This window comes from Bombina bombina, chromosome 5, assembly GCF_027579735.1.
Source record: "Bombina bombina isolate aBomBom1 chromosome 5, aBomBom1.pri, whole genome shotgun sequence".
Lineage (NCBI taxonomy): Eukaryota > Metazoa > Chordata > Amphibia > Anura > Bombinatoridae > Bombina > Bombina bombina.
The window spans coordinates 313,776,966-313,849,054 of NC_069503.1; positions in this window are offsets into that span (position 1 = coordinate 313,776,966).

A 72,089-nucleotide genomic window follows, 5' to 3' on the forward strand; every position below is an offset into this window, starting at 1 on the left:
ACATTAATTCCAAAAACAAACTTACAAACATCGAACATATCAACCCCAATCAAATTCCAAAAACAAGTATAAAATTCAACAGGCAAACCATCACAACCAGGTACCTTCCCATTCTTAAAACTCCTAACAATAGATAGGAAGGCGGCAGACTCTCAATCCCAAATATACAATAAAAATTGAAAATTTATTGGACAACTTTAAAAAGGTAACAGACATGGCAGTAAAAGCTTCGGCAAAAAATCTTACATGTTTCGCGCCCCCTACAGGCACTTAATCATAGATGAGGGACTCTGTGAGAAACCCCATCTATTTATGCTGTGAGAGTCATAGGTTAACTATTTCCTTACCTCACAGTCATAAAGAGAAAAAAGTTAAAAACAGAGTGCTAAAGCAATTAGATACAAAGGTAGAATCCCAATAGGCAAAAATTTCTAATATAATAGATGGGAACAGACAGTGCATAAGATTACAGACAATGCTTGCATTATAATAACACTAATCAAGTTGTAATGGTACTATAATAATACTCATCAGGTATTTATATCCTTATTATTCTTATAAAAATTGATACCAAAATCTTATTTCATGTACCTATTATTAAAAAAGGGGCAAGAATTTATATAAACTTTGAAGAGTACTCTATACATAGAAAAAATATATCAAAATGAACAATACATTAATACTTTAATTAAATTTCTCATGAATCTACAAAGAGTATATATCTTTTCTAGCAAAGACTACAGAGAACAGCTAAATCAAAAAGTGATAAATTCATATGGTTTAGATGATTTATGTGTATATACTCTGTGATACAAATCAGGGCATGGATAGAGAAGGTGCATAGAAAGAAGAAAGACTAAATTAAATTAAGTTAGATTAATTATCAATACAATAATCTATGTCACATTCTCTATTCATGCCCTGAGGGGCAAGGGTCTTTAATTTGAGGATCCAATAGAGTTCCTTCTTTTCCAAAATCTTGGCTCTATTTCCCCCTCTGATAGGAACCACAGCCATATCTATAACTTGTACTGAAAGGCTGGCTATGTATGTGAGATGGAAATTATTAAAATGATTTGCAACTGCAGAATCCTTATTGTAATACTTAACATCTCTGACATGTTCACTATATCTGGTCCTGAGCATTCTGGTCGTTTTGCCCACGTACTGACAATTACAAAGGTTACATGTCAAGAGATAAACCACAAACTGGGAACCACAATTGGCATAAAACTTTGTCTCATAAGTGTCACTAGTGGAATTACTGACAAAATGTTGTCCTATTTTTACATTAGGGCATGTATAACAAATTTTGTGTCCACATTTAAAGGTACCTAGTTTTTTAAGCCAAGTTCCTCTTTGTTTTTGTGAAGTACCTGTGATCTGGCTAGGAGATAGAATTTGTGACAGGGTCCTGGATTTTGTAGGGACAAATTTACAGTTATTGATAAGAGGACAGAGACTCTCATCTGCCCTTAGTATATGAAGGTGTTTTTTCAAAACCCCTACAATTTCGTCATATTGTTGGCTGTATTCCATTGAAAACACAACAGAGTCAGCAAAATCTGCGTTATTTTTAGACTTATTTTTGTTGGATACTGTTTTATTATCCCTAATTTTTGTTTGACACATTTCAAGGGCATCATTTTTGTAACCACGTTTAACAAGTCTGTCCCTAAGCTCACTTGCCTGTTAGTCATAAACATAATCACTCTTAGTGTTTCTTCTAACACGAAGAAATTGGGACTTAGGGATAGACTTGATAAGATGATATGGATGATGAGAGGTCGCATGTAAAATTGTATTACCCGCCGTGGGTTTACGATATGTTTTGGTAATTATTTGCATGTTCTCAATATTGATGTTGAGATCCAAATAGTTAACCTGCCTTTCACTAAAGGACCCCGTGAATGAGAGTCCTAAATCGTTATGGTTACAAAATGTCAAAAACGTATGAAATTCTGAATCAGTCACAGGGTGTCTCACTATCAAAAGCAGGTCGTCTATGTAGCGAACTAGTAACTCAATACTACTCTGCCATGGGTTCATTGGTGTATATATGTAGGTTAATTCCCACCATGCATCAAAAATATTTGCAAATGAAGGCGCAAATTTTGCGCCCATGGCGGTGCCACAGATTTGAAGAAAAAATTCTTCATTAAATAAAAAATAATTATAAGACAAAAGAAAATTCAAAACACTACAAATATACTCAATGTGTTCAGTAGAGTGTTGAGATTCTTTTTTAAGGAAAAAGGCAACAGCTTGTATACCTAACGATTGTGGGATGGATGTATACAATGAAACAATATCCATTGTGACCCATGAGAAGCCAAGTTCCCAGTCAATTTTTTCAAGAGTCATCAAGAGATGAGAGGTGTCCCGGAGGTATGATAACTGAGACACAGCCAGCGGCTGCAAAATAGTGTCAATCTAAACCTAATCCTAACCTTACTTTCAAAGAACGCCAGGCACTTGACAACTTGGCCAAAAACAAAGATATTGTAATTCGGAATTCAGATAAGGGGGGCAGCATTGTTGTTATGAATAAACAGCTTTATATGGATGAGGCCTATAGGCAATTGTCTGACATTAAAGTGTACAGAAAGCTGGACCATAATCCTACAAAACTCTTTCAAAGTAAACTTATGAAAATAGTTGAAGAAGGTATATGTCTGGGTCTTTTTAAAAGTTCTGATATTGATATATTGGTACCGAAATATCCGATTTGCCCTATATTTCATCATGTTCCAAAAATTCACAAGGATGAGAGGTGTCCCCCGGGTAGGCCCATTGTGGCCGGAATTGGCTTGCTCTTTGAGCCTATGGCAGAGTGGATTGACACTATTTTGCAGCCGCTGGCTGTGTCTCAGTTATCATACCTCCGGGACACCTCTCATCTCTTGATGACTCTTGAAAAAATTGACTGGGAACCTGGCTTCTCATGGGTCACAATGGATATTGTTTCATAAGTTTTTGACATTTTGTAACCATAACGATTTAGGACTCTCATTCACGGGGTCCTTTAGTGAAAGGCAGGTTAACTATTTGGATCTCAACATCAGTATTGAGAACATGCAAATAATTACCAAAACATATCGTAAACCCACGGCGGGTAATACAATTTTACATGCGACCTCTCATCATCCACATCATCTTATCAAGTCTATCCCTAAGTCCCAATTTCTTCGTGTTAGAAGAAACACTAAGAGTGATTATGTTTATGACCAACAGGCAAGTGAGCTTAGGGACAGACTTGTTAAACGTGGTTACAAAAATGATGCCCTTGAAATGTGTCAAACAAAAATTAGGGATAATAAAACAGTATCCAACAAAAATAAGTCTAAAAATAACGCTGATTTTGCTGACTCCGTTGTGTTTTCAACGGAATACAGCTAACAATATGATGAAATTGTATGGGTTTTGAAAAAACACCTTCATATACTAAGGGCAGATGAGAGTCTCTGTCCTCTTATCAATAACTGTAAATTTGTCCCTAAAAAATCCAGGACCCTGTCACAAATTCTATCTCCTAGCCAGATCACAGGTACTTCACAAAAACAAAGAGGAACTTGGCTTAAAAAACTAGGTACCTTTAAATGTGGACACACAATTTGTTATACATGCCCTAATGTAAAAATAGGACAACATTTTGTGAGTAATTCCACTAGTGACACTTATGAGACAAAGTTTTATGCCAATTGTGGTTCCCAGTTTGTGGTTTATCTCTTGACATGTAACCTTTGTAATTGTCAGTACGTGGGCAAAACGACCAGAATGCTCAGGACCAGATATAGTGAACATGTCAGAGATGTTAAGTATTACAATAAGGATTCTGCAGTTGCAAATCATTTTAATAATTTCCATCTCACATACATAGCCAGCCTTTCAGTACAAGTTATAGATATGGCTGTGGTTCCTATCAGAGGGGGAAATAGAGCCAAGATTTTGGAAAAGAAGGAACTCTATTGGATCCTCAAATTAAAGACCCTTGCCCCTCAGGGCATGAATAGAGAATGTGACATAGATTATTTTATTGATAATTAATCTAACTTAATTTAATTTAGTCTTTCTTCTTTCTATGCACCTTCTCTATCCATGCCCTGATTTGTATCACAGAGTATATACACATAAATCATCTAAACCATATGAATTTATCACTTTTTGATTTAGCTGTTCTCTGTAGTCTGTGCTAGAAAAGATATATACTCTTTGTAGATTCATGAGAAATTTAATTAAAGTATTAATGTATTGTTAATTTTGATATATTTTTTCTATGTATAGAGTACTCTTCAAAGTTTATATAAATTTTTTCCCCTTTTTTAATAATAGGTACATGAAATAAGATTTTGGTATCAATTTTTATAAGAATAATAAGGATATAAATACCTGATGAGTATTATTATAGTACCATTACAACTTGATTAGTGTTATTATAATGCAAGCATTGTCTGTAATCTTATGCACTGTCTGTTCCCATCTATTATATTAGAAATTTTTGCCTATTAGGATTCTACCTTTGTATCTAATTGCTTTAGCACTCTGTTTTTAACTTTTTTCTCTTTATGACTGTGAGGTAAGGAAATAGTTAACCTATGACTCTCACAGCATAAATAGATGGGGTTTCTCACAGAGTCCCTCATCTATGATTAAGTGCCTGTAGGGGGCGCGAAACATGTAAGATTTTTTGCCGAAGCTTTTACTGCCATGTCTGTTACCTTTTTAAAGTTGTCCAATAAATTTTCAATTTTTATTGTATATTTGGGATTGAGAGTCTGCCGCCTTCCTATCTATTGTCTCTTACCTGGCATACTGATCCTCTGCCCTCTGGCTACGGCTCTCCGTGCTATGCTGCCTTTAATTAGGAACCTTTTTTCCATACCGCATTGCATAGCGGTTTGTTCTCTGGAACGGACTTCCGGTCTGCGGGGGATTGACAGGCTGCGTTTACTGTTTGCTTCACTCTTAAAACTCCTAACAACTTCTGCAATCTCATCCAAACTTAGATCCCTTTCTAACAAATCATTATCATATTTTTCCAACTTAACCTCAATGTTTTCCAACAACTCATTTTCCAATAAAACATCTCTTGTTTTTTCTTTATACAGCTCACTGTAAAACTCATGAACTTCACGCAAAACACCATCCGTACCATTAACTTCACACTCAACCTTATCAAAAACAGTAACAAAACCAGTCTTTCCTTCAAAAGCTTTCTTAAAAAAATATTTACTACAAGACTCATCCTTTTCCATTTTCTCCAATCTTGCCATAGAAACAATTTTCTTTCCTTTTTCATGCATACACTTTTTAATTATCTTTCTTGCTTCAGCAATTTCCTCATGCACATCAATACCACAATTTCTCAATTCATACAAATACAACAACCTCAGATACCATTTATCATACAACTCCCTTTCCATTCTAGCTTTCTCACAGCATTTCTTAATAAAAAACCTCTTATTTCCACCTTCAACCATTCCCACCACATAAGCACATTACTAAAATCACATTTTCTTTCACGCCACCTTTCATACATCCAAACAAACTGACGCTTAAACTTCTCATCTTCTAACAAATCCACATTCAGTTTCCAAACACCCTTACCATACTTGATCTTCAAATCACAATTCACCTTACACATCAAAAGGGCATGATCCGTAAAGGGCATCCGCTTTAAAGAAAAATCATCAACACATAAAAATTTAGATAAAAAACAAAAATCAATTCGAGATTTTATCCCACCACTATCACTAAAGAAAGTAAAACCCTCCCCTGAAAAAGAAACAGACCCAAAGGCATCCTTCAAACCGAAAGATTTAAGCAAATCAAGTAAAAACTTCCCTGAGCTATCCACCCTACAATCACTCCCACCCTCTCTGTCCCCATTCTTAATAATACAATTAAAATCCCCAACCAAAAAAGTTGTCTCTCGACCTGGCAGAAAAAACTTTAAAGTTTCAAAATCAAGCAAATGTTCTACCCTATTTGGAGAAGCATATACATTAAACAAACGAAAAACAGTCCCACAAAAACTAAAACTAACCAAAAGTACCCGACCTGGGACAATATGAACTACATTAAGGATAGAAAAACTAAACCCCTTAAACAAAACTCCCACCCCCCCCATTCCTATCAGAAGAACAAGACCATACTTTAGGACCATATTCCCAGTCAGCACATTTAGGATGTTCAGAGAGACCACATTCCTGCAAACAAAAAATATTAGCAGAACATACAGATAATAATTTAAAAATTGCAGCTCTCCTTGCTATAGTTGTCATACACCTGACATTAAGGGAAGAAATGGTCAGAAACATCACAAAAATAAATTAAAGAAAAACAAAAAAAGAAATAACATCAGGACTTCTTCTTTCCTTTCTTTTTCTTAGGACTCAAAGGAGATCGTTTAAATCTGCCTCTGTGACGTTCCGACCTCCTAGGCTCCCCCTTGCCAGCCTCATAAACAGTAACTTCAGCAAGTTGGTTCACATCTCTTTTATCTAGATAACCAACAGAAGAGGCATCAGAAAAGTCAACTATACACTGGCTTGAGTCAGAAGGAATGTCTACTGGGAGATTCAAATCAGGACTCTCCCATCCATCAGAATCCGCATCTATTTTTCGCTTGGAGGCAGATTTTTTCCCTTCAGTGTCCATATCCTCCTCAGAACTAGAGGACACAACAGCAGACCAATCAATGTTCTCCCCTTCACCAAGAACAGCATCAGGAGCAGCATCACAAGATGACTCAGTGAAGGAAAAATTCTCTGTCCCAGGAACAGCAACAGTATCATCCACAGAATTGGGCAACAAGGCTTCAAGAACATCTGAAGCAGCTATCACATTAGATGTAGCAAGATCCACTTCCTGAAGATGAGCTTGGGCTTCCTCCACCTTCTCAGCCACAGGAACCACCACAGGAGCATCAGACACCTCTCCGACAGGGACCCCAAATGCAGATTTCTTGCACAAAAGAGGTAATATACAGTTCAATGCCTCATCAGAGACCTCCTCCTCATTCACAGATGGCTCAACTGCAACTGAAGATGTTTTTTTTGCAACATCAGCATAGGAAGGCTTCACTCTATCAAACCCCTGCAACATCATCAAAGGACACATCCTGCACAGATGACTTGAAGAACCACACAGGTCACAGGTCCGGCGTTTACTACAGTGGGCAACAAGATGATCCTCCTCACCACAATTTCGACATCTGGCACCTGGGTAATTTTCAGCAATGTGCCCAAACAGGTTGCAACTACGGCAAAAAAGAGGCATGTCATCATAGTATAGGAAACCTCTATTTCCACCAATGGCGAAAGTCTGTGGAGGGTGTTTCTTTCCACCAATACCTAATTGATCAGGCACAAACCGCACCCAGAACCTGCGCTTTCCATTGAAAGTCCCAAACTGATTCTTCAGCTTGCTACCTCCTTGAACATCATCAAAGTAGCGACAAAGAAACAGACGAATTTCCACATCAGTGACCCAAGGGTTGTACATGTGTACTGTCACCGGGATTCTTCTCTCCCTCTGCACACAGGCAACAAATTTCATGCCAACCAACTCTGGAGCAGCAGCCATATCAATAGTCCGTTGATAGCAGGTCTGTAAATAATGCTCATCTGTGAAAGCCACATCAAAAATCCCTCTTGAAGGGAATGACTGAACACAATGCAAACTTGCTCTTGGCATCTTCAAAACACCCTCCAAAACCACCTGCTGGACATGAGCCAAACCAATCTTCTCTCGAAAGTCCTCAGAAATCAACACCCAAAGTGTATGGGGAACATTTGGCACATTGGTAGCCATATTTGCCCTATTGCCTCTTTAGGCTGGATTTCAGAGCGCCCCCCCAAAAGTCCAGGGACGATGCCACAAGGCCAAGGGGACGGCCCTACTACCCAGTTGCTCTACACCTAAGGAGTAGCCACCCCCCCCAATAGCAGCAGGAGCCCAAACCCCAAAGGTAAAGGACCCCAGGCCGAAGGGGCAGTTCTCAAGGCAGCAAACCAAGACCAAGACCAAGCACAGAAAACTGCACTTGATCCAAGCCAAAGGCCCGAGAAGCAACCTCAGCTGATCATTTTGGCCTATTGTGGGCCTCGTCAGTGAGGTGCAGCCATATCTCTCTAGGCACACTGAGCAACAGGTCCACGTCTGGATTCCCACATCACACTTAGGGAGACTTCCCAAAATGTCCTAATTTGCATAAATAAAATAATAAAAAAGAGAGAAGCGCTCAACCTGGGAACGAACAAAAGCATAATAGCTTGCTCTACGGCTAGTTACCACCCAAGAAGCAGCCTCTAGTTACCACCCAAGAAGCAGCCTCTCCCTAAGTGTGATGCGGGAATCCAGACGTGGACCCGTTGCTCAGTGTGCCTAGAGGGATATGGCTGCACCTCACTGACGAGGCCCACAATAGGCCAAAATGTACGTCTGGGGTTTTTGCCGTTTCTCTCGTTCAGAGAGGGATTGCCTGGTATTTTGGGGCTGGACTGCACTGTTAAGTCAGGATCAGACTGATATGCTACAGGAAAGTTCTTCTCTGTGAAAGGCACATATTGAGCAAAAAGAGGCTGCTTCTAGGGTGGTAACTAGCCATAGAACCAGCTATTATGCTATTGTTCGTTCCCAGGTTGAGCGCTTCTCTCTTTTTATTTATGCAAATTATGACACTTAGGGAAGTCTCCCTAAGTGTGATGCTGGAATCCAGACGTGGACCCGTTGCTCAGTGTGCCTAGAGGGATATGGCTGCACCTCACTGACGAGGCCCACAATAGGCCGAAACGTATGTCTGGGGTTTTTGCCGTTTCTCTCGTTCAGAGAGGGATTGCCTGGTATTTCGGGGCTGGACTGCACTGTTAAGTCAGGATCAGAGTGATATGCTACAGGAAAGTTCTCTGTGAAAGGCACATATTGAGCAAAAAGAGGCTGCTTCTAGGGTGGTAACTAGCCATAGAAAAAGCTATTATGCTATTGTTCGTTCCCAGGTTGAGCGCTTCTCTCTTTTTATTTATATAAGTCTAACAAATGTTAATATTCTAGAATGCAGGGTTTGAAAAATCCTTATTGGGGAAACCTGTATTTGAATATGAATACACAATAATTGGGCTTAATTTCTGTGTAAAGTTGTATATAGAAGAGTATCACACTGTCTTTGACAGCAGATCGAAATACAAATCCAGGTTTGCAATTTAAATTATCCCATGTAACCGTTTTGGTTCTCTGAAGATGATGGGTCACTGGTATTTGGATAAGATCTCCTGCTTCTACACTGTCAATATACAGTAACACATTGTTACGATATAGCCTTTCCGTGTTCTTTTTAATAATAAATAATATTATGTGGTTGTTAGGACAACAACTAATTCCAAGATATTAGTAAATCCATTATAGGATTGATATAAATGACCCGGTATTCTGTGTTATAACTAACCAGTATGTTATTACAAGAGAAACTGATCAGTGGATTATAACCTTTATCGTTTGCACTTTATATATATGATATAATCTGTTTATGTCACTTTCTATGTCACACACTGCTATATGTTTGCACATATGCCGTATATTCTAGGCTTGTATGTAAGGAATTATGGTTTCACTTAAAAAGTTTTTTTGTAGTGGCCCCTATGCTTCTAGAGCGGCATTGGTTTCTATGGCAACCACTTGTAAATTATGGCATATGGCTAAATATATTTATGTTCATCACATATCTTTTTATACACACAGAGTTGATGTTGCTGTGATATATTTGTAAAGTCTTTAGTTGACATTTGTGCTATGTTTGTACAGTGAGCATACTTTGCTATTTTGACATATCGTTCCACACACAGAACATTTGGCGCTACTGGGAATAACCAGGTTTGTTTGATTTGTTAATATTCACACTATAAAAGATGTTTATTTTATCACTTATGCATGCTGACGAAGGGGACTAAATCCCCGAAAACGTTACACAATAAAGTATTGTATACTTGGAGTGAAAAAGACCTGAGAGTGTATCCTTTGTTCCTGTATGTTATTGCATCCTTGCACCCAGGCTGCTGTCGTTAGGAAGGTTGAGCTGAAGTTTGTATTCTATATATATGTACAGGGAGTGCAGAATTATTAGGCAAATGAGTATTTTGACCACATCATCCTCTTTATGCATGTTGTCTTACTCCAAGCTGTATAGGCTCGAAAGCCTACTACCAATTAAGCATATTAGGTGATGTGCATCTCTGTAATGAGAAGGGGTGTGGTCTAATGACATCAACACCCTATATCAGGTGTGCATAATTATTAGGCAACTTCCTTTCCTTTGGCAAAATGGGTCAAAAGAAGGACTTGACAGGCTCAGAAAAGTCAAAAATAGTGAGATATCTTGCAGAGGGATGCAGCACTCTTAAAATTGCAAAGCTTCTGAAGCGTGATCATCGAACAATCAAGCGTTTCATTCAAAATAGTCAACAGGGTCGCAAGAAGCGTGTGGAAAAACCAAGGCGCAAAATAACAGCCCATGAACTGAGAAAAGTCAAGCGTGCAGCTGCCAAGATGCTACTTGCCACCAGTTTGGCCATATTTCAGAGCTACAACTTCACTGGAGTGCCCAAAAGCACAAGGTGTGCAATACTCAGAGACATGGCCAAGGTAAGGAGGGCTGAAAGACGACCACCACTGAACAAGACACACAAGCTGAAACATCAAGACTGGGCCAAGAAATATCTCAAGACTGTGTTTTCTAAGGTTTTATGGACTGATGAAATGAGAGTGAGTCTTGATGGGCCAGATGGATGGGCCCGTGGCTGGATTGGTAAAGGGCAGAGAGCTCCAGTCCGACTCAGACGCCAGCAAGGTGGAGGTGGAGTACTGGTTTGGGCTGGTATCATCAAAGATGAGCTTGTGGGGCCTTTTCGGGTTGAGGATGGAGTCAAGCTCAACTCCCAGTCCTACTGCCAGTTTCTGGAAGACACCTTCTTCAAGCAGTGGTACAGGAAGAAGTCTGCATCCTTCAAGAAAAAACATGATTTTCATGCAGGACAATGCTCCATCACACGCGTCCAAGTACTCCACAGCGTGGCTGGCAAGAAAGGGTATAAAAGAAGAAAATCTAATGACATGGCCTCCTTGTTCACCTGATCTGAACCCCATTGAGAACCTGTGGTCCATCATCAAATGTGAGATTTACAAGGAGGGAAAACAGTACACCTCTCTGAACAGTGTCTGGGAGGCTGTGGTTGCTGCTGCACGCAATGTTGATGGTGAACAGATCAAAACACTGACAGAATCCATGGATGGCAGGCTTTTGAGTGTCCTTGCAAAGAAAGGTGGCTATATTGGTCACTGATTTGTTTTTGTTTTGTTTTTGAATGTCAGAAATGTATATTTGTGAATGTTGAGATGTTATATTGGTTTCACTGGTAAAAATAAATAATTGAAATGGGTATATATTTGTTTTTTGTTAAGTTGCCTAATAATTATGCACAGTAATAGTCACCTGCACACACAGATATCCCCCTAAAATAGCTATAACTAAAAACAAACTAAAAACTACTTCCAAAACTATTCAGCTTTGATATTAATGAGTTTTTTGGGTTCATTGAGAACATGGTTGTTGTTCAATAATAAAATTAATCCTCAAAAATACAACTTGCCTAATAATTCTGCACTCCCTGTATATATATATATATATATATATATATATATATATATATATATGTATATATATACAGAGAGAGAGGTATAGGTATATACAGATAAATATATAGGAACATTTACTTAAAAAAACATAGAACATTTTCTTCTATGTAAAGAACATTAGAAAATAAAATATTTACAGTACAGACAGTAAAGCACATTATAAAATATTAAAATATATTAAAAATGATAATTCATATTTTCAGTTATTTAAGTGGAAAGCCATCCAAAGTATATATACATATGGGTATATATGTGCGTGTATATTTATATATATATATATATATATATATATATATATATATATATATATATATATACATACATACATAAATATGCATGTATACACATTTATACATATGCATATATACATGCATACACATATATACTGTATGTTTGTATAAATATATATATATATATATATATATATATATTCAGTATATATATATATTCAGTATATATATATATACTGTATATATATATTATAACCCTTTCCATTTATATACCATATACATTTTACCCTTATAGCTCTTTTTCAATATCTATGTGAATATTTTTTATTAGATTATTATTTATTATTATTATCGGTTATTTGTAGAGCGCCAACAGATTCCGCAGTGCTAGATAATGTATATATGAGTGAAACTGTTAATTATAATGTATTTATGTGGTGTTTAATGCAAATCTAGTTTGCGTTTGTGCGGTCGTGTTTACTTTCAACTTGCAATACGCACACAAGTTAACTTGTAATACGCACGTAAGTTAAGTGGCAGCACTTTTAAGCTATCCCTTTCATTTTACTGAATTATATGCATCCTGATTAGATGGACACATTTTACCAAAATATTGCACTTTTTTCACAGACTGCAGTTACTAAAATAAAACAAAACCATTATACAGGTTTGTCAGATCAACAGCTAAAACATAAAAACTTATTTATATGAAATATGCAGAAAAACAGACCTGAGGGTTTCTAAAATTAAGTAAAACTTGAAATACTGAAGTATTTGTGCTTATATACAATATAATTTAAATTTAAGAATTTTGTATGGATGTACAATAGCATGTCTTCTTATTATATCACCATATTTAGGTAACATTTTTGTTACATTTTAGATAAGCAAGAAAAAACTTCTTGGACTGAATGGAGAAATTCTAGGACTGAATGAAGAAATACCTTTATCTAATGCTGGCCACCTTGTGTGATCTCAGAATTAAAAGTAAAATGGATCTCCAAACTGATAGCCTGCCAACTTGGAGGGACAAACTGATTTGCAGGGTGTGTGTGGCCCAATAAAAGGGGGCATGCTTTGTGAGAAAGCAGCAGAGGCCGATATCATTATTTCATCTCCTACAAGCAGCTACAGCAGCACACACAACTGAGTGGAGAAGCTGTGTTTTGGATAGAGGCTGCAGACTGTTTGTTGGGACCCACTGAAGCCCCCTCAAGAAAGGAGAGTTCAAGTGCCTCAGACATGGTAAAGGCATATCTTTACTAAATTCCTTTCAGTGATCAAGTATTTTCACTAGCGAAAACATAGCAGAGTTTTTGCATGTGCGTGCATGTGTTCCCTCATAGAAATCAATGATGAAAAAAACTAACACCCTACTTGTAAAAACTAAAAAACCTACCATAAGCCCCTAGCCTAATATCCCTTAAACCACCATCCCCCCACATCCCAAACTATCTAAATAATCTATTAACCCCTAAACCGTGATCCCCCACAACGCAAACTACCTAAATAACCTATTAATCCCTAGACGCAAACACTAAATATTACTATTAACCCCTAAACCACCATCCCCCACAACACAAACTACTTAAATAAATTATTAACTTATAAACCACCATCCCCCCACAATGCAAAGAAATAAACTATCATCTAAATCCCCTAATTTAACCCAAATTAAAATACCCATAAAATAACAAACAAAAAAAATCCTATCTACCTTAAAATAAAAAAAACTTGTAAAATGAATAAAAACCTAATCTTAAAAACTAATATTAGCAAAAATAACAAAACCTATTATTTAGAAAAAAACTACTATTACAAAAAATAACAAATTAAATTTCCAAAAATAAAAAATAATAATCCTATTCTAATACCCCTTAAAAAACTATTCTAAAAATAAACTACCAATACCTCTTAAAAGGGCCTTTCTTTAGGGCATTGCCCCAAAATGATCAGCTCTTTTGTTTAAAAAAAACACTATCCCCCTAACATTACAATCCCCTAACCCCCCAAAATAATAAAACTGACTAAAAAACTCCTAAACTACCCATTGCCCCAAAAAGGGCATTTGAATGGGCATTTCCCTTAAAAGGGCATTTAGCTATTTTATTGGACAAAAAAAAACACTAATTAAATAAAAAAAACACCTCAAAAATCTAAAACAAAAGTCCTCAAAAAACTAAAAAAAAAACCTAACTCCAACCCCAAAGTTAGAACTCACCGATAATGATGGGTAGCGCTCCATCGTGGGTCAATCTTCTTTCATCTTCATCCCAGCGGTGGCGGTCCATCTTCTTTCTATCTTCATCCCAGTGGTCGTGGCAAGTTCAGTGGCGAGGTTGACAACAATGTTGGTGGCCCTCCTTAGAACCTTCAACCAGGAGGTCCTCTTCATGCAGTCTCCAGACACACTGAATATGCAAGGTACCCCTTTTATATAGGGGCACTCTTGCATTCCTATTGGCTGATTTGAATCTTCAAATTCAAATCAGCAAATAGGATGAAAGTTTTTAGATCGCTAGATAGATTGAAGAGGAAAAAGAGCCTTTGCGATTTCTCAGGAAGAAAAATGGATCCCGAAATTTAGATTGCGCTAGTCCAAAGCCATTTGTATCTCAATTATAATTGAGCCCGTAGTTTTGCTGCTGCTAGTCCTGCTTCTACCCCTTCTGCTCTGTGGTAGTCATCATCAGTTAAAGAAAAAAATCTAAGGGTAATCTTACTCACTGTGTCTAACGGCCTCTTGGCACATTTTTGTCCCCCTCTCTTGGAGGTGTATTTTTGAGGTTTGTGTACCCTAGGCCTTCCAAATTCAGTAACTCTGCTGACTGCTGCTGCCATTCCTGTCCCTGCCCTTACTGATCTGTGGTGTTCATTATCAATTAAAGAAAACAATTGTAGCAAACTTCTGACTTCTGTGTCCAGGGGTCCCTAGGCATGTGTTTTTCCTCCTTGGAGGTCTATTTTGAAGGATTTTGTACCAGAGGCTTACCTAGTTCAGTAACTCTTCTGCCTGCAGCTGCCTCTACTTCTTCTGCCCTTCATGCTCTGTGGTGGTCATCATCACTTAAAACAAAAATCATAGCAAACTGCTGGTCTCGGTGTCAAACAAGATCTAATGAAGCTAGCTTTTAATTCAGTTAAAATGCTCACTCAAAGGTGAAAAAGTATGTACAATCTTGGTTTTCTTACTTGCTTATTAGTGCTTAAACCCTCTAAAATGTTATAATAAATAATAATAATTACCATTATATAGTTATATATCTGAATCCCCCTCTCTTTCAACACACATACTGTATATATGTATATACGTCCACAAGCACACACATACTGTATATATGTATATACGTCCACAAGCACACACATACTGTATATATGTATATACGTCCACAAGCACACACATAGAAAGATAAACAGATTGATCATACATTTTTCTACAAATCTAGTGAGTGAGTTTTTTTTATGAATCTAGAAATTTTGACAAACCCATTAGCCTGATTGAAAAATAGATAGATAAATAAATAGATAGATAGATAGATAGATAGATAGATAGATATAATTAAATAAACACATTAAAGATTGGTGTAATGAATATGCACTCTCACCAATTCAATCACAAGACAACAACCAGGACAACAGGTCTGTCAATATTTTTAGATTCAGAAATAGAGACACACTTATTATTATTATTATTATTATTATCAGTGCTAACAGAATTCTGCAGCGCTAACGCTCACTAGATTTGTAGATTAATGTGCAACCAATTTATTTATCTATCTGTGAGCGTATATCCATTATGCCACACTTTAATGTGTTTATGCATTTATATGTATCTCTATCTATTTATCTATCTATCATCTATCTATCTCTCTATTTATCTATATTTATCTATCTATCATCTATCTATCTAAATATCTATGTATCATCTATCACTCATTAGATTTGTAGATTAATGTGTGACCAATCTATTTATCTGTGAGCGTATATCCATTACGCCACACTTTAATGTGTTTATGAATTTATATGTATCTCTATCTATCTATCTATCATCTATCTATCTATCTATCTATCTATCTATCTATCTATCTATGTATCTATATTGTTCTATTATCTATCTATCTGTCTATCAATTTAATTATCTATATTTCTATATCTATCATCTATCTATATATCTATAGTCTATCTATCTATATATCTATCTAGTATAATATAGATAGAAAAAGATATAGAGATACAAATGAATCTGTAAACACATTAAAGTGTAGCGTAATGTTCCAGCCTCAATTCCTTTAACGAATTGTAATGGTTAATAACTATTAATCATGCATTCCAGTCTTTTCACATTTAATAACAGCTTTCTCAGACCAAAAATATAAAAACATAAGAATGGAGAGTGTGTAGGTGTCTTAATGCAAATAGCGGATTAGCTATCCTGCATATTTGCCTTCACTCTATTTCTTTCCAGCAGAGCACTTTTTGATTAGCTCAAGGAAATGAAATTGGAAACATTTCATGTAATTTTAGAAAAGGTCTGACTGGCAAAGTAGTCAATTGCCCCCTTTGCATTTTCCATGTTCAATTGTACTTCTATAATTACAGTTCCTTTGGAAAACTTTGATGTCAATCCTTATTAATTTCTAATCACTAGCAAAAGTAGTTTTAAAATTTAATCTAATACCTTATAAGAAAACTTTAATTTAAGGTAAAATTATACATTTCACACCTTTTAATAGCTTTAAAAACTTTGATAATATGTTATAGAAATAAAGGAGTCTTTACAAAACAACCGTTACTTGTCTTAACACAAAAAGGTTTTATATTTTGACTAGCAAAAATTAAGAAAATTAGTTCATTCATAGAAAAATCATATTTGCAATCTGTACAGTTAATAGATAGATCAATACACGATCAAATATAGGGAAAGATAGATTGATAGATCGTTCATAGCAACAGTTGGATGGCAAAGTATAGTGGATGTGTAATGAGTATGACAACTTTACTTATGCATTAGCTGAAATTGACAAAATCACTTGTCTATGTAATTATTTAATAACTGTTACGAGTCTTAACAAAAAAAGATTTTATATTTTGACTAGCAAAAATGAATACATTTAGATCAAATTTACAGATAAATAGATAGATCATGAGAGAGACAGATATAATAGATTATAGAAAGATAGATAGATAGATAGATAGATAGATAGATAGATAGATATATGGATAGATGATAGCAACATTTTCAGATACAAAGAATTTATTTCAGCCGCAGCCCTTGAGGTTTCCATTACAAACAAAATAATGTAGAATTTCACTAATATGCATACACATTATCTTTCAAGTGAGATTTATTGTCATCATCGTTCTTTTCCACAAAGTGCAGCCTGAATTAGCATTATTAGGTTGAAGTATAAAAGACATTGACTAACTTAGATGTTTAAAGGAAATTTAAAAGATTAACAAAGATCTAAAGCTTGAGTTTTTCTTTAATATTGTATTTCAAGCTTTAGTACACTTTATTGAGCTAGATGTTCTAGAATCCAAGGTTCTCAATGAAGATATTTAAGCAAGTGTCCCTGAGTATGTGTGTGTGTGTCCTTCCTCAGGCCAAACAAATAGCAAATTTATACCCTAAGGCCCTCCCCAAACACAGAAAACCGCCAAGTTTTATAATTGTGACAATCTCAAGATCTTGACTGTATGTCTATGCTCCATAAAATTTCTGCCTACAGGTTGGTCACTTTTGTTATATTTGATAGCTTGTCTGATTGCTGGTCTATGATTAGCCATCCTAGTCCTGATATTATCAAACATTTTACCCACATAAAATAAACCACAGATGCAGCGTAGTAAATGAACTACATAAGTGGTGGTACAGATCAAGTAATGGTTGATTTTACATTTCTTATTGGTGTGAGGGTGTCTGAAATTTTGTTTTGTAATCATAATTTTACTTGTGATACAAGAGTGTCTTTAAACATGACTTGACATGACTCTAGATAAAAATTAAGACCTCTGACTGACTTTGGGATAGATGTATTTGATACTTTGGTATTACTGTCCCCAATATCTAGTTTTACTGGGGTTATTTAATTGCTCACATATCTTTTATTTTCCATTAATGGACACCCTCTTAGTTTAATGCACCTTTCATTTAAATTGTACAATCTTTTTAAGACTTTGCCATTCTGGAGACACCCCTCATGCGTATTGGCTTCTCACCATTTTCCTGGTTGTATCTTGGAGATGCTCCTGCTCAGACATTGGCCCCTCATGACATGACACACCCATACTGGCATGGCTCTTCTGTATGATTGGTGATGATGTCTCACAGACACAATCCCCATTTTGAGATGCAGATTTTTTTCTTTGCAACACTATCTGACTCGAATTTATAAACACTCATATGTCCATGGGGTTTCATATATTCTCAATTGTTACATTTTACACACTTCTCTTGCTACAGGACATAATTTACAATTGCACACTCCGTACCAGATGGAATTTGAAGTATGATTATGATATGGATTTACTGTGACACAAATCTGAGGGAATAGCAGCTCCTATACATGTTTGTGCTTAGGGTAATACATTTATATATCTCAATAATATGAATTGTGATCCTAGGATTAAAAAGAGGTGTAACAGACAGTATCTGGATGGTTAGGTCCAGGGTTGATTCTACAAATATTTGTCACTGTTTTTGTCACTGTTTTATAACAGGGTACCCCATGACTGAATATCACCATGGTAACACTTTGTAGTTTTCTGTGAGGAGGAGCTTAGGGTATAAATTAATTCTGTTTTTAACTATTTGGTTGGTCTGAAGAAGGGGAGTTTTGTTCACCAAAACATCACCACAATAAAAAAAGATTTAAAAAATCCAGAGAGTGCAGACTACTTTGAATGTGTATATATTTTTCCAGAAACCCTATTAAATTATATATATGAGATGAGAGTGTATAAATCCACAATATTTGAAGATATACAGTATATATATATATATATATATAGCCACATTATCCAGCTATGCAACCCTTTACCTTTTATTACCAATGCACGTGTTAGATGATGCTAGTGATACATATGATATATTTGGATAAATATGGGCAAATGTGTATTCCTATTTATTTATTTATTTTTGTTTTGCAAAATAACTACAATATTTGTAAGTGAATTTGAGGATTGACATATTGGAGAAAAAAAAATTCTAACATGACTACATATATAGACTATATTGAACTAAAGTGTTATTGACACCTCTTTATAATATATATTATTTATTAAACCTGTGCATTTGGCATTCTTTTGTATATGGCCATGGGTAGCAATATTCAGCTCCTTTAGGAGCTGGAATTTTTTGTATATTAGTGAAAATCCAGATTTTTGTGTGTTGCACTATTAAACAAATAAATATGGCTCTGAAAAGGGCAGAATAACACGACCTGTGGCCATATTCAGCCTTCCTTTATACAAATGAATACTGAATGCACAGGTCTATTGTTTACATTGTTTTGTCTATTACTACTACTATTGCCATTTAAAACAGTTGTACGTTAAATGTTTTATCTCAATGGTTTTATTCTGATAACAGGGAACTTGTATTTCAAGAGAGCAGTTCATTTTTTCAACAATATGAGTGGAATCTGTCCATCAGCATTAATTTGACAGAACTCACAGAACCCATTACATAGCAAGAAATTCAGAAAAGTATATTTCAATATAGACTTATAGGACAGCACCAATAATTGTCAATCCTATTAAAGTGTTGATGATTAAGAGCTCTGTGTGGCTCAAACATTGCTGTTTGTTGAGCTATACCCTAATAAAGAAATCCTGTTTGGATGTTTTACAAGTGGTGTTGTGCATGTGTTGTAGAAATTCAAAAAAGTGTAGCCAGAGGGGAATTTGTGAAGCAAAATGGAATCCAAATCTGCTGCCATAGGAACATTAATTCCCGGAAAACTGTCCTCAGGACCCTTAACAGGCCAGATATATTATATCTTAACTAGAGCACAGGTGAAATAATCAGCTCCCTCATCAGTCCTGAGGACTTGAGTTGGGAAACACTGGTCTAGAGAATTTGTAGTTCCAAAATATAAAAAAAAAACTACAATCCTTGCTCTCAATAGATCCATTTCTTTTACTGAAGCCAAGAAAGCAGCAGAAAACCAATGATTTCATACATATCACGCTTTATCATAGTTTTTACCAAAAGGCAATTTAGCTAGTAGAATATTAGCTAGGATTTTAAAATTCTGTCATATGAAGGAATATATATTTATATATATAAAGAAACAAGTAGAATATATATATATATATATATATATATATGTATATATACTGTATATATACAGTATATATATATATATATATATATATATATATATATATATATATATATATATATACACATATATAATTATACCAGGGATCATGGAGATTTTTCATACTCCTTCTTTGGGTACCAATAGTTTTGGATTGATTCTAAAAAACAAAAAAAATGTGTTGACACTGTTTTTCTTATTCATAAATGTTTTAATAAAGTTAATATCACTTAGTGCTACTTTGATATAAAAGTCTACAAAAATAAAAAGCAAGAGAAAGAAAAACCTGATCCTACATCTATCCAGGAGGAGAATAAAAATAACCCATTATACTCGGGAAACTATGCCCTGGGGTCTAAAAAATAACCTCAAACAAGGAAAGTTTCACTTTTTAATATGCAAACATTTTTATAGACCCCAGGGCATAGTTTACTCTGAGCGTAGTGATTGTTGAAGGGTTTTTATCTTCCCCTGGATAGATGTAGGATCAAAGTGAATTAGAGCTCTTTCTTGAAACATTTTTCTTTGGAATTTTAATTGATGGGATTTTAGGTTTTTATATACCAGTAATTCCCATTTTCTTTCCCTTATTTTTTCAATACAAAAACTAAGATGAAAATGAAAAAAAATCAGAGCCATAGAGTTGCTGTTCCAAATGTCACTACTTTATAATTTTACTATAACTATAAAGGACCTTTTCTCTGCAGGATTCAGGTAGATATTCCCAAATCCGGAATTCGAAAATCCAAACATTTTAACTAAAACATTTTCAAAAATAAACTTTCAAAAAAATTACTATTTCCCCTGCCTGTAAGTCACAAAAATATTACAAATTATATAAAGCTACCTTTTAATTGCATCTATAAGCTTTATTATGGCATTTTAATATTTGCTAAATGACATAGGCTATTGCTGTTTACACTTGGTCCCTTCACCCAACTGTCCCATTTTAAAGATGTAAATATTCCAATATTCAAATTCTTCCTAAATATAAACCTTTTCCAGTCCAAAGCAGTTTGGATAAAGGTTTTCGACCTGTAATAGCAATGCTTCTAGAAATTCCTGCTAATTTGAAAACAATGTCACTTAATACAGGTAACAAATATTATCTAATTAAAATAATAAAATATTATCTAAGCTAGACAACAAGGGGAAGCTTTGTTATGTGCCAGAAGCTCTAGATAATAATATAAAATTGGAAATATATCAGCACTGCATCACAAACGCTCTGTATAGAAAATAAACATTTGGATTATATTTTGTTATGATTGCAAATTCATGAAAAAACAGGGATATTCATTTAGTTTATACTAAATGAATATCCGAACGAATGCACCCCGAAATTTAATGACAAATGAATAAATAATTATGAAATTCATCAGTATTCGTTAATTTCCTTTAAGTGTTAAAAATACTTATCTTTTATGCTCTGGATAGCTGCACTTACCTGGCCCTCATTTTTTCAGTGCCCTGATTGCGCTGATAGGAGGCTTAACAAGGTGGCTCCCAGGGCCTGCACTAAAAAGAAGTGCGGCACTCAAGCATGTTAAAGGTAAGTATAAAGCTACAAGTGAACTTTTTTCACCTGTAGCTTTGGAACATTTACATTCTTTTAACAAAAACAATGTAAATGTTCTACGGATAGTGAAGCCAACAAATAATCAGGGAAGTGAACTTCCCTGAATATTTGCTCTGAAAGATCCAGCTGAACTGATTTTTTTCATGGCTGCACAAGTCTAATGCAAAATACCTATATTTCTAATTTGTGCTACTACAATTTACAGAATTTAACATTTTAAGAGCAGATAAGATATGTCTATTAAAAACATTGTGTGTATATTCTTTCATCCCATTTGATTATGGCCATTTAAGGTCAAATATAAAGGAGTTTCTGTGCTGATTTTACCAATATGAACTGCAAGATTAGAAGCAGTGATCATAAGATCTCTGAAACTTCATCCTAAACTGGTCCATTCAGATAATTCACAAGCCCAGCTCTTGTGCAATTGGTTGTGTGAGAGTAGGATGCAAGGCTGCAGAAGATGATTCTTGTAAAATAATTACTTTTGTTGATGAATGCAAACTCACTTGTCCTATGTGTGTAGAAGACAGGTTCACTAGCTTTATAGAAAATGCGTACTTATTTATGAGTTTTTGAGAGCGGAACATGAATATAATTATCTAACAGTAAAACATGCAAATTGATGTTAAAAGCATTTTTTATATTTTCTTCGTATAACTATTTTTAATTGCATGGTTTCTTTATCTGCTTATATGTGTATGATGAGCTATTCTCATCATGCACATAACAAACAAAATACACAGTACCATATAAGTAAAGCAATTTAATAAAACATCTTCTCACATGTAGGTACAAGATACACAAACAACTTTTCAAGGTTATCCCTTAATCATGCTTATTGGCCTGATCTGTGTAACACTTTTTATAGGCCTTCACATTAACCTATTAATTACCTATACAATACAATATACAAACAATACAGTGCCATCTAGTGGTCACATATAAAAAATGTTACTAAGTATCAAAACATTTATATATATATATATATATATATATATATATATATATATATATACACACACACACATTGTGCAGCAGTATTTATCTCAATATCTTACAGATTATCACATTTATGCATTTATTCATCCTATAGAAACACATGCATATCTAGCTCCATATTTAGCAGATATTTGCTGTAATGTTTGTATATAGTAGTGTATAGGTAATTAATAGGTTAATGTGAAGGCCTATAAAGAGTGTTACACAGATAAGGCCAATAAGCAAGTTTAAGGGATGACTTCCAGAAATGTTGTTTGTGTATTTTGTACCTACATGTGAGAAGGTGTTTTATTAAATTGCTATACTTATATGGTGCTGTGGATTTTGTTTGGGGGTTGGTTAAGGGTTTGCAGTCACCCTTTTTCTATGTGCATCAGATTAATCCTTGGTGCTGTACACTTTACTTGGGTTATTCATCATGCACATCACGGTCTGTGAAATATTAAATATTAAAAAGGTATTAATAATAACTAATACAAATTATTAAAGATAATGTAAAAAAATATGTATATATATATATATATATATATATATTCTAGTTAGAATATTTTACAGTATCTATAACACATTTTAATAATTATTATTATATCTTATATAATATTATTATATATTATTTAATATATCAAGAACTCGCCTTAAGATAATTAATGTTTCATTTGTGCTACCCCGAATATATATATATATATATATATATATATATTTAAAATAAAAATAAAAATAACATTGTCCTGTATGTGAACAACACTGAAATGGGAAATATGTACAGTAAAAACATTAAAACACATGAAAAAGTATTATTTTCATGTTTTCAGGTATTTGACTGCAATATGTGTGTGTGTGTGTGTGTGTATACTTATGTACACACATCTATATATACATACATACACATATTTAGACATGTATATTCATGTATATAAAATATAGCCATTTGCAGTCAAATACCTTGTCATATACCATATACCTTTGAGCCCTTATAACTTTTTCTTAAATATTTCTATTAATAATTTTATCAGATAGTGTTTATATGAGTGTAACTGAAATTTTAAATCTATTTATGTTGTGTTTGGTGCAACTTTTTTTAACTCACTACCCTTTACATATGGTTTTTGGTTGCACTAAACCGATGAGCGTAAATTGTGTTTGCACTCTTGCGTTCGCATTTACTTTCGCACACAATAAGCCCCCAAAAAAGATATTACTTGCGTGCAAAACTTAGCTTGCCACATGTACTCTAGCCCTATTTGTTTTCATACTCCAAATAAACTAAATACATTCCTCATTTCATTGAGTACTGTATTGTATTCAGTGGGGGTAGAATTAATACTTTATATATAAAGAACCATAAAACCACCTTATAATGAAAATACTTTTCTGCTGTTTTGCAATAGATTAAACAAGAACGCTTTGTTTGCTGTAATTATTTTTTAATAGCTAAACCCCCACCACCAGTAGAGTTATTTGGAGTAGATAATGTTTGTCACTTAATTTATTAGCAAACAATGGTTATAAGGGATATATGTGGCAGTTAGAATTAGAATTAGACTTTTAAAGTCTACAGTAAACATTTTCCAATATTTAAACTGGAAAAACCAAATGTTACTGAAAAAGGTGCAAAATAATTATTAATTTTATAATATAATATTAATATTATATATGTTTTTTTGGGGGGGTTGTATGTGTGTTAAACATTTTATACTACAATCTCATTTTTTTAAGTTCATTCAACAATACAAATTTAAATACAGGTGTTTTTAATTTATTTGTGTTGCATGCTATGTAGAATAACCTTCATAGTGCAAAAGCATGGGCTGGACTGTGTTTCCTGAATGGGTTTGAAGGGATATATTATAAATAAATTTTATTTCATCATTTCAGCTTTGTATTTTATAAAAATGCTTCTGTAAATGTAACTAATGTGAGGCTGTTGCATTATCTCTACAGAAATATTAATATTTTGCTATTTTCCCATCTCTTTGTGTTATTAGTATAATAATTGAAAAGTTTCACCACAGCACAGTATTCATATTTTTTTTCTTTAAAAGGAGCTCAGTATTTAATTTTAATGAAACAGGAAAGAAAAATGTTTACTCAATTAAAAAACAAAAGTTAACCTATATTATAAAAATATTCATGAATAATATTATTGTGTCTAATTAAAATAACTCAAAATACACACTCAATAAAATAAAATAAAAGCTAAATTAAAAAACAAGCATTAATTTCCTGATTAATGAACGCTTTCATATGTAAATACTAATATATAATATTAGGTTAATTAGTGTACAGAACTAGCTCAACCTTACAAAATTATATATTTATGCATATCTATCTATCTATCTGTCTGTCTGTCTGCCTGTCTATCCATTGTCAATTCCTATTAATTAGAATAGCAATGCAAAGTTTTCCTCACAAGATAGCCCATGTTTTTCAAATCCAAGGCAATTGTAATTTACAAGAAGATACAATTTTATGTACACCAGTATTACTCAACCGCGGTCCTCAAGTACCCCTAACAGGCCAGATTTTCATTGTAAGTAAAATAGAGCACATGTGATATAATTAGCTGATGGTGAGATCAGGTTAGTAACCATGGTTACTGATCAACTAATTCTTTCACCTGTGCTCTAATTCAGCTATAATAAAAACCTGGCCTGTTGGGGGTACTTAAGGGCCACATTTGGGAAACACTCTGTAAACCATGATTTTTTTTTTTAGCTCATTTGCATCAATACCCCTTGTCACCTATATTCAAATGCATCAGAAAATACTTTTTATGCCAGTTTTCAAATTATTGGGACATAATTCAAGGGACTGTGTATAATGGAATATATGTATAATATGTGTCTAATTATAAATTATTCTTGACTGTTTTGAAACATGTACCAATTATTTCTCTTTTATGGACCATAATTCCATTTCCAGAGTTTGGATATGGCAGATAATTGCAGATGAGGAATCAAGTCCAAGTTTTACCCACAGTCTAAACATCATTAACCTGGAGCTTATAAATAGTAATTATTACCTGTTAAATAGTGTGTGCTGGGGCTGGGAGACAATCAAACATTTTGATTCTTTACTGTTTGAATGGTTTGCTTTGACGTTTACAGTTGGTGATTGGATCAGTCACCCAGTTTGGTTTTCTTCATACTGTTTAGTAAGCACTGCCAATCAAGGTTCTATTTTTGCTTTATTTTTGTTTAAATAATGCTGCTGCAAATTGTCTGGAAATAAAAAGGCCAGTTTGTGAAGTACTTTTCTGCTGCATGTCTATGTTGATCCCAGAACAACCTACCAAAGAAAGGGGTATTTCTGTCACACAATATACTATACTACAATATATATATATATATATATATATATATCAAGAAATAAATACGGGAGAGAAGCATTTGCTATAGGCTAGTATTACAAAGGATGCCGTAATCGGCTCTACCTTGGCTTATAAATAGATGCGGTGCAGACCCTTATAGAGTAATGTAATGTAAAACACAACAAGAGAACTCATCCGGGAAAGTAACCAGGATGAAAAAAGACAGGGATTTCAGCACTCTTTTAGAAAATAATCAATACTTTACTAGCACAATTTATATACATAGATTACAAAGGAGATGGCATATGGGGCCCTCCCTCTACCCACGCACTATGAAGGAAGGCAACATTCACAGTGTACAAAAAAACCAAAGTCAATTTGCAACAAAAATATATTACAGAAAAATATTGGACCTATCAAATCCAATAGATTAAACCTGACCGGTCAGGGGATGTGCGGTACAATTTGCCCAGAAACATTGATACAGCAAAATGCAGAGTTGGCCATAGTGAGAATAATCAAACTTTCTACACCCTGCTGCACACAACACCCTTGTAGAGAGGTTCCCGCTGGACAGGTTAAACAGAATGTGGGATCTAAGAAAGTGGTGACAGCCTTACAATAGACGGTATAAAAGTATTAGGCATACCTTGCAAGATGTACAATATATTGAGTATATACAGAGGGAAAGTGTGTTTCAAAGATCAACTACACCCTGCTGCATCCGACACCTCACTCAGGAGGTATGCACTGTCGGGCAGGTAATAGAAGTGGGATCTAAGTGATCAATGGCGACACGCCCTCAGGATATGTACATAAATTCATGAGCCAAACATTAAATCATCATATGAAATGGCATTTGTAGACTTAATATCAAGGTATAGATGGTTAATGCCTAGAATCAAAGTGGACACATTGAAGCAATAGCGTAGGCACATGCTATGCAGGTAAGCAAAGAAATATGTTAGTGCTAAGCATGCATCCATCCATTATTATTAGATAAGCTGTGATCCTTGAAAGTTCCTAAGGAAAGCTGTACGCCCTCTCGACAGAGCAGCGTTTGCCAAAGTGCAAAGTTAATGCACAATATCCAGAGCTGATTAGTACAGTTAGTTGCAAGGAATCAAATAACAATATGGAACCATACGACCTGATTGATTCAATAAATTGTAGGCCGTGCCAGGCAGCCGTAAATCCATAACAGGTATTGCCAAATGTTGATCCGAACTTTGCATTAGGATGTATGTAAAGTAACCGCGAAGGCTTGCTGAGAGTTACTTTCTCCGAGATCCACACACGCACATCACGTGATCTGGTCGGCTGGACCTATGCCGACGCGCGTTTCACCCGTGCGTCCAGGTTGCTTAACAGGCTTCGTCAGGGCGTAATATCCAAGGTATCATTGTCTCCATATTTATACAGAGTGTAATTAGCGCCTCTACTGACGGGTGAAAATGTTGCAAGTAGATACAAAATGTCAAAACTTATAAACAAAATGTCTATACTTATATTTAGGTAACATGAAAGCTTATTTTACTATGTGTTACATATTTACAAGCACAAGTGTGAATTAGCTATATTGATGTTGCAACCTTAAATCTGACGTTATTTTACTTAGTTTAATTTTGTAATAAACAAGACCCTAATCTAATTTTTGATTCACCGACCTTATCCTTGGGCACCAGGAGCCTGTCTCTATTCGAATGAGCCGCACCATTCAGAGCTTGGTTAACTGTTCTTTTCGAGTATCCTCTACTTAGAAATCGTTTTTCCATTTCAGCCGCGTGCTGATAATATTTCCCTTTTGTGGAACAATTCTGGCGTAGCCTGAGAAATAGGCCCTTGGGAATACCTCTTTTGAGGTGGCTCGGATGATGGCTTGAGGCGTGAAGTAAGCTGTTGGTGGCAGTACTTTTGCGAAAGTTCTCTGTCACCAAACAGCCATTGTTAATCTTCACATTGATATCCAGAAAGGATATTTCTTCCTTACTAGACTGTAAGGTAAGTGAGATGTTACTCTTATTATTGTTTAAAGAATTTACAAATTCTTTCAAGTCATGCTCCGAGCCTTCCCAGACAAGGAAGACATCATCCACATACCGTAACCATATGTGGATGTTCTCCTCAAAGAGCACTAACATATTTCTTTGCTTACCTGCATAGCATGTGCCTACGCTATTGCTTCAATGTGTCCACTTTGATTCTAGGCATTAACCATCTCTACCTTGATATTAAGTCTACAAATGCCATTTCATATGATGATTTAATGTTTGGCTCATGAATCTATGTACATATCCTGAGGGCGTGTCGCCATTGATCACTTAGATCCCACTTCTATTACCTGCCCGACAGTGCATACCTCCTGAGTGAGGTGTCGGATGCAGCAGGGTGTAGTTGATATTTGAAACACACTTTCTCTCTGTATATACTCAATATATTGTACATCTTGCAAGGTATGCCTAATACTTTTATACCGTCTATTGTAAGGCTGTCACCACTTTCTTAGATCCCACATTCTGTTTAACCTGCCCAGCGGGAACCTCTCTACAGGGGTGTTGTGTGCAGCAGGGTGTAGAAAGTGTGATTAGTCTCACTATGGCCAACTCTGCATTTTGCTGTATCGATGTTTCTGGGCAAATTGTACCGCACATCCCCTGACCGGTCAGGTTTAATCTATTGGATTTGATAGGTCCAATATTTTTCTGTAATATATTTTTGTTGCAAATTGACTTTGGTATTTTCTACACTGTGAATGTTGCCTTCCTTCATAGTGCGTGGGTAGAGGGAGGGCCCCATATGCCATCTCCTTTGTAATCTATGTATATAAATTGTGCTAGTAAAGTATTGATTATTTTCTAAAAGAGTGCTGAAATCCCTGTCTTTTTTCATCCTGGTTACTTTCCCGGATGAGTTCTCTTGTTGTGTTTTACATTATATATATATATATATATATATATATATATCAAAATAACAAGAGTGTTGCATTGAGCAATAATACTTTTTTATTCAACTAACTATACATTTATAAGTAGACAAGCTTTTGGAAGAGTTCCTTCCTTTCTCAAGTCTGAAGCAATACTGACTAATTCAATGGAATTTACAGATTATATCTTAAAACACAGGATAGCTAAAAAGACAGAAAGTATTACAGAGGTCTGAGTGCAGGGAGAGGAGGAGGTGTCGTAAAAATCATGAGGGGGGTTAGGTAACAGACAGACAGTGTCCAGTGTAGGAGAACAGACAGGGAAAATATGTAGCTTTACATAGAGCATATACTGACATAAAGTTAAATATCAACATGGAATCAATATCTATAAAGTTGTGAAATTATATATACAGGGGGAAAACAAAAGTAAAAAATAAATAAATAAAAAAGGCAGAAGTGTGGACATAGGCTTACCTGTCTTTCAGAACTACATTTCCCATGATGCTAGACTGGACTTCAGAAAGCCTAAGGATCATGGGAAATGTAGTTCTAAAACATCTGGAGTGCCAAGGCTTGCCATCACTGGCCTAAGGTGTTTGTAGCATCTGGAAATGACTCAGTTGCTTCCTTGCTCACATGATACCATCCCCCACTGGCTCTCTGGTGCACTGAGTTTATCTAACTTTTACTAGAAGCATTATTGCCAATACATAAATATTGTGAATAAGTTTCTATTAAAAGATGTAATTAATTTATGTGCATTTCAATGTCCCTTTAAAAATCAAATTTACTTCTATTTTAAAATTGACTTAATCCGTTTGGTATTTGTTTAAGAGTATACCTAGGTAGGCTCAAAAGTGTCCATTATTTAAAACACTATATGGTAGCAGTTTTACAGCAGTGCTTTTAACAATGTGCATAGAGCTCTGTGCACCCTCATTCAAGCAATGCACCTGTTTGGAGAGCTAACCTTGACAAGCATTCATCAATGATGACACAATTTGCATCAACAGCAACACAATATATAACCTCTGAGCAGGCACAGTATCTGAATGCATTTGTACGCTGAACATTTGTTAGCATTTACTAGAATATTGTTTTGCTAATACATGTGTATTGTAAATATGCTTCTATCCAAAGCTGAAATATAACCCTGTGCATCACCATTTTTAGTTTTATGTCCCTTTATAGGTCACAATTTGGCTGTTGCTATAAAATACAAGGTTGCATAATAATTACAACTGCTATCAATTATGTCTGATAAGTGGTCAAAATCTAGGATCCTAAAAATAAAAAAAAATAAGTAAAGGAAACAAAACGTGTTTTAAAGTGACAGTAAACCATAATATTGTCTGCAGCACTTTAAAAGTATTGTAGGAGAGAGAAAATGCTTGCCTGCCTTGTTAAAGGGACAGTCTAATCCAGAATTGTTTATGTTTAAAAAGATAGATAAACCCTTTAAAACTCATTCCCCAGTTTTGCATAACCAACACGGCTATATTAATATACTTTTTACCTCTATGATTACCTTGTATCTAAGCCTCTGCAGACTGCTCCCTCATTTCTGTTCTTTTGACAGACTTGCATTTTAGCTGATCAGTGCTGACTCATAAATAAACCACACGGGAGTGTGTAAAATGTTATCTATAGGGCACACATGAACTAGCGCTGTCTAGCTGTGAAAAACTGTAATAAATGCACTGAGATAAGAGGTATCCTTCAAGGGCTTAGAAATTAGCATATGAGCCTACCTGGGTTTAGCTTTCAACAAATAAATAGCTTAAAATTGCATGCCCTATCTTAATAATGAAAGTTTAATTTTGACTAGACTGACTAATTTAAGCTAATTAGTTTTGCAAAAGGTACCTTTGCCCCCCCCCCCACAAGTGAGTTATGCTACATGTCCCTTGTAGGAAGCATTTTTTAAGCTTCAAAAGATAAATAGAAGATAGAACATTCAACGCAAGGAATTTATACTTTAGCGCAAATGTGTAGAAGTTAACTCCATAAGAGAAAAAAGGGATACTGTTCCAAAAATGAATTTAAAGCTGCTTTCTTAAAATAAATATAATAACCTAGGTAACTTTTTGAAAATGTATGGTTTACACTGGAAAATTAATATTGTTTTTGCTTTACCAAAATTAGGGCAGCCTATGGACTACTAGTGTAATTTAATCTCTCATTTTATGGGCCCCTTTTATCAAGATGTGAAAGCAGTTTTATTATGGAGTTATTATGCAAATACTGTGACTCTATTTGATTATGGTAATATTGCATTGCCTTATACTTCTTGTTTCCTGTTCCTACCTCTTAGCTGGATGTAGTTCTATAGTTCAATATAATTCCTCACACTAACAGCTTGTAGTGTCATCATGGTGTCAGAAGTAACTAGAATCAGGACCGAGCCTCTTGCTTGGAGCATAGCAGCTTTAAGATATAGCACAGCTTTGTGAGTTACAGCCTAAAGGAATAACCCTGAAGAAAGAATTGCAGAAAGGGTTAAATGACCCCACTAGGAAGCAGGGCATGGGGTGAGTTAGAGGGTAAGGAGCTGAGCTAGGAGGGGGGTTTAAAAGGCCCTAACAGGAAGTTGTAACAGACACTTTTCTAGAGCAGCACAGTGGGAGCATCTTTTTCCTGCTTACCTGCAATGGAGGCCTTGTTTGCTGAGCTGGTGGAGGTGGCCAGGCGAAGAGGGGTCAACTGTATACAGGAGCGGTTGCTGACGGCTGGAGAGGCGGCCACTGGTCTGGTGGAGGCGAGTCCCCTTCCTGGGGAAGCAGCAGGCAGGAGGAGTGAACGGCTGACCAGGAGGTATAGGCCGCCTGAACGTCTGAGTCCAGAGCTGTGCACCACTAGGCCCAGGAGAGGTGTTGCTGGGCCTAGCGGTGGGGCATCTGAAGGAGCACGACAGGAGGTGGGAGCGGTGACTTCGGCAAGGCCCAGGACGGGGTTGAGGCCTAGATCGGGAGCAGGCGATGACGTCATGGACTGGCGTCAGGAGCAGGGGCCTAGTGCGGCTAGAGGCAGGCGTCGGAGTTGCCGGTCTGGGACAAGGAGGACCGGAACAGGTACCGGAGGTAGGGGTAGGGGGAGGGGGGGCACCGGGGGACAGGAGGGGTGATCTGGAGGCGGATGCTGGGGTATGTAAGTAGGAGCCAGGTGGAAGGGGCAGAGTGCATCAGGAAGGCGGGTGGGGGGGCCAGGGTGGTGGATGGCTTGTGTGGTGCTTGGCTAGTGTGGTGGATGGCCCTGCGGGTTAGCGGGGTGTGAGGGGCACAAGCGTTGGGGGGTAGGGGGCCATAAGTAGCAGTAGCCTGTGGGGGGAGGGAGTTCAGGGGTGATCTCTGGGCCTAGCTGAGGGGTGAGCAGGCCTGGTTAGAGGATGGAAGGTTTGGAGGATGCGGAGGGTATGTGGAAAGTGAGGGCTTGTGGTCAGTTTAAGCTGACGTTTTGGGGGTAGTGTTTAGTTGCTGAAGGGGGTGAGCGGGTTTTTATCGAGGGGTGCAGGAAGTGTGCTGTGGGAGATAAGAGGGGGTTTGTGGCCCTACAGAGGGATACAGGGTAGGATTGGGAGCAGCCTTAGCCTGTAAGGGAGATGGGGGTAAGGGGTTTTGATTCTTGTGTGTGGGCAGGGGCAGCAGGTAGTGGGTTTTGCTATGGGGTTGCCGGTGGAGGATGTAAGGGGCAAGGGATGTTATTGGGGGGGTTGGGTAATATAAATAGAGTACGTGCAGAAAAGGGGGGAAGCAAATTAAAAAAAAAAAAAAAAGGGAAAAAGTTAGCAGCAGAGGTGCACTGTGAGGCTCAGGGGTGTGCTGGTGGGCTGGGTTACACAAGGTTAGAGGGAAAAGGGGGGGTTAGGCTGGTTGGGGGAGAGGGCAGTAAGGGGGATTTTAAGCTGCTGTTAGGTGGGTCAGAGGAGGGGGGGGGTGGGGGTCAGCGGAGGTTACCTGGTGGGGAAGCAGGGGTGAAGTTGTGTTTTGACTTGTCATGTTGTTGTTACAGAGGGAAGGGCCAGTACGGCTGAGGGTGAGGCAAATGGCAAATCCAGGGAGGAGGTCTTGGCAGAGCAACCGGAGCTGTGGATGGAGCCACCGCTGGTATTGGAGGCTAGTGGTGAATTCAGTGGGGAAGATGATCCATTGGAAGGGACATCGTCAGGAGCAGTGATGGCTGGCCAGGTAGGAGATATGTCTACTTTGGCGCAGCTTTTGAGACTTTTGTCCCCACAGAGGGGAGGGGAGGGTGGGAGTGGGGAAGGGGGTGTGAGGGAGGAGAGGAGGGCTAATGGGCAGAGGGGAAGGGATATGACTGGCTCCTCTTCCTCACAGGCTACAAGAGCTGGACCTGGTATGGGGAAGGAGAGTACTCCCCACAGGAGTCGTGATTCGTCGAGAGGACGTAGGAGGTCTAGGTTGCCATTGAGCAGAAGGAGTGGAGGATTGGATGTGATGTCGCCAACATGGGCCAGAGTGGACAGGTGCAGGGACAGGAGCAGGCACGGCAGGGGTAGGTCCCCGGCCAGGAGAGGTCCAGCGAGGTGCCTCTTGGAAGCATACAGAGGGGATATGGCTAGGAGGCCCAGGGGACCCAGCCAGGAAAGGAGTGTGAGGACGGCAACAGGAGTCGCAGACGAGGGACGGAGAGAAGGACTGGCAACAGCAGGGCATTCGGCAGGTGAGGCGACTGGTCTTCTTCCTAGTGTGGATGGTGCTTTGACTGGGGAGAGAGAGGTGTTGTTAGCAGGATTGAGAAGTATGATTGCAACTTTGGAGAAGGCCAGAGGGTCGGGAGGATCGCCAGCAGCTGCATGGGTGCAGCCAGGAGGTGATGGGCAAGCGGTAGCTTCACCACCGGGAGGTGCGGTGGCTGGGGGGATTGTTGAAGCAAGCAGCGGAGGGGAGTCTTTGAAGGTGCCGGAGGATGCATTGAGGAGGCCGTGACTATGTTCAATAGGGCAGTTGGGTTTCCACCTGCCCAGTGAGATGAGGGAGAAGATCTAGAAAAGGGAATTTTTGGAGATACTATCGGTTCTTCCGCTGGACAATGTGCTGGAGGTGAAGGAGGACAAAAAGGAGAAGGGGAAGAAGGAGGAAGAGGAGAGGAAGAAGCGTTGGAGGAAGTTACCAAAAACGTTTGGGAACTGGTCGAGAGCATTTTGCATTTTGGCGAGTGTGGTAAGTAAGAAATTTCTGGACCAGGGGTCGTCTTTGTTTTGCTACTACAATGAAATTGCCAGCGCGTACAGGACATATGGGGGGATGGCATGGTGGCGGTATGATGAGAGGTTTCGGCAGAGGATGACGGTGCAGCCAGAGATGCGGTGGGATGACAGGGACATGGGCATTTGGCTCGAGATCATGACACCTCTGCGAGGGAGTCAGTCCTTTCGGGCGGGGGGTCAAGGAGCAAGCAGTGGGGGAGCTAGTGGAAGCACGTCCATGGCCATCCGAAAGGGCCTGGCTTTCAATTTAATGAGGGGCAGTGCAGATTCGGGGTGTCCTGTAAATATAAACACGAATGCTCTGGGTGTGGAGGGATACATTCCTTAGCAAAATGTTTCAAGAAAGCCCGGCAGGGGCTTAAGCCAGGAGAGGTGGGTAGCGCGAGCGGTGACGCCAGTGAGGGTAGAAAAGATGGTGCCGTGGCTAAGGGATTACGCCAGTAGGAGAGGACATGTGGAGGATGCTGAGTTATTGTTGATGGGTTTTAGTTTGGGTTTTGTTATTCTGTTTAAGGAGCAGGGAAGTGGAGTTTTTGGGGGTAACCTGAAATCGGCTAGGGAATTTCCGGGGGTGGTAAGCGAGAAATTGCAAAAGGATGTGGCGTTGGGGAGGATGGCGGGACCGTTTGAGTGCCCGCCGTTATCGAGATTGCAGATTTCTCCACTAGGGGTGGTCCCTAAGAAAGGGGCAGGGCAGTTCTGGATGATCCATCATCTATCGCACCCGAAAGGGGTATCGGTGAACGATGGTATTGATCCGGATTTGGTGTCAGTGAACTATGCTTCATTTGATAAGGCGGTGGGTTTGTTACGGGTGGCAGGCCCTGGGGCTTTGTTAGCTAAGGCTGATGTGGAGTTGGCTTTCCGGTTGCTGCCAGTACACCCGAGGTGTCACCATTTGTTAGGATGCTTCTTTGAGGGTTTGTTTTTTGTGGACTTGTGCCTGCCAATGGGTTGCTCCATCTCTTGTTCGTACTTCGAGAAGTTTAGTACATTTGTGGAATGGGTGGTGAAACAGTGGTCTGGGAAGTCATCAGTAGTTCACTACTTGGATGACTTCTTGTTTGTTGGAGCAGCAGGTTTGGGAGTATGTGAGCAGTTGATGGAGGCATTTGGGGAGGTGACACGGGATTTTGGAATCCCGGTGGCGGCAGATAAGTCTGAAGGGCCAGTGACGTCATTGAGCTTCCTGGGTATCCAGCTGGATACCATTCGTATTGAGTGCAGGCTCCCACAGGACAAGCTCTGGGACCTGAGAACGGTGGTGGGAGAGGCGTTAGCCTCTAAGAAGGTCACACTGCGGCAGCTGCAGTCGTTGCTGGGGAAGCTCAATTTTGCTTGTCTGATCATTCCGATAGGGAGAGTATTCTGTCGGCGGCTTTCTTTGGCAACAGCTGGGGTGACGGAGCCAAGGCATCACATCAGGGTGACTCAGGAGATGAAGTTAGAGGGTGTGGTTAAATTTTTGGAGGAGTTCAATGGGAGATTGATCATTCTGGAATGGGGGCATTTGGGGGACAGCTTGTGTTTGTTCACGGATTCGTCAGGGGCCCATGGTTTTGGGGCCTACTTACAGGGTAAGTGGTGTGCAGAGGCGTGGCCTGCCAGCTGCGGGGAGGCAGGCTTAACGAAGAACTTAACGTTCTTGGAACTTTTTCCTCTGGTGGTGGCACTGCGGGTGTGGCCCCACATTTTGCGGGACAAGAGGGTCAGATTTCATTCAGACAATCTGGGGGTGGTCATGGCTATTAACAGGCTGAAGGCCAATTCGCTGCCGGTGGTTAAGTTACTGAGAGTGTTTGTGCTGCAATGCTTGCGAAGCAATGTCTGCTTCAGGGTGGTCCAGGTACCTGGCAGGTTGAATGTTATCGCTGACTCTGTCCCATTTTCAGTGGGAGCGGTTCCGGATGGTGGCGCCAGATGCGGAATAGGAGGGGGTTGGCTGCCCGAGGGACCTGTGGAGGTTGGGTGGTCTGGAATAATCAGCATGGTTCAAGGGGCGTTGGCTCCGACCACATGGAAGGCTTACGCCCAGGTGTGGAAACAGTGGTATGATTGGGAAGGAGGCGTTCTTTGGTCAGGGGACAAGGGGAACCGTTTGGGGGCTTTGCTATCTTGGGTGAAAAGGTGGGACGTGGAGAGGCTGTCACCATCTGAGATAAAGAAAAGGGTGGCGGCGTTAGCCTTCTTGTTTCAGTTGTTGGGGTGGGAGGATCTGACAAAGGTGTTTGTGGTACGAATGGCAGTCAGGGGGCTTTGCAGGGGCAAAGGTCGGAAGGACATCAGGAGGCCTGTGACATTTGCAGTGTTGGAAAAAGTGACAGGTTGTTTGGGGGGCTTGTGTTTTTCAAATTTCGAAGAGTTACTTTTCAGGGCAGCATTTGTATTAGCATTTTTTGAGGCCTTCAGGGTGTCTGAATTGGTAGGAAAGAACAGGAAGGATACAGGGGGTATTAGTGTGGAGAAAGTGGTGGAGGTGTGGTTGAGAAGATCCAAGACGGATCAGAAGGGGAGAGGTTGCTGGATAAGATTGCGGGAGGTGGGGGGGGGGGTGTTGCCCGGTAGCTGTGGTTCGTTCCTTCCTCAGTCTCTGCCCAGTTAGGGGTGGCCCTCTTTTAATCCATGAGGATGGTTCGGTTCTGTCCCGGTACCAGTTTATCTCTGTAATTAGAAAGGCATTGGCATTGTTGGGTATGGAGTGGAGGGCGTTTGGGACTCATGACTGAGGCGGCGGGGTTGGGACTGGATGTGTCAGTGATTGGAAGGTGCAAGTCTGACAGGTATCGGGGGTATGTTAGGCTGGGGATGGTGGAATAATTGGGGAGGATGGTAGCTGATACAGCTTTTGTTTCTCTTGGCAGGTCCAGTGCGGTGCTGGGTGATCGGGCACTCTTTTGTTTATTGGGGCAGGAAAGCTGCTGCGGTGAAGGGAGATGGAAGCCAGCTGGGAATGCCTAAGGGGAAAATTGTGTTAAAATGGTTTGGAATTAGGGGCATGAAGTGGGGTCAATTGGTGGGAAAGGTGGTTGAGTATGCCAGGCTGTTTTCTCCTCCGCAGATTTTGGTCGTTCATTTAGGGGGGAACGACTTAGGTTTTATGTCCCAGAAAGAATTGGTGGATGAGATTAAGAGGGGGATGGAGAGGTTGCGGCAGCTCTTTCCTGGCTTGATCATAGTGTGGTCAGAAATTGAAAGCTGTTTGGTGTGGAGGTCGGCATGGGATTTGGGGAGGTTGGAGACTTCCAGATGGAAGATTAACAGAATGGTGAGCAGCTTTGTCAGAAGGATTGGGGGTGTGGGCTTGAGGCGTTTGAGGGTGAGTCGGGTAGGTGCTTTTATTTAAAGGATGGCGTACACATGAATGAGGTGGGTTTGCACCTTTTCAATTTCACTCTAAAGGAAGGGATAGAAAAGGCCTTGGCTCTGGGTGGCGGCTCTCACCCGGTGGGTGAGTGGTGGCGGGGTGCTTGCTCGGGTTGGTAGAGGCTTACGCCTGTAATGAGGTAGAGTGGACTTCCTGCTTGATCAGCAGGGAGTTGGTTTATTGGTAGTAGCCCCTCCCCTGAAGTGGGCGGGGCTTGTGGAATAAATAGAGGGGGCAAGCACTGTGATTGGTTAAGAAGTTTATGTTAATTATGTTAATTGGTTATATGTTAATAAATGAGCTGAGGCCTTTTCAATCCCATACAAGGTGTGAAGTGTGTTTTTTGGGGAATGGGGTAAATGACAACTTGACGATGTGGGGTCAAGGAATAACCCAGAAGAAATAATTGCAGAAAGGGTTAAATGACCCCACTAGGAAGCAGGGCATGGGGTGAGTTAGAGGGCAAGGGGCTGAGCAGGAGGGGGGTTTAAAAGGCCCTAAGAGGAAGTTGTAACAGACACTTTTCTGGAGCAGCATGGTGGGAGCATTTCCCGCCCTCCCTCCCTAAAATTGGGCTTTAGGTTATTTGTCGCAGCTGTGGCGGGGTGCTTGCTCGGGTTGGTAGAGGCTTACGCCTGTAATGAGGTAGAGTGGACTTCCTGCTTGATCAGCAGGGAGTTGGTTTATTGGTAGTAGCCCCTCCCCTGAAGTGGGTGGGGCTTGTGGAATAAATAGAGGGGGCAAGCACTGTGATTGGTTAAGAAATTTATGTTAATTCTGTTAATTGGTTATATGTTAATAAATGAGCTGCAGCCTTTTCAATCCCATACAAGGTGTGAAATGTGTTTTTTGGGGAATGGGGTAAATGACAACTTGACGATGTGGGGTCAAACATTTTTATTTCTTTCTGATATTTGAGAGCTTAGAGACTTAAAGACAATATGACTGCCATGAATTGCATACCTCCCCCAGAGGAAATGAGAATCAGTGGGGATTGCAGCAGCAATTGGGAAACTTTCAGAGCTGAATTTGAAGATTATTCCCTGGCTACAGGGTTGAATGAGAAATCTGCAGCAGTGCAGGCAGCAACTCTAAAAAGAGTCATGGGCAGTGAATGCAGGCATGTGTATAAGCATAATCTGAACCTCACAGCAGAGCAGCAAGAGAATGTTACAGCCATTTTAGATGCACTGGAAGCTTATTTTAAACCTGCTAAAAATGTTATATATGAAAGGTATATGTTTGGATGCTGCAAACAAGAAGAGGGAGAATCTCTTGATAACTTTGTTACACCCTTGAGAGAAAAGGCAGCAACTTTTGAATATGGTACTCTAAGGGATGAATTAATAAGGGACAAAAGACAGGTGGCAACTCTACCTACAGCATGCAAATATTGTGGGACTGTGCATCAAATAATTAAAGAGCAATGTCTTGTAGGTCTTGTGGAAGAACAAATCACTTTGCTAACGTTTGTTTGTAAAGTAAAAGACAGTCATCACTAGGAAAGTTACACACCATTGAGAACACACCATTGAGAGCATATGAGGAAGAGCCACACATTGCTGAAGTGATATACAGTAGTGAATTGATCGGCACTGTGCAACCCAGAGGAAACAAATGGTTTGTCACTTTATATTTAAATAATAAGCCCCAATCCTGCCAGCTCGATTCAGGAGCAACATGTGATGTAATATGTTTGAGAGACAAAATGATGTTAGCACCAGAAGTACATCTACTGCAAAGTGACACCAGACTAAAGTTATACTCAGGTGAGATTATGAAATCTCTAGGACTTTTCAGGACAGAATGTGTCATACATGGAAGGACACACAAGCTAGAGTTTGAAATTGTGGAAGCCTGCCAAAAGCCACTGTTATCCAGCTCAACCTGTGAGCATCTAGGGCTGATGCATCTCTCTATCCCTGCAGAGCTCCACGTGATGGACAATCAATTCAAAGGGCCCTTAACAAAACATTTGCTATTAAAGAAATATAGTGATGTTTTTACTGGGCCAGTAGAATCTGTACCAGGGAAAGTTAATTTTGACCTTGACATGAGTGCCCTCCAGTACAATGCGCACCGCACAATGTGCCAGTGGCCATAAAACAGGCAGTTAAGGCACAGCTTGACCAGTATGAGGCTGATGGACATTTTACAACAGTTACTGAACCAACTGATTGGATAAGTAACATGGTAATTGTAAAGAAGCCTGATAAGCTAAGAATATGCATAGATCCCAAATTCTTGAATCAGACACTGAAGCAATCTCACTACATCATGCCAACTCTCGAGGATGTTTTGTACAAGCTGCCTAAGGCACGTCTGTTCACGCTTGTTGATGCCCGCAATGCATTTTTAGAATGTAAGTTGGATAATGCAAGTAGCTACATGACAACTTTATGGACACCCTGGGGCAGAAAAAGATGGCTCAAGTTGCCTTTAGGAGTATCAGTTGCACCAGAGGTGTATAAATGTAAACAACATGAACTATTGGCTGGACTCAGTGGTATTGAACCAATAGCTGATGACATCCTTGGGTTGGCTGTAGGGATACATATAGGGAAGCAGAGCAAGATCATGATGGCAAACTATTGGAACTAATGAATCGTTGTAGGCAGGTGAAACTAAGACGTGGCATGAAAAAACTGCAATTCAAGGTCAAAGAGGTCCGCTTCCATGGACATATACTATCCTTTGAGGGTTTAAAGGCTGATCCAGAAAAAATCAGATCTATACTGGATATGCCACAGCCGGCGAATGTGAAATCCCTGCAGCGCTTCATAGGATTTGTTACCTACCTACCAAAATTCCTACCACATCTCTCAGAGGTTTGCGAGCCGTTGAGAAGGCTTCTGGACAAGGATACAGTTTGGTATTGGCTTCCTAAGCATGATAATGCAGGGCAGGACATCAAACGTTTGTTCACAGATACAACTGTCCTGAAGTACTATGACGTTACAAAACCTGTAACTATTCAAAGTGATGCAAGCAAAAGTGGACTAGGGTGTTGCCTATTGCAAGCTGACCTTCCTATCACTTTTGCATCAAGGGCACTGACCCTTACTGAGCAAAACTATGCACAAATCGAAAAGGAATGTCTGAGTATTGTGTTTGCCTGCCAGCACTTTCATCACTACCTCTATGGTCGTGACGAGATCACGGCAGAAACTGACCATAAGCCTCTGATATATATTTTCAAGAAACCACTTTTGTGTGCACCAAAACGTCTACAGAGCATGTTGCTCACGTTACAAAATGATTGCCTAAATGTTGTCTATAAACCTGGATCTGAAATGTACATTAGTGACACTCTTAGCAGAGCTACAGCAGCAAGTGGTACACCTGAGAGTGCACAACACACAGTTTGCAATGTTCAACAGGACCTAGATGTCCTGTCGCAGATTAATCATTCAGACTATTTAAACGTCACAGACCAACGATTCTTTCAGATGAGACAGCACACAGAAATTGACAATAGTTTGTAAGCACTTAAGTATGTTGTTCTGAATGGTTGGCCAGATTCAAAGGCAGAGGTGCCATTAATTGTAAGAGAATATTGGACTTTCCGAGACAAAATCAGCATTCAGGATGGTGTACTGTACAAGGGGTCAAGGGTCATCATTCCTAAATCATTAAGATCGGAGATGCTGACGTGTATTCATGCCAGTCACATTGGTGGTGAAGCATGCTATAGACAGGCACAAGATACCCTATATTGGCCTAACATGCAAAATGAGATTAGAGACTTTGTTAGCCGTTGTTCAGCATGCAATGAATATGCGCAGGCACATCAGAAAGAACCCATGATGTCACATGTGCTGCCCACACATATCTCAAAACTGACATACAATGTGTCTGCCAAAGACTTACCTGAACTAAGCATTGGAGAGCCAATCCATATGAAGCCACTCCCTGGTGACAAACTGGTCACTGGAGACTGGGTACCTGTGTTCAGAGGGTTGCTCCTCGCTCATATCTTGTGGATGTGGAAGGCAGTCTCTACCGCCGCAATCGAGTGGACCTGCGAGTGGCAGAACATCTCACCATACAAGCCTATAAGCATCCAGCACTTGAGCATTCAAAGTCTCTCAATGCACCTAGTCCTACTGGACCACATAAGCAAAGCAGAGACAATACTGCTGTCATATCAGAAGGATACAATGAGGATGCCATAATGCAGCCTCTTATACCGGCAAGTTCTTCCGTGCCAAACACACCTTCTGGAGCTGAACATCTTCACCCAGGCAAAATCCCTGTGGCCTTGCGTAGCGGTCGAGTTTCAAGACCACCAGATAGACTCAATCTGTAGTGTATCTACCTGTAATGTAGTATGTTATGTTTAAGACTGTTCAGGATCTGTTTTAGGTAAATTGTTAGCAAATTTTGGATTGAATGTAAAAAGGGGAGATGTTATGGAGTTATTATGCAAATATTGTGACACTGTTTGTTTATGGTAATATTGCATTCCCCCCCCCCCCCCCCCCGTTGATAGAACATTCAACGCAAGGAATTTATACTTTAGAGCAAATGTGTAGAAGGGATACTGTTCCAAAAATGATTTTAAAGCTGCTTTCTTAAAATAAATATAATAACCTTAAGTAACTTTTTAAAAATGTATGGTTTACACTGGAAAATTAACATTACTTTTGCTTTACCAAAATTAGGGCAGCCTATGGACTAGTGTAATTTAATCTCTCATTTTATGGGCCCCTTTTATCAAGATGTGAAAGCAGTTTTGTTATGGAGTTATTATGCAAATACTGTGACTCTGTTTGATTATGGTAATATTGCATTGCCTTATACTTCCTGTTTCCTGTTCCTACCTCTGAGCTGGATGTAGTTCTATAATTCAATATAATTCCTCACACTAACAGCTTGTAGTGTCTTCATTTCTATACATGAAACAAGTTTTGGGGCTCTAGCATTTTAGGCTTGAGCAAATGAGCCTGACATACTAGTCCCAAGACCACTGCTACTTAACCTCTCCACTACCTTAAATGTGTTAGCGTGAAAGCATCCCAATCTAATCAGGATGATTGACAGCCACTGCTCGTGCGTGATTGGCTGTGCACTAGCAGGGGCAGCATTGAACAAGCAGCAGCTGCCCACTCGCAGCGAGGCCAGGGGGCTATATATTTTATTGTATTTCTAAACATAAATAAATATATTATTGAATCTGTATTTTTAGTGCTGTCTGGTTTGTGTATACAGATTTGTATTTGATTAAGATTGCTACCATGATTGATTACTCCTTATAACCAATCAGGACAGTAAATAAAAGGATTAATCTGAAAGTTGAGGCCCTTGTACTTTTGTAGCTCCTTCATCAAAGGATACCAAGAGAATGAAGCACATTTTATAATAGAAGTAAATTGGAAAAAATATTTAGAAATGTATGCTCTATCTGAATCATGAAAGATAAATGTTGTTCCATATCCCTTTAAAGGGGGAAGAGACCCTTAAATTAAGAGATTACATTTTTTTATTTTGAAATGGGGTTTACACCCACTTTAATTTGCAGATGATTATTGGGGCAATGGTTTGTACCTTTTAAGTTGGGAAGTTTATGAAATCGTGAAACATATGCACAAACGGTAACTAAAAAGTTTTCATTTTAATTGCATACAAAGTAAAAGAGTATGAATACTGGGGCCAGCCCACGTCTGTCCTTAGTTATCACTTTGTGATCTGAAAAGCAATTACATCATTCAAAGTTCTTTATAACTTTTTCAAGTTTTTATGGCTTAGAGTAATTAATTCAATTCATTTAATTGCAAGCTGAGATTAAAACAAAATATTATGTGGCATTTACCAAATGAAATCTACTACTCTCAATGTATTACATTTAAATGTGAAAGGGGAACCTATTATATCTAAAATAGTTTTAATTTGCTGTTAGATTAATCACAAGTATAATTATTCATTTAATATTGAAACTTTAATTATCTTTGTAATTATCATTATTTTTTTTCAAACTTGCCATCAATAGAAAGTATTATTTTTAAATACTGTATGGATTATCATTTATTAGCACTCTATATCGAAGAAGAATATAATACATTTTCTAGGCATTGCATTTACCAATAAGCACATCTTTATAATTTAAAAAATTGTGCTAATTATAAATGATAAAAATGACTATTAGAAAGTTTTAGAAAGAGCAGAATCAGCAATATATGAGAAAAATGATCACCACAGATTACTAAGCACTCGCTTCAAATTGTTTTAATTTATTATTTTTTTCCAATTACTTTCCATTTTAGAAACAAATCCAACAACACCATTTATGTCCCATTTTTAACTCACAATCTTTATTGCAAACTACTTTAAACCGATAAATAAAAAAAGCGCCCAACCTGGGAACAAGCAATAGCATAATAGCTTGTTCTATGGCTAGTTACCACCCAAGAAGCAGCCTCCTTTTGCTCAACATGTGCCTTTCACAGAGAAGAACTCTCCTGTGGCATATCAGTCTGATCCTGACTTAACAGCACAGTCAAGCCCTGATATACCAGGCAATCCCTCTCTGAACGAGAGAAACGGCAAAACCCCAGACGTACATTTCAGCCTAGTCTTGGCCTCGTTAGTGAGGTGCAGCCATATCCCTCTAGGCACACTGAGCAACAGGTCCACCTCTGGATTCCCTCATCATGCTTACGGAGACTTCCTTAAGAGTCATAATTTGCATAGATAAAAAGAGAGAAGCGCTCAATCTGGGAATGAACAATAGCATAATAGCTTGTTCTATGGCTTGTTACCACCCAAGAAGCAGCCTCCTTTAGTTCAACATGCCCCTTTTAGAGAGAAGAACTCTCCTGTAGCATATCAGTCTGATCCTGACTTAACAGTAAAGCCCAGCCCCGAAATACAAGGCAATCCCTCTCTGAATGAGAGAAACGGCAAAACCCCAGATGTACATTTCATAATTCTTTTATTAGAAAAATAATCATATATGCATATATACAAAATAAAATCATAGTAACAAATGCAAACAAAATATCTCTTGTTACAAAACTGAAATATTGACCCAAATTTTTGTGATCAGAAAAAAATCAAAATGCAAACATTAAACTTAAATAATCACACAAAATAAAATTAAACATATTTCAAATACAGACAAAAACAAACTGGAAAAAAAAAAAAAACTAAATAATCCAATCCTTCCACTTTGTCTTCCAGATGCCTTCAGAATCTAATTCCCCATATTGCCTCCTATCAAAAGAAAAATAAAAAAACAACTTCCCGCGGATCATACCCACACAATTACCTACAGTAACTACCTCTTTCTTAAAAATCAAAATATTACGCACATCCCACAACACCTCCTTCACACAACATGCCAACAACCATATCAATCTTGCTTTCTCCTTTTCCACACCACTTCCACACAAACCATACATAATCATATTAAAAGTAAAAAACTGCACTCCAGTCAAACCCTTAAATCCTTTTCAAACTTCTCCAAACATCCCTAGCATACTCACAATTCCAAAACAAATGAATAACACTCTCGCTTTGAAAACAACCATCTCTAGAACACACTTCTGAAGCCACTGAACGACGCATTCTCTGAAAATCCCTTGTTGGCAAACACTTATGCACACTCATCCAACTAATATCTTTCTGCCTATTCATCAAATACTTATTACACACATTTTTCCATACCAACACACATTCATTTTCATTCAAACCCCCAATCAACTCAAGACCTTCCTTTTTCTCCAACATTTTCAACGCCATTCTGTTTGCACACCACATCTCCCTACTAACATTCTCCAAACCATATTTTTTAATCCAACATTCCACCCTTACATAAAACCACGGAACAGCAAAACATACCGGTTTCTTTCTATCAATCTCAAATAAACCATATCGTCTTAAAACATTTCCACAAGCATACTTTACCATACAACCAGCCATGCTATCCTTACCACTCAGAACCACACACCTACTACCATATTTCACATCCGAAAATCTCTACACGTTTGGAAAACCCTTACCACCAACATTCTTACTCTATTCTACACAACATCTCTTTTCAAATGCTCCATACCAGAACTCCAGAAAAAAGAAAACAACACTCTCAAAATTCTCCGAAAAATCCTCTCACGCCAAATATAACATAATAGGGATCAAAACCGATTTAATAACTAACGGCTAGATTTAGAGTTCTGCGGCCAAAGGGGTGCGTTAGCTACGCATGCTTTTCCCCCCCCCGCACCTTTTAAATACTGCTGGTATTTAGAGTTCACAGAAGGGCTGCGTTAGACTCCAAAAAAGGAACGTAGAGCATATTTACCGCAACTGCAACTCTCAATACAAGCGGTGCTTACGGACGCGGCCAGCTTCAAAAACGTGCTCGTGCACGATTCCCCCATAGGAAACAATGGGGCTGTTTGAGCTGAAAATAAACCTAACACCTGCAAAAAAGCAGCGTTCAGCTCCTAACGCAGCCCCATTGTTTCCTATGGGGAAACACTTCCTACGTCTGCACCTAACACTCTAACATGTACCCCGAGTCTAAACACCCCTAACCTTACACTTGTTAGCCCCTAATCTGCCACCGCCGCTATCGCTGACCCCTGCATTTTATTATTAAACCTAATCTGCCGCTCCGTACACCGCCGCAACCTACGTTATCCCTATGTACCCCTAATCTGCTGCCCCTAACACCGCCAACCCCTATATTATATTTATTAACCCCTAATCTGCCCCCCACAACGTCGCCGCCAGCTACCTAAAATAATTAACCCCTAATCTGCCGACCGCACCTCACCGCTACTATAATAAAGTTATTAACCCCTAATCCGCCTCACTCCCGCCTCAATAACCCTAAAAGAAATTGTATTAACCCCTAATCTGCCCTCCCTAATATCACCAACACCTAACTTCAGTTATTAACCCCTAATCTGCCGACCAGATCTCGCTGCTACTCTAATAAATGGATTAACCCCTAAAGCTAAGTCTAACCCTAACACTAACACCCCCCTAACTTAAATATAATTTAAATCTAACAAAATAAATTAACTCTTATTAAATAAATTATTCCTATTTAAAGCTAAATACTTACCTATTAAAAAAAACCTAATATAGCTACAATATAACTAATAATTATAGTGTAGCTATTTTAGGATTAATATTTATTTTACAGGCAACTTTGTATTTATTTTAACCAGGTACAATAGCTATTAAATAGTTAAGAACTATTTAATAGCTAAAATAGTTAAAATAATTACAAAATTACCTGTAAAATAAATCCTGATCCAATCAGCCAATCAGATTGAACTTGAATCTGAATTTTCCTACCTTAATTCCGATTGGCTGATAGAATCCTATCAGCCAATCGGAATTCGAGGGACGCCATCTTGGATGACGTCCCTTAAAGGAACCTTCATTCTTCAGTTGGACGTCAAACGAAGAGGATGGATCCGTGCTGGAGGTCTTCAAGATGGAGCCGTTTGTCATCGGATGCCTCTTGGATCAAGATGGTTGCCGGTCTGGATCTCCTCTTCTTCCTGGATAGGATGAAGACTTTGGAGCCTCTTCTGGACCTCTTCAGCCGCCGCTTGATAGAAGACTTCAGCCGGATTATGAATCACCAGCCCCCGCTTGGGCTTGGATGAAGACTTCGGAGGCTTGGATCAAGACTTCGGAGGACGGATCGGGGAACCTGGCATGGTGAAGATAAAGTAGGAAGATCTTCAGGGGCTTAGTGTTAGGTTTATTTAAGGGGGGTTTGGGTTAGATTAGGGGTATGTGGGTCGTGGGTTGTAATGTTGGGGGGGGGTATTGTATGGTTTTTTTTACAGGCAAAAGAGCTGAATTATTTGGGGCATGCCCCGCAAATGGCCCTTTTCAGGGCTGGTAAGGTAAAAGAGCTTTGAATTTTTTTAATTTAGAATAGGGTAGGGAATTTTTTTATTTTGGGGGGCTTTGTTATTTTATTAGGGGGCTTAGAGTAGGTGTAATTAGTTTAAAATTGTTGTAATATTTTTCTAATGTTTGTAAATATTATTTTATTTTTTGTAACTTAGTTCTTTTTTATTTTTTGTACTTTAGTTAGTTTATTTAATTGTAGTTATTTGTAGGTATTTGTATTTAATTAATTTATTGATAGTGTAGTGTTAGGTTTAATTGTAACTTAGGTTAGGATTTATTTTACAGGTAATTTTGTAATTATTTTAACTATTTTAGCTATTAAATAGTTCTTAACTATTTAATAGCTATTGTACCTGGTTAAAATAAATACAAAGTTTCCTGTAAAATAAATATTAATCCTAAAATAGCTACAATATAATTATTCGTTATATTGTAGCTATATTAGGGTTTATTTTACAGGTAAGTATTTAGCTTTAAATAGGAATAATTTATTTAATAAGAGTTAATTTATTTCGTTAGATTTAAATTATATTTAAGTTAGGGGTGTGTTAGTGTTAGGGTTAGAATTAGCTTTAGGAGTTAATACATTTATTATAGTAGTGGTGTGGTCCGGTCGGCAGATTAGGGGTTAATAATTGTAGGTAGGTGGAGGCGACGTTTGGGGCGGCATATTAGGGGTTAATAAATATAATATATGGGTCGGCTGTGTTAGGGGCAGCAGATTAGGGGTACATAGGTATAATGTAGGTTGCAGCGGTGTACGGAGCGGCAGATTAGGGGTTAAAAAAATATGCAGGTGTCAGCGATAGCGGTGGAGGCAGATTAGGGGTTAATAAATATTATGTAGGTGTCGGCAGTATTAGGGGCAGCAGATTAGGGGTACATAGGGATAACGTAGGTTGCGGCCGTGTGCGGTCGGCAGATTAGGGGTTAAAATTTTTTAATAGAGTTGCGGCGATGTGGGGGGCCTCGGTTTAGGGGTACATAGGTAGTTTATGGGTGTTAGTGTACTTTAGAGCACAGTAGTTAAGAGCTTTATAAACCGGCGTTAGCCCAGAAAGCTCTTAGCTACTGACTTTTTTTTGCGGCTGGAGTTTTGTCATTAGATTTCTAACGCTCACTTCAGCCACGACTCTAAATACCAGCGTTAGAAGGATCCCATTGAAAAGATAGGATACGCAATTGATGTAAGGGGATCTGCGGTATGGAAAAGTCGCGGCTGCAAAGTGAGCGTTAGACCCTTTCCTGACTGACTCTAAATACCAGCGGTAGCCCAAAACCAGCGTTAGGAGCCTCTAACGCTGGTTTTGACGGCTAACGCCAAACTCTAAATCTAGCCGTACCATTTTTCCTTCCAAAGATAAAGTCCTTAAAGACCAAAACTGAAGTTTTCTACTCACTTTATCAAAAACATTCTCCCAACTTTCCAAGCCTTTCAAATCCACATCAAATTTCACACCCAACACCTTCAGTCACAGGTCATCCACAGGAATCAATCTCCCTATCATTACTAAAAACTTTAACTTTACACTTATTCCAATTAACTCTGAAACCACTTGCCATACAAAAACATTCAACTAAAGTTTTCACCCTTCTCAAACCAGCCTGAATCTCACATACCACACTCACATCATCCATATACCCAATCACTTTTAAACACCTTCCATTACTACCAGGAACACTCACACCTCTAACTAATTTATCCTTCCTCAAACTAGTTAATAATGGCTCAATGACACATACAAATAACACAGGAGACAAAGGGCATCCTTGACGCACTCCAGATTTAACACAAAATTACTCAGTCAAAAAACCATTAACCTGGACTTGACTCACAATATCACTATACAAACATTTAAACCATTCAATAATCTTACCAGAAAAACCTAAACATTCTAAAACATGAAACATAAAATCATGCACTACCCTATCATACGCCTTTTTCAAAATCCACAATAGCAACAGACCTCATCCTCTCCCTCACATACCACAGTACATCACATAGTAACAACAAATTTTCAGAAATCTGACGCCCAGGAACAGCACACACTTGCTCTTCACCCACAACCTTACCAATCACTCCACGCATTCTATTTGCCAACATCTTTGCCATAACCTTATAGTCAACATTCAACAACGTAATCGGCCTCCAATTACTCAAATCTCTCTTATCACCCTTTTTAAATAACAAAACAATCAAACCTTTCCTCATTGAAACAGGCAAAACATTCATTCTAAAAACAAACTTACAAACATCCAACATATCCACCCCAATCAAATTCCAAAAACAAGTATAAAATTCAACAGGCAAACCATCACAACCAGGTACCTTCCCATTCTTAAAACTGCTAACAACCTCTGCAATCTCATTCAAACTTAGATCCCTTTCTAACAAATCATTATCATATTTTTCCAACTTAACCTCAATGTTTTCCAACAACTCATTTTCCAATAAAACATCTCTTGTTTTTTCTTTATACAGCTCACTGTAAAACTCATGAACTTCACGTAAAACACCATCCATACCATTAACTTCACACTCAACCTTATCAAAAACACTAACAAAATCAGTCTTTCCTTCAAAAGCTTTCTTAAAAAAATATTTACTACAAGACTCATCCTTTTCCATTTTCTCCAATCTTGCCATAGAAACAATTTTCTTTCCTTTTTCATGCATACACTTTTTAATTATCTTTCTTGCTTCAGCAATTTCCTCATGCACATCAATACCACAATTTCTCAATTCATACAAATACAACAACCTCAGATACCATTTATCATACAACTCCCTTTCCATTCTAGCTTTCTCACAGCCTTTCTTAATAAAAAAACTCTTATTTCCACCTTCAACCATTCCCACCACATAAGCACATTACTAAAATCACATTTTCTTTCACGCCACCTTTCATACATCCAAACAAACTGACGCTTAAACTTCTCATCTTCTAACAAATCCACATTCAGTTTCCAAATACCCTTACCATACTTGATCTTCAAATCACAATTCACCTTACACATCAAAAGGGCATGATCCGTAAAGGGCATCCACTTTAAAGAAAAATCATCAACACATAAAAATTTAGGTAAAAAACAAAAATCAATTCGAGATTTTATCCCACCACTATCACTAAAGAAAGTAAAACCCTCCCCTGAAAAAGAAACAGACCCAAAGGCATCCTTCAAATCAAAAGATTTAATCAAATCAAGTAAGAACTTCCCTGAGCTATCCACCCTACAATCACTCCCACCCTCTCTGTCCCCATTCTTAATAATAAATAATAATATTAAAATCCCCAACCAAAAAAGTTGGCTCTCGGCCTGGCAGAAAAATCTTTAAAGTTTCAAAATTAAGCAAACGTTCTACCCTATTTGGAGAAGCATATACATTAAACAAACGAAAAACAGTCCCACAAAAACTAAAACTAACCAAAAGTACCCGACCTGGGACAATATGAACTACATTAAGGATAGAAAAACTAAACCCCTTAAAAAAAACTCCCCCCCCCCCCCCCCATTCCTATCAGAAGAACAAGACCATACTTTAGGACCATATTCCCAGTCAGCACATTTAGGATGTTCAGAGAGACCACATTCCTGCAAACAAAAAATATTAGCATAACATACAGATAATAATTTAAAAATTGCAGCTCTCCTTGCTATAGTTGTCATACACCTGACATTAAGGGAAGAAATGGTCAGAAACATCACAAAAATAAATTAAAGAAAAACAAAAAAAGAAATAACATCAGGACTTCTTCTTTCCTTTCTTTTTCTTAGGACTCAAAGGAGATCCTTTAAATCTGCCTCTGTGACGTTCCGACCTCCTAGGCTCCCCCTTGCCAGCCTCATAACCAGAAACTTCAGCAAGTTGGTTCACATCTCTTTTATCTAGATAACCAACAGAAGAGGCATCAGAAAAGTCACCTATACACTGGCTTGAGACAATACTGCTGTCATATCAGAAGGATACAATGAGGATGCCATAATGAAGCCTCTTATACCGGCAAGTTCTTCCGTGCCAAACACACCTTCTGGAGCTGAACAGCTTCACCCAGGCAAAATCCCTGTGGCCTTGCGTAGCGGTCGAGTTTCAAGACCACCAGATAGACTCAATCTGTAGTGTATCTACCTGTAATGTAGTATATTATGTTTAAGACTGTTCAGGATCTGTTTTAGGTAAATTGTTAGCAAATTTTGGATTGAATGTAAAAAGGGGAGATGTTATGGAGTTATTATGCAAATATTGTGACACTGTTTGTTTATGGTAATATTGCATTGCCCCTCCCCCCCCCATTGATAGAACATTCAACGCAAGGAATTTATACTTTAGAGCAAATGTGTAGAAGGGATACTGTTCCAAAAATGATTTTAAAGCTGCTTTCTTAAAATAAATATAATAACCTTAAGTAACTTTTTAAAAATGTATGGTTTACACTGGAAAATTAACATTACTTTTGCTTTACCAAAATTAGGGCAGCCTATGGACTAGTGTAATTTAATCTCTCATTTTATGGGCCCCTTTTATCAAGATGTGAAAGCAGTTTTGTTATGGAGTTATTATGCAAATACTGTGACTCTGTTTGATTATGGTAATATTGCATTGCCTTATACTTCCTGTTTCCTGTTCCTACCTCTGAGCTGGATGTAGTTCTATAATTCAATATAATTCCTCATACTAACAGCTTGTAGTGTCTTCATTTCTATACATGAAACAAGTTTTGGGGCTCTAGCATTTTAGGCTTGAGCAAATGAGCCTGACATACTAGTCCCAAGACCACTGCTACTTAACCTCTCCACTACCTTAAATGTGTTAGCGTGAAAGCATCCCAATCTAATCAGGATGATTGACAGCCACTGCTCGTGCGTGATTGGCTGTGCACTAGCAGGGATAGCATTGAACAAGCAGCAGCTGCCCACTCGCAGCGAGGCCAGGGGGCTATATTTTTTTATTGTATTTCTAAACATAAATAAATATATTATTGAATCTGTATTTTTAGTGCTGTCTGGTTTGTGTATACAGATTTGTATTTGATTAAGATTGCTACCATGATTGATTACTCCTTATAACCAATCAGGACAGTAAATAAAAGGATTAATCTGAAAGTTGAGGCCCTTGTACTTTTGTAGCTCCTTCATCAAAGGATAACAAGAGAATGAAGCACATTTTATAATAGAAGTAAATTGGAAAAAATATTTAGAAATGTATGCTCTATCTGAATCATGAAAGATAAATGTTGTTCCATATCCCTTTAAAGGGAGAAGAGACCCTTAAATTAAGAGATTACATTTTTTTATTTTGAAATGGGGCTTACACCCACTTTAATTTGCAGATGATTATTGGGGCAATGGTTTGTACCTGTTAAGTTGGGAAGTTTATGAAATCATGAAACATATGCACAAACGGTAACTAAAAAGTTTTTATTTTAATTGCATAAAAAGTAAAAGAGAATGAATACTGGTGCCAACCCACGTCTGTCCTTAGTTATCACTTTGTGATCTGAAAAGCAATTACACCATTCAAAGTTCTTTATAACTTTTTCAAGTTTATATGGCTTAGAGTAATTAATTCAATTCATTTAATTGCAAGCTGAGATTAAAACAAAATATTATGTGGCATTTACCAAATGAAATCTACTACTCTCAATTTATTACATTTAAATGTGAAAGGGGAACCTATTATATCTAAAATAGTTTTAATTTGCTGTTAGATTAATCACAAGTATAATTATTCATTTAATATTGAAACTTTAATTATCTTTGTAATTATCATTATTTTTTTTCAAACTTGCCATCAATAGAAAGTATTATTTTTAAATACTGTATGGATTATCATTTATTAGCACTCTATATCTAAGAAGAATATAATACATTTTCTAGGCATTGCATTTACCAATAAGCACATCTTTATAATTTAAAAAATGGTGCTAATTATAAATGATAAAAATGACTATTAGAAAGTTTTTAATAAGAGCAGAATCAGCAATATATGAGAAAAATGATCACCACAGATTACTAAGCACTCGCTTCAAATTGTTTTAATTTATTAATTTTTTCCAATTACTTTCCATTTTAGAAACAAATCCAACAACACCATTTATGTCCCATTTTTAACTCACAATCTTTATTGCAAACTACTTTAAACCGATAAATAAAAAAAGCGCTCAACCTGGGAACAATCAATAGCATAATAGCTTGTTCTATGGCTAGTTACCCAAGAAGCAGCCTCCTTTTGCTCAACATTTGCCTTTCACAGAGAAGAACTCTCCTGTGGCATATCAGTCTGATCCTGACTTAACAGCACAGTCAAGCCCTGATATACCAGGCAATCCCTCTCTGAACGAGAGAAACGGCAAAACCCCAGACGTACATTTCAGCCTAGTCTTGGCCTCGTCTGTGAGGTGCAGCCATATCCCTCTAGGCACACTGAGCAACAGGTCCACCTCTGGATTCCCTCATCATGCTTACGGAGACTTCCTTAAGAGTCATAATTTGCATAGATAAAAAGAGAGAAACGCTCAATCTGGGAATGAACAATAGCATAATAGCTTGTTCTATGGCTTGTTACCACCCAAGAAGCAGCCTCCTTTAGTTCAACATGCCCCTTTTAGAGAGAAGAACTCTCCTGTAGCATATCAGTCTGATCCTGACTTAACAGTAAAGCCCAACCCCCGAAATACAACGCAATCCCTCTCTGAATGAGAGAAACGGCAAAACCCCAGATGTACATTTCGTAATTCTTTTATTAGAAAAATAATCATATATGCATATATACAAAATAAAATCATAGTAACAAATGCAAACAAAATATCTCTTGTTACAAAACTGAAATATTGACCCAAATTTTTGTGATCAGAAAAAAATCAAAATGCAAACATTAAACTTAAATAATCACACAAAATAAAATTAAACATATTTCAAATACAGACAAAAACAAACTGGAAAAAAAAAAAACTAAATAATCCAATCCTTCCACTTCTTTGTCTTCCAGATGCCTTCAGAATCTAATTCCCCATATTGCCTCCTATCAAAAGAAAAATAAAAAAAAACAACTTCCCACGGATCATACCCACACAATTACCTACAGTAACTACCTCTTTCTTAAAAATCTAAATATTACGCACATCCCACAACACCTCCTTCACACAACATGCCAACAACCATATCAATCTTGTTTTCTCCTTTTCCACACCACTTCCACACAAACCATACATCATCATCTTAAAAGTAAAAAACTGCACTCCAGTCAAACCCTTAAATCCTTTTCAAACTTCTCCAAACATCCCTAGCATACTCACAATTCCAAAACAAATGAATAACACTCTCACTTTGAAAACAACCATCTCTAGGACACACTTCTGAAGCCACTAAACGACGCATTCTCTGAAAATCCCTTGTTGACAAACACTTATGCACACTCATCCAACTAATATCTTTCTGCCTATTCATCAAATACTTACAAACATTTTTCCATACCAACACACATTCATTTTCATTCAAACCCCCAATCAACTCAAGACCTTCCTTTTTCTCCAACATTTTCAACACCATTCTGTTTGCACACCACATCTCCCTACTAACATTCTCCAAACCATATTTTTTAATCCAACATTCCACCCTTACATAAAACCACGGAACAGCAAAACATACCGGTTTCTTTCTATCAATCTCAAATAAACCATATTGTCTTAAAACATTTCCACAAGCATACTTTACCATACAACCAGCCATGCTATCCTTACCACTCAGAACCACACACCTACTAACATATTTCACATCCGAAAATCTCTCCACGTTTGGAAAACCCTTACCACCAACATTCTTATTCTTAACAACAACATCTCTTTTCAAATGCTCCATACCAGAACTCCAGAAAAAAGAAAACAACACTCTCAAAATTCTCCGAAAAATCCTCTCAGGTGGCGGAAAAACTAACGCCAAATATAACATAATAGGGATCAAAACCGATTTAATAACGGCTAGATTTAGAGTTCTGCGGCCAAAGGGGTGCGTTAGCTACGCATGCTTTTTTCCCCCCGCACCTTTTAAATACTGCTGGTATTTAGAGTTCACAGAAGGGCTGCGTTAGGCTCCAAAAAAGGAGCGTAGAGCATATTTACCGCAACTGCAACTCTAGATACCAGCGGTGCTTACGGACGCGGCCAGCTTCAAAAACGTGCTCGTGCACGATTCCCCCATAGGAAACAATGGGGCTGTTTGAGCTGAAAAAGAACCTAACACCTGCAAAAAAGCAGCGTTCAGCTCCTAACGCAGCCCCATTGTTTCCTATGGGGAAACACTTCCTACGTCTGCACCTAACACTCTAACATGTACCCCGAGTCTAAACACCCCTAACCTTACACTTATTAGTCCCTAATCTGCCGCCGCCGCTATCGCTGACCCCTGCATTTTATTATTAACCCTAATCTGCCGCTCCGTACACCGCTGCAACCTACGTTAACCCTATGTACCCCTAATCTGCTGCCCCTAACACCGCCGACCCCTATATTATATTTATTAACCCCTAATCTGCCCCCGACAACGTCGCCGCCAGCTACCTACAATAATTAACCCCTAATCTGCCGACCGCACCTCACCGCTACTATAATAAAGTTATTAACCCCTAATCCGCCTCACTCCTGCCTCAATAACCCTATAAGAAATAGTATTAACCCCTAATCTGCCCTCCCTAACATCACCAACACCTAACTTCAGTTATTAACCCCTAATCTGCCGACCAGATCTCGCTGCTACTCTAATAAATGGATTAACCCCTAAAGCTAAGTCTAACCCTAACACTAACACCCCCCTAACTTAAATATAATTTAAATCTAACAAAATAAATTAACTCTTATTAAATAAATTATTCCTATTTAAAGCTAAATACTTACCTATTAAAAAAACCTAATATAGCTACAATATAACTAATAATTATAGTGTAGCTATTTTAGGATTAATATTTATTTTACAGGCAACTTTGTATTTATTTTAACCAGGTACAATAGCTATTAAATAGTTAAGAACTATTTAATAGCTAAAATAGTTAAAATAATTACAAAATTACCTGTAAAATAAATCCTAACCTAAGCTACAATTAAAGCTAACACTACACTATCAATAAATTATTTAAATACAATACCTACAAATAACTACAATTAAATAAACTAACTAAAGTACAAAAAATAAAAAAAGAACTAAGTTACAAAAAATAAAAAAATATTTACAAACATTAGAAAAATATTACAACAATTTTAAACTGATTACACCTACTCTAAGCCCCCCACATAAAATAACAAAGCCCCCCAAAATAAAAAAATGCCCTACCCTATTCTAAATTAAAAAAGTTCAAAGCTCTTTTACCTTACCAGCCCTGAAAAGGGCCATTTGCGGGGCATGCCCCAAATAATTCAGCTCTTTTGCCTGTAAAAAAAAACATACAATACCCCCCCCCAACATTACAACCCACCACCCACATACCCCTAATCTAACCCAAACCCCCCTTAAATAAACCTAACACTAAGCCCCTGAAGATCTTCCTACCTTATCTTCACCATGCCAGGTTCACCGATCCGTCCTCCGAAGTCTTGATCCAAGCCTCCGAAGTCTTCATCCAAGCCCAAGCGGGGGCTGGCGATCCATAATCCGTCTGAAGTCTTCTATCAAGCGGCGGCTGAAGAGGTCCAGAAGAGGCTCCAAAGTCTTCATCCTATCCGGGAAGAAGAGGAGATCCGGACCGGCAACCATCTTGATCCAAGCGGCATCTTCTATCTTCATCCGATGACGAACGGCTCCATCTTGAAGACCTCCGATTCGAATCAGCCAATAGAATGCGAGCTCAATCTGATTGGCTGATCCAATCAGCCAATCGGATTGAACTTGAATCTGATTGGCTGATTCCATCAGCCAATCAGAATTTTCCTACCTTAATTCCGATTGGTTGATAGAATCCTATCAGCCAATCGGAATTCGAGGGACGCCATCTTGGATGACGTCCCTTAAAGGAACCTTCATTCTTCAGTTGGACGTCAAATGAAGAGGATGGATCCGCGCTGGAGGTCTTCAAGATGGAGCCGTTCGTCATCGGATGAAGATAGAAGATGCCGCTTGGATCAAGATGGTTGCCGGTCCGGATCTCCTCTTCTTCCCGGATAGGATGAAGACTTTGAAGCCTCTTCTGGAACTCTTCAGCCGCCGCTTGATAGAAGACTTCAGCCAGATTATGGATCACCAGCCCCCGCTTGGCCTTGGATGAAGACTTCGGAGGCCTGGATCAAGACTTCGGAGGACGGATCGGTGAACCTGGCATGGTGAAGATAAGGTAGGAAGATCTTCAGGGGCTTAGTGTTAGGTTTATTTAAGGGGGGTTTGGGTTAGATTAGGGGTATGTGGGTGGTGGGTTGTAATGTTGGGGGGGGTATTGTATGGTTTTTTTTACAGGCAAAAGAGCTGAATTATTTGGGGCATGCCCCGCAAATGGCCCTTTTCAGGGCTGGTAAGGTAAAAGAGCTTTGAACTTTATTAATTTAGAATAGGATAGGGAATTTTTTTATTTTGGGGGCTTTGTTATTTTATTAGGGGCCTTAGAGTAGGTGTAATTAGTTTAAAATTGTTGTAATATTTTTCTAATGTTTGTAAATATTATTTTATTTTTTGTAGCTTAGTTCTTTTTTATTTTTTGTACTTTAGTTAGTTTATTTAATTGTAGTTATTTGTAGGTATTTGTATTTAATTAATTTATTGATAGTGTAGTGTTAGGTTTAATTGTAACTTAGGTTAGGATTTATTTTACAGGTAATTTTGTAAATATTTTAACTATTTTAGCTATTAAATAGTTCTTAACTATTTAATAGCTATTGTACCTGGTTAAAATAAATACAAAGTTGCCTGTAAAATAAATATTAATCCTAAAATAGCTACAATATAATTATTCGTTATATTTAGCTATATTAGGGTTTATTTTACAGGTAAGTATTTAGCTTTAAATAGGAATAATTTATTTAATAAGAGTTAATTTATTTTGTTAGATTTAAATTATATTTAAGTTAGGGGGGTGTTAGTGTTAGGGTTAGAATTAGCTTTAGGGGTTAATACATTTATTATAGTAGCGGTGTGGTCCGGTCGGCAGATTAGGGGTTAATAATTGTAGGTAGGTGGAGGCGACGTTGGGGGTGGCATATTAGGGGTTAATAAATATAATATAGGGGTCGGCTGTGTTAGGGGCAGCAGATTAGGGGTACATAAGTATAATGTAGGTTGTGGCAGTGTACGGAGCGGCAGATTAGGGGTTAAAAAATATGCAGGTGTCAGCGATAGCGGGGGCGGCAGATTAGGGGTTAATAAATATTATGTAGGTGTCGGCGGTATTAGGGGCAGCAGATTAGGGGTACATAGGGATAACATAGGTTGCGGCCGTGTGCGGTCGGCAGATTAGGGGTTAAAATTTTTAAATAGATTTGCGGCGATGTGGGGGGGCCTCGGTTTAGGGGTACATAGGTAGTTTATGGGTGTTAGTGTACTTTAGAGCACAGTAGTTAAGAGCTTTATAAACCGGCGTTAGCCCAGAAAGCTCTTAACTACTGACTTTTTTTTGCGGCTGGAGTTTTGTCATTAGATTTCTAACGCTCACTTCAGCCACGACTCTAAATACCAGCGTTAGAAAGACCTGGCAGAAAAATCTTTAAAGTTTCAAAATTAAGCAAACGTTCTACCCTATTTGGAGAAGCATATACATTAAACAAACGAAAAACAGTCCTACAAAAACTAAAACTAACCAAAAGTACCCAACCTGGGACAATATGAACTACATTAAGGATAGAAAAACTAAACCCCTTAAACAAAACTCCCCCCCCCCCCCATTCCTATCAGAAGAACAAGACCATACTTTAGGACCATATTCCCAGTCAGCACATTTAGGATGTTCAGAGAGACCACATTCCTGCAAACAAAAAATATTAGCATAACATACAGATAATAATTTAAAAATTGCAGCTCTCCTTGCTATAGTTGTCATACACCTGACATTAAGGGAAGAAATGGTCAGAAACATCACAAAAATAAATTAAAGAAAAACAAAAAAAGAAATAACATCAGGACTTCTTCTTTCCTTTCTTTTTCTTAGGACTCAAAGGAGATCCTTTAAATCTGCCTCTGTGACGTTCCGACCTCCTAGGCTCCCCCTTGCCAGCCTCATAACCAGTAACTTCAGCAAGTTGGTTCACATCTCTTTTATCTAGATAACCAACAGAAGAGGCATCAGAAAAGTCACCTATACACTGGCTTGAGTCAGAAGGAACGTCTTTAGTAGAGACAGAAGGAAACTCTGAAATTAAAGAGTCAGCATCATTTGTAGTATCTGGATCTGCACCCTTAACTATTGGAAGATTCAAATCAGGACTCTCCCATCCATCAGAATCTGCATCTATTTTTCGCTTGGAGGCAGATTTTTTCCTTTCAGTGTCCATATCCTCCTCAGAACTAGAGGACACAACAGCAGACCAATCAATGTTCTCCCCTTCACCAAGAACAGCATCAGGAGCAGCATTACAAGATGACTCAGTGAAGGAAAAATTCTCTGTCCCAGGAACAGCAACAGTATCATCCACAGAATTGGACAACAGGGCTTCAAGAACATCTGAAGCAGCTATCACATTAGATGTAGCAAGATCCACTTCCTGAAGATGAGATTGGGCTTCCTCCACCTTCTCAGCCACAGGAACCACCACAGACACCTCTCCGACAGGGACCCCAAATGCAGATTTCTTAAACAAAAGAGGTAATATAGAGTTCAATGCCTCATCAGAGACCTCCTCCTCATTCACAGATGGCTCAACTGCAACTGAAGATGTTTTTTTTGCAACATCAGCATAGGAAGGCTTCACTCTATCAAGCCCCTGCAACATCATCAAAGGACACATCCTGCACAGATGACTTGAAGAACCACACAGGTCACAGGTCCGGCATTTACTACAGTGGGCAACAAGATGATCCTCCTCACCGCAATTTCGTCATCTGGCACCTGGGCAATTTTCAACAATGTGACCAAACAGGTTGCAACTACGGCAAAAAAGAGGCATGTCATCATAGTATAGGAAACCTCTATTTCCACCAATGGCGAAAGTCTGTGGAGGGTGTTTCTTTCCACCAATACCTAATTCATCAGGCACAAACCGCACCCAGAACCTGCGCTTTCCATTGAAAGTCCCAAACTGATTCTTCAGCTTGCTACCTCCTTGAACATCATCAAAGTAGCGACAAAGAAACAGACGAATTTCCACATCAGTGACCCAAGGGTTGTACATATGTACTGTCACCGGGATTCTTCTCTCCCTCTGCACGCAGGCAACAAATTTCATGCCAACCAACTCTGGAGCAGCAGCCATATCAATAGGCCGTTGATAGCAGGTCTGTAAATAATGCTCATCGGTGAAAGCCACATCAAAAATCCCTCTTGAAGGGAATGACTGAACACAATGCAAACTTGCTCTTGGCATCTTCAAAACACCCTCCAAAACCACCTGCCGGACATGAGCCAAACCAATCTTCTCTCGAAAGTCCTCAGAAATCAACACCCGAAGTGTATGGGGAACATTTGGCACATTGGTAGCCATATTTGCCCTATTGCCTCTTTAGGCTGGATTTCAGAGTGCCCCCCCAAAAGCAGCATGTGGCTGAAGTCCAGGGACGATGCCACAAGGCCAAGGGGATGGCCCTACTACCCAGTTGCTCTACGCCTAAGGAGTAGCCACCCCCCCAATAGCAGCAGGAGCCCAAACCCCAAAGGGAAAGGACCCCAGGCCGAAGGAGCAGGTCTCCAGGCAGCAAACCAAGACCAAGCACAGAAAACTGCACTTGATCCAAGCCAAAGGCCCGAGAAGCAACCTCAGCTGATCATTTCGGCCTAGTGTGGGCCTCATCAGAGAGGTGCAACCATATATTTCTCTAGGCACACTGAGAAACGGGTCCACGTCTGGATTCCCGCATCACGCTTAGTGAGACTTCCCTAAGAGTCATAATTTGCATAAATAAAAAGAGAGAAGCGTTCAACCTGGGAATGAACAATAGCATAAAAGCTTGTTCTATGGCTAGTTACCATCCATGAAGCAGCCTAATTTTGCTCAACATGTGCCTTTCACAGAGAAAAACTCGTCTGTAACATTTCAGTCTGATCCTTACTTAACAGTACAGTCTAGCCCCGAAATACCAGGCAATCCCTCTCCCTAAGTGTGATGCGGGAATCCAGACATGGGCCCGTTGCTCAGTGTGCCTAGAGGGATATGGCTGTACCTCACTGATGAGGCCTACACTAGGCTGGAAATGTATGCCTGGGGTTTTTGCTGTTTCTCTTGTTCAGAGAGGAATTGCCTGGTATTTCGGGCCTGGACTGTACTATTAAGCCAGGATCAGAGTAATATGCTACAGGAAAGTTCTCTGTGAAAGGCACATGTTGAGCAATAAAAAGGCTGCTTCTTGGGTGGTAACTAGCCATAGAACAAGTTATTATGCTATTGTTCGTTCCAGGTTGAGTGCTTCTCTTTTTATTTATGCTAATTATGACTCAGGGAAGTCTCCCTAAGTATGATGCAGGAATCCAGACGTATACCCATTGTTCAGTGTGCCTAGAGGGATATGGCTGCACCTCACTGATGAGGCCCACACTAGGCCAAAACGTACATCTGGTGTTTTTGCTGTTTCTCTTGTTCAGAGAGGGATTGCCTGGTATTTCAGGGCTGGACTGTACTGTTAAGTCAGGATCAGACTGATATGCTACAGGAAAGTTCTTCTCTGTGAAAGACACATGATGAGCAAAAAGTGGCTGCTTCTTGGGAGGTAACTAGTCATAGAACAAGCTATTATGCTATTGCTCATTCCCAGGTTGAGCGCTTCTCTCTTTTTATTTATACTTTAAGCCGATCACTTAGCCATTGGATTTTTAATATTTTTTTTTCAAAATCACATCTTACATATTTCATAAATATTCTGTTTAAAACAACAAACAAAAAATAAAAGCCTTTATTAGAGGGCCTTACTATACAGCCCTTTGTAGCTTTAAATAGTAAACATAGGTTTAAAGAAAATTAGCCTAACGGGATATTTAACAATCTGAAACATATTAGGTAACTGAAACAAAATTATAATATTGAAAACAATTAAAAGCAATTTTCTTTTTAAATAAATTGTTTAAAATTAATTTGAACATGTTAGGAGATCCTTCAACCTAGTGAGGTTTAATTTGCCTTCCATAGCACATGATAAGCGACTTGTCACATAACTGTAAATCTGTGATCATTACTGTGGAGGGGTTCATCATTTTGTTCCTCTGAAGGTGCTGGAGATTGAGAATTTGTAATTGATATTATTGGATAATTAGTTTATATGTGCAATTAGTTAAACTCTGCTCCATTATAATTCATTCAGTTTAGGGTACAGTTAATATTAACCTAAAGTACTGTCCTCCCACCTGCGTTAGTGTACTCACAGTATGATAAAAAATATATATTTTTTGGAATCCTTAAAATATATATTTAAAATATTAAAATAGATATACTGTTGTTAGATCTGGTGATTTAGTCGACAGGCTTAGAAAAAGATAGATTTATGTTTGCTGAGGACTGTGGATGGTAAACCAAAGTATTTATTGTGATTTATCTGGATTTATGCAGAACTTAAAATAGCATATTAATTTGTTTATATTTATTCCTTCTAATTAGCCTTGCACATAAAATGTGCCTGAAAATAATGTGCAGTGGTTCTTAATATGTATGTGTGTGTAGTTTTGATATATTTAAAGTGATGGTAATCTATGACAAACTCCAACATGCGATCGTATAGATAATATAAAAATAAATGCACTTTTATTCATGAAACTGCCGAAAACAATCAGTAATAGCAAATATTTACTGTTTATATCCTTTGATTTGAGCTCCGTTCCTCTGCCCGTACAAAAGCCGCCATTGATTTTGAAAGTCACGTTTCTTTGAACGAGCAATCAAAATCACGGCCAGTCGGCGACACAAAAACACACTAACACGCTCCTTGTTACCTAAGCGCATGTGTTACAGGTATACTATGTATTGTATTGGGAATTTAGCGCAAGTGAAATGTGAAGAATGATATTCCCATATAATGACATAGAGAGCGGGTGGTTCTGGTCTCTACTACGGCCCATACACAGTTCAGGAAGTAATCCCGGGGGCGGAACTAGGAGCGATAATGCTCAGTAAGTAAAATATTATTTTTAAAACAAATGTTTGAGTTTTAAATTAAAAAAACATAGCGATTTAGGTGATAGAGACTTGAGGAATAAATTTTTAACTTCAAATTGCACTCAATTTACCATCACTTTAATTTATTTTATATGTTTAAGTTTGTGAAGCCATAGGTGTTTTTGGCCAACAACTACAAAAATGTTGTTTATGCTTTCTAAATTATTTTTAGGAGAGTCTGTTAAATAGTTGTTAAAGTATTTTTTTATAGTTCTCTGCCAATCCATTATTATAGTTATATTATAAATAATATTGGGGGGGTTAAAGTTCAAAGCCATTTTCTTGTATTAGAAAGCAGGATAAGGTTAACAGAGTAGCGCACAAGTGTTTTTAATGAATGTATTTATTGAATTGAATTTGAGCCAATGGGATCTTTTCTTTGTTCTTAAATACCAGAGGTAAGCACAGCACTATAGGCTATGATTATGGCTTGTTAGCCGAAACGCATAAGCCACAGTGCTGCGTTCACTCTGTCTGCTGCATACTTTCCATTGCTTCTATTTTTAAACATTTCAAATAAAGATTTTGTATTCTATTTGGCTGGTGTGGATCGTACTTCCTTTGTGACCCTTATCCACTTGTAATCTAGCCCTAAATATTTTCAAGTAGACAGTCCCTTTAAGGTTAAAAAAATTTCAGTTAAATGCATTAGTTATTTTCAATTTGGAATCAATAAGCAATTATGTTTTACTTTTCTATTTGTTTATTTATATTTTGCATATTTGTAGGTCTGTGAAAACCACAACTGAAAACCGTTGAGAAATTTGTGAAACTGATGCTTTAATTAATATTCCATATATGTTTAAGAAGGCTTACATTTCCAAACTGTCTCAAATATTTGTTTTCAATACATAAGAAGTGTTGAATTAGTAAACTACAAAAACACATGCAAACCACGTTGTCTGATGGATTGGAATACCATGGGGCTAGTTTTTCAAGACTCATTATCCTCAGGCAAAATAACCTGGGACTGGTGTAAAGCTTAAAAAGGGAAGCAGAGCTGACCCAGGACGCTATAGACCAAATAGATTGACACCTATAGTGGGGAAGATGCTTAAAGGGATTATGAGGGATTATATTGATGAGTATATTCATGATAACAAGATTATGAGGCCTATGTATCAAAGGTCTTGCGGACCTGATCCGACAGTGAGGATCAGTTCTGCAAGAGCTGCTGGTGCAATGCCGCCCCCTGTAGACTCGCGGCCAATGGGCCGCCAGCAGGGAGGTGTCGATCAACCCGATCATACTCGATCGGGTTGAATTGTGGCGATTCCTGACCGCCTGCTCATAACTGCTGTTTCTGACGAGTCTGAAGACTCGCCAGAAACACGGGCCCACAAGCTCCATGTGGAGCTTGATAAATGGGGCTCTATGAGTTTAAGTCAGCATAGTTTTATGAAAAATAGATTGTGGCAAACAAATCTAATTAGATTATATGAGGAAGAAAATAAAATATAGATAAAGGGGAATCAGCTGATGTGATAAAGTTTAATTTTGCAAAGGCATTTGATACAGTGCCACATGACAGATTGATGTACAGAATTAAGGGACTGGGAATAGCTGACAATTTTAGCTTTATAACTGGATAAAAGACAGGGAGCAGTAGTAGTAAATAAATCATACTCAGAATAGACAAAGGAAATCAGTGGAGTCCCCCAGGGATCAGTACTGGGCCCCTGGTCTGTTTTTATTAATGACTTGGAGCAAGAATTAAATATTAACATCTCTATTTTTTGCAGATGATACAAAGTTGTGTGAGGTCATTAGGTTGGTGCAGGATGAAATTGCTTTACAAGGGGATTTATAAAAATTAGAAGAATGGGCTGGTAAATGGAAAATGAGATTTAATACCTTAAAATGTAATGTCCTACATTTTGGAAGTAAAAATAAGCAGGTAACCTATTATTTGAATGGAATTAGACTTATTAAAACAGAAGTGTAAAGGGATTAGGGAGTACTTATAGATAACAACCAAGTACTCTATCAGCCAATCGGAATTAAGGTTCAGCTTGCATTCTATTGGCTGATTGGAACAGCCAATTGAATGCGAACTCAATTGCATCAGCCAATATGATTTTTTCAACCTTAATTTCGATTGGCTGATAGAATTCTATCAGCCAATCGGAATCTAAGGGACGCCATCTTGGATGACATCACTTTAAGGTACCTTCATTCGTCGGGTAGTCGTCGTTGGAAGAGGATGCTCCGTGCGGAATGTCTTGGAGATGGACCCGCTCCATGTCGGAAGGATGAAGATAGAGGATGCCATCTGGCTGAAGACTTCTGCCTGTCTGGAAGACCACTTCTGCCCGTTTGGAGGACCACTTCTGCCGGCTTTGTTGAGGACATCTTGCCGCTTGGATGAAGACTTCTCCCGGTAAGTGGATCTTCAGGGGTTAGTGTAAGGATTTTTTAAGGTTGTATTGGGTGGGTTTTATTTTTAGGTTAGGGCTTTGGGCAGCAATAGAGCTAAATTGCATATCTAAATTTCAGCAAAGCATTTGACACCGTCCCACACAATAAACTAATTCACAAACTGTATCTCCTTGGTCTAGATTCAAAACTTGTGAACTGGGTGGAAAGCTGACTTAAGGACAGAAAACAAAGTGTCTTAGTAAATGGAGTTCATTCAGCAGAAGGGGCTGTTATTAGTGGTGTTCCTCAGGGGTCAGTTCTGGGGCCTATTTAGTTTAACATATTTATCTGCGATATCAGCAAAGGGCTAAAGTATGTCTGTTCGCAGATGATACAAAAATTTGTAACAGAGTGGATGTTCCAGGGGAGGTAGTCAAAATGAGAAGTGATATACAACAATTGGAGGATTGGACAAACGACTGTGATCTAAAGTTTAACACAGCAAAGTGTAAAATAATGCAATTGTGTGATATAGTGAGCGCTGGGAAGCTTAAAAGAACTGTGAGGTATGGATATGTTAAAAATGGAATGTATTTATTACAGTTAATATACAATGAAAATACAATATAATACATACAAATTAAAAAGCTTCTAAAATTCTTCCTAAAATCTCTATGGATCCATGAGATATAAGTCTTAAGGATATAGTGTTACCTATATCTGTGGTGTTGGAACAAATATTACGTTAGCTCCAACAACAGTCTAAGACCATAGTATTATGGTCTATAAAGTGCAGTTTAAGCACAGATATTTACAAACAGCAAATGTGATGTAAATGGACAAAATTGGCGTAGTACAATGTCAATAATACAGATGTCAACAATACAGATGCAGTATAAAAGTATAAGTGATAGAAATACAATATAAATAAAAGTGTAGGAGAAATCCAATTGTGTAAAAATGGAAATCAAATTTGTTGAAAAAATCAAGAAATTTATGTCTCAAATAGTTTCTTAAAAAATGTCTCTTTGGAAAATCACAGTGTTCCAAAAAAAAAAATAATAAAAAAATAAATAAATAAAAATAAAAATATATATATATCAGAGTGTTCCACAAAAATTGCAAAAGTGTTCCACAAAAATTGTAAAAAATTAATCCACAAATAAATATCAAAGTGTTCAAAAAATATGGTGGGTAAGTGCGTTCAAAGAAATCCTAGATGATTAACTTCCAAAATAAACTCCAATAGCTGTGGTAGACGTGAAGGAGATTATAAGAATGCAGAATATAAAAAATATATAAAAAATGTAGAATATAAAAATGCAGAAGAAAAAAAAAAAAGTACAATAATGTGGCGGGTAGGTCCAAAGTCCTCCTCCTAATCTGTGGGTGAAATAAAGTGCAATAGTGTAATAACGTCTAGATGTGGTATAATAAAATCAGAAATTTGCTCACCAGTATGTCGACGCGTTTCGGCCCTCCTAGGCCTTTCTCAAGACAATACTGGTCTGTATGTCTCTGGGAGCTTTATACCCTAATACCATAGGTGATTGGTTCTATTTTGGCGCCAAAAGTCGGGGTCTGCCCTTTCCTGTTTAGCCCAGTGTTACATGGGAAATGTAGTTTTTTTTTGTTTGTTTTTTTTTTTGTCTCTTATGTTTTAAAAGATATCTGTATTTGATTCACTTCATACGTGTTTATTATTTATATCGTATGTGTTATTGTTTGGGGGCATCTCTTATCTTACTAATGTAATGTATATCAGGCGGTGTATCTTATTTTTGATATCCCCACTTCCGGGGTGTTTAACTTACTATCCCTTCCGGTTCTTTTATCTGTAGCTTAACATCCGGTTTCGCTACTTCCGGTTTCGCTCTCGCTAATTCCGGTTTCTCTTTTACCGGAAGTGTGTATTTATTCTTATCCGGTTGTACTATTGCCGGATGTTTATCTAATTTGGAACCTTAGTCTTGTCTGGACCCTTTCTATATGGCCTGCATGACTATATAATGGGTTAGGGGTCCATTGTTGTCCTGATTGTGTCTATATAAGCCAGTGTTTGATTCTTTAATGCATATATACAAAACAGCCTTAACGTATATGTGTAGATGCTGATTATTGTATGTGCTATGATCGGTGCGTATTTCACAAATACCTAGGGATTTAAAACTGTAAAATATCATAAAAAATCGTAAAATATGTAAAAAATCTCTTCAAGGGCATTTAGAGTTGTTAAAAGTTCTCTGAAAATTCTCTAAAAATTCTCTAAAAGTTATATATGTACATATCACAAATATAGAAATTTGTGTGAATAAGTCACATGCTGAAAATGCGGGGTTTACTTAGAATTTGTTCCGTGGATGTAAAAGAGTATATGAAATGAGGATTGGGTTTTGCATATAATAAAGAGGCTTTTTAGGAAGCGTGTGGGGGTCAGGTCTCACATTAGTTTAAAGAGGTTGTTAAACCTATTGGAATTGGCATAAATGAATGTTGATAGTTAAAGTCGCTTGTCTGCAGTAATTTGGACGTCTTTATTTAAATTATATGTACATGGAGGAGAGAATGGTTTTTGCTGGTGTACTTCAGGGAGAGAACCTCTCCGGTGTATATTGTATTTTGTATTCTAGGTGCTTAGGAAGGGAGTTTAGTTAGTTATATATTTTCCTCAGAGAAGAATGGAGAAGGAAAGGACTCCTATTTCTCAATTTCTTCAATCTATTGATGAATATCTGGGGACCTAATATGGCGGATTCTGTCTTCTGTTCTATCAATCTAGAGCGTGCAATCCAGCTAGTGTGAAAACACATGCTTTTATTGGTATGCTTTTGCTTGATAAGGATATTTAATGGTAAATTCATTTTATGCATCATCTATAAGGAGTAGCATTTGCTGTCTAGTCTTTTCGTAAAGACAGCAAGTGTGACAGATCCTCTTTGTGATTTAGTCCCTTGGGGAAAAGGCAATCCAATGTAAAGATCCATTTGGATTCATTGAATAGCAGTTTCTTCTCGTAGTTTCCTCCTCGCCAGTTTTTCTCTATCTTTTGTATCCCGAAGAATTTAAAGTCTTTTATATTACCTTTATGGGTTATGGAGAAGTGTCTATACAGTGGCGTGTCTTTATCCAGTTTTTCAATGCATAATATATGCTCCCTTATTCTGTCTTTTAGTGTTCTTGAAGTTTGTCCTACATATTGTAGGCCGCATGGGCAGAATATTATGTAGATGACTCCCTTATCTTGACACCTGATGAGGTCTTGTATCTTGTGTTCATCCCTCTTGTTATGTCCAAAGAATTTGTTCGTTTTGACTCCACTCCTACAGGCCTTGCAGTTCGGGCACGGGAAGAAGCCTTTGATTGCTTTTCCCTGGTAGTTTGTGATAGCCTTTCTTCTGTTCTTCAGGACAGTCGGGGCCAGTATGCCTTTTAGGTTATCGGTTTTTCTATATATAAATCTCGGTTGAGGTGTCAGTTTTTCGCCGATCACATCATCTTCTTTTAGGATGACCCAGTGTTTCCTGATGATTCTTTCGAGTATATGTCTGTTAGAACTATATTCTGTTATAATCGGTACATTTATGCTACTGTCTTCTTCTCCTATTGTCGTTTTTGTCTTGTACTTCAGCAGACTGTTTCTGTCGGTTTTGCCAACTTCCTCTATCTTTTCCACCAGATTTTCCTCCTTGTACCCCCTTTCTAGGAATCTTCCTTTTAGTATATCTGCTTGTTCAACCCATTTGCTGTGATTGGAACAGTTTTTTCTTACCCTTAGAAGTTGTCCTTTTGGAATGTTAGCCTTCCAGGTGGGGTGGTGGCAACTCATACTGTGAATGTAATTGTTACAGTCTACTTTTTTGAAATAAGTAGATGTTTCAATCTTGCCGTTTTTCACCTCTATTGTAAGATCAAGGAAGTTTATTTTGTTATAACTATATTCAAACGTGAACTTGAGATTTCTCTGATTTTTATTCATCACGTCAATGGTATATATTAGATCTTCGATTGACCCCTTCCAGACGATAAGAATATCGTCTATATATCTTGAGTATAGAACCAGGTCCGCGCCTGCTGGGCATGAGTCCCAGAATATTTGTTCCCAATGGCCCATATATAAATTAGCGTAGCTAGGCGCGAACCTGGTCCCCATTGCTGTTCCGCAAATTTGTCTAAAGAATGTGTTGTTGTTATAAAAATAGTTGTGACTCAGGATGTATTTTATGCTTTCTAGTATGAAGATACGTTGTCCATCAAGTACTTCAGGATCTTTTAGTAGAAAAGAATTCACTGCTTCTAAGCCTGCCTCATGTGGGATGCACGTGTAGAGCGATGTAACGTCGCATGTTGCTAGTATGTAGTTTTCATCCCATACTAGCTTATCAAGTGTGGATAGTACTTGAGTCGAATCCCTCAGGTACGATGGGAGCCTTGTGACATATTTTTGTAGGTTCCAATCAACGTACTCCGAGAGGTTGCTAGACAGGGACCCTATGCCCGAGATGATAGGTCTTCCTGGCGGGTTTTTTAGGGACTTGTGAATCTTGGGTAATTGATAAAAGACCGGAGTGATCGGATGTGATACTTTGATGTAGTTAAATTCTTTTTCATTCAGTATCCCCTGTGTTTTGGCTTCTGTTAGTAGAGCTTCCAATTCTGTTTTGTATCTATCCACAGGGTTATTTCGGAGTTTTTCATAAGTCTTCTCATCATCTAGAATTCTCTTACATTCTTCCTCATACCTTTCTTTATCCATTACGACAATTCCGCTGCCTTTGTCTGCCGGCTTAATTATCAGTTCGTGGTTTCTTTCGAGTTTTCTTATAGTTCCCATTTGTGATCTTGTTAGGTTATGTTTTATCTGTTTTGTCTTTCTTGAGTTGAGGTTTTTGATGTCTCGGCATACATTTGCCTCGAAGGTTTCTATCGCTGTGCCTTTGCTGCTTACCGGATAGTAAGTTGATCTGGGTTTGAGGTCTGTATGTATGTAGTAATCCTCTGATGATTGCCTTTGCTGGATAATGTTTCTTTCAAGTGGTGTTCTTGAAAAATGTCTCTTTAATGTTAGCTTTCTTACAAATTCCTTTATCCCTATAAAGGTTTGGAATTTGTCCATTCCTTTTGCTGGAGCAAAATTAAGACCATATGATAGTACTGATACTTCTTCCTCTGACAATGGTTTGGAACTGAGATTATATATTCCCTTATTCTTTGGGATAGTCGGTTCTTTGCTGGTACTACTGTGGCATGATGTAGTCTTTTGTCTTTCTTTTCTTTCTTTAGCCTTTCTTAATTTCGCACCTCCTCTATTGCCTCGATGGGTCTTCTTTTTTGGTTTGGGCTTCTTGACTCTTCTAGCTCTATGTTCTTCCTCTTCATTGTTATTCTCTCTTTCTCTTTTTCTCGGGGGGGTTGGGGACTTCCCCCTAAAAAAACTTGGTCAGCAGTAGACATGTTTGGGTTTGTGATGTTGCCTGGATTCTGGTTACCCTTATGAGGTTGGGATATATGGGTGCCTTGTCTTTGTTCTCCCTTAGAGTCATTCCTTTGTCTTATGTCGCTATGATTTGTATGATACATGGGGGGGTCTTCTCTCCAGCTTTGTCTCCGATATGTGTTCCTATGATTCATAGGCGTATATTGATCATAGTTGGATCTATGATCGACATAGTTGTTTCTTCTACCATAATCATGGTTGTACTGTGTATGGTCGTTGAATGAAATTCTCCTTTCAAAGCCGTTCCTTATTGGGGAGGCCCCTCCATCTCTTTTTTGGTTGGTGTATCTATAGTTTGTGTTATACCTTCTCATATTATAATTTGACTGGTAGGTCCTTCTTTCCTGGTTGGGGTATCTGTTAAATCTTTCCCCTTCCGATCTTGGTTCCCGTTCATATCCTCTCAAGTCATAGTTGTCTCTGCGGGTATGATACCTTCTCTCATTTTG